Source organism: Argopecten irradians, chromosome 10 (genome assembly GCF_041381155.1).
Source record: "Argopecten irradians isolate NY chromosome 10, Ai_NY, whole genome shotgun sequence".
Lineage (NCBI taxonomy): Eukaryota > Metazoa > Mollusca > Bivalvia > Pectinida > Pectinidae > Argopecten > Argopecten irradians.
Window position 1 is genome coordinate 11,378,593 of NC_091143.1, and position 72,089 is coordinate 11,450,681.

Here is a 72,089-nt window from a genome sequence, read left to right on the forward strand (position 1 = left end):
AGCTCAATCATACAAAAAATACTATAAATGAGAAAAAGGAAATATCATAAAACACGCATAGAGTAGTTACTGTCCAATATATCATGAATAGATACCATTTCGAATCTTGAATAAATTGAGATGATACAATTAAAATAACTACATATGTAATAACGTGGTTAATTTCATATTTATTGCTAATATTGTTGAGGGGGTTTAATTGGCATTAGAAGGACTGTAAAATATGAAAAATAGATTATCTATTCATAAAATATAATCTTCTGACTTTTGGTAATACATGTTCTCTCAATTTATGTTCTTACAATTCAGTTTACAAAGGCATGCGAAAATTGAAGAATTAGTGTGTGTGTGTAAAACCTCGTAACAGAAACTGTATTTGCATGTTGGTTAATGGTGTAAATCATTTCGTTGTCAATTACGTAATCTTGTGTAAATTGAATGTTGTGTAATACATTGTTATGTAATGCTTACTATAATGCATTCCGTTGACGTCATGATATGGACAAGTTCGGTAATGTTTCTGAACTTTAAGACACGATTACGAATATTGTTTTTTACCATAAATATTACCAAAGTATTTCTTTTAGAGGTTATGTTATATTTTTGATGGTGTAAAAGGATTACACTTATGCTACAATAGAAACACTAACCTTAAATGAAAATTTGAACATATTTAAAGGCGTAAGACCCTACGTACGTAAACTAGTGATGTCTTATATGCCTATACATGTATATCATATCTGTGGTGTAGTTGAACATAACTTAGTTACTAAAAATGTTTATGCATAGTGTTTGTAAAGTTTGGCAAAATATGCAAAATTGTACATTTCAGTTTTGCTAGTACATAAGATTCAGTGTATATTTCTGTCACCAAATAACCATGTACATATAATAACTAGTGTTTATAGGATGTCCATGTGGTAGGAGCCCTTGTTTGACCGGATTCGACTTTACAAAGACATACTCATCGAGTCCATTTTGACCTTGTCAGGAAAATAGAGGCTGTATATTATAACACGGACGGATGTATATACACTTTTTACTGCATTGTTACTAACTTATGTTCACCTATATCTAGAAAGTGATCATAGGCATACAGAAATCACTAGTGAGGCCCACTATGTTTCAATTCTTTGGTATAGTTGAACTTAGTAACCAAAAAATGTCTATGCGTTATTTCGTTTTTCATTCCCATTTTGAAAATTAAAAGCCGTATCGGAAGGTACATGTAGTGAGCTTTTAACAATATTTTACGAAAAAAACAGCAAATTATATAAATAGGTATTAGGTCTGTGATTGTATTATTATTGTGGAATCTACCAATATTTCATGTACCGGATTCTAAAGCATTTAATTACTGTAGTAGAGAGCTGAGAAGTTTACATATACAAGTATAATATGTAGTTATTAACCAGAACGTTTACTAGTAAGTGATGAAGAAGATATAAATGCTAAATCTAATTACGAGGATCTGGGACCATTTGTTAATATTTTATCATATCTGCACTAAAATCAGCAAGTAAGTAAAGAATGGAGTGGTTAAGGATCTAATCAGAAATTATTTAATTTTGGTTTGTAAATTGCCGCTAAACTATGATTAGCCTAATCACCTTTTGAACAACTGTGCCCTGGATATTAAATGGTCATATTATCTACTAAGTATGTGTGCACTTAAGACGTCTCCTAAATCAGAACCAGAGGACATTCAAGAATCCGAATACTAATAACAATTTTAAAGATGAAATATTTCATTCAAGTGTCGCACACATTTTAGAACATACATTTACATACTTTTTAAAGCCACATTTAAGTAAAATATGCCCAGGGCTGATGAGACACTTATAACATAGATCTATGAAAAAAACATTAGATACAGTGGTGGGGAAGTGCAAGAAAGTTTGGACGGTACCCTAACGACATGTTGCACAATCCCAAGCAATCTACTCATTTCAAATTAGTATTATATAAGAGTATAACATTTGTTAAAAAAGGTAAAATTTCGAAAAAAAATGTTTTAATTACTGCATATATATAGAGATATGATTTTTTTTTTAATTTCTAGCTGTAAATGAAACATTAACTCAAATGAGATTTGATACTGCCTTAAATATCACCAGAAAATGTTCAGAAGTACACAAGAATTAACTCATAAAGGCAGTACTTTTTGACGAACTATTCACTTCATCCACTGTTATTTTTAATGTTTCTTTTATTTTCAAAATCATTTCATAGCAATGCTATATGACATTTTCTCTCATACCTACACGTGTAATACTGGCTTGTCTAGGGCAATACACTCATGTCACCTGAGGCTGTATTTCATGGCTACCCATGCAATAAAGCCTCGTGACGTCACAGCGTCAACAAAATTATTTTTTCCAGGTACAAATTTAACTATATTTTTCAGACACTAGGCTTGATTCACTTTGAAATACACAAAAACGGGACTTCAGTTGAAAATATCAAACAAGGTTCATGCATAGAAATTTATTGCAGTCACGTTTTTTTCTAATTCATTTCAAAATGGCGGAACATGATAGTAGTAAAATTGCAAGCCTCGGGTTTTAAAACATGTTAAGACCCTCAGGTAGAATATTCCTATCTTTCATATCCACATATGAAAGAGTCTTATAATGTTAAACATATACAATATAGAAAGTGTCATAGACATTCATCTACACATTTACTTTTATTTTTTGAAAGCATTGCCTATTTTTTTTATAAAAGAAAAGGAAAAAATCTCAGATGAAAGAAGGAGAAGAAGATGTGCAGGGAGGAGAAGAAAATGGTAGAGGAGATCTGGGAAGAAAGATATATAGAGGTAGGGCTGGGGAGAAGGAATGGAGCAGGAGGACAGAATGCACTTTTAACTTTCATAACTGATTTTATGTATCGTGACTTGCTATATTGCAAGAAATGTATAATAATATCCGATACCATGTATGAAAATAGGGAAAATAAAACATAGTTTAACATACTCACATAACGTAGCACATCAATGAACAATGTTAAAGAGTTTAGACATGATTTACAAATAGTAATCATTTATCCAATCATTAGTTAATTTCTCTAAATAGAATGAACCTTTTCCAAATGCTATATAATGGTAATCTTAAATGAAATTAACTTGACCATATGTGAAACGAGTCTTTGACTCAATATGTTATCAGGTCTAAATAAAGTCTATTATTATTATTATTATTACAAGCGTTTTGATTGGCTCGGACTCGTCATGATCAGATGACCATCAACGCAGCCTATATAAAAGGGCCGAAGCAGACGGTCAAGACATCTCATTTCAAGCTACGGTGCAGCTGGTCGCCTCTGGGCCCTAACAATGGTAAGCATTTGAGTTATCCCGAACCAATGACCTAGTATATAGTGGCTCAGGTTTGGGAACATCTCCTTATTTGGAACATAACGTTGAGAATGGGAATAACTCATATAGAGATAAGTTTTAAGCTCAAAGAATATGAGTGTTGTCCTTTGGCGAAAACGAGGAAACGTCTCCGTATTCGGAAACACTATTTGTAGACGAAAGCACCTCTGTCTATAGAATCATTACATATTCTTAAACTAATAATCAATGTTTATACTGATAATTTTGTATAGTAGGTATTTATTTCTCCATATTCGGAGCATTATACCAGTATAGATGGAAGCATCTCCATCTATAGAAATGCCCCATACTGGAAATTAACATTTAAGTTATTTTCATTAAATTGTTCAGAAGGTCATAATAAGTGTAGTATTAAAAGGTAAGCTTTGGAGATTCAGAAAAGGATCAATCTCAGTTTACATTCTAATTTTAGAAATAAATATCTGTTCCGGTTTAAGTATGTGCCTTAATGGTATACTGATAATGTTGACCGGGAAAGATTGACTCCCAGATTACGGTCTTACAAAATTCGTCCTATGAAATAAGTCAATGCAAATATCTAAACCTAAACTTTAAGTTACCAATATAACTTAGTATTATATGATGATGATATGAACACATAGTTCATAATCATTATGCTGTTCACGTACTCCAGTTGTACAAAAATGTGTGGAGATTCACAAACACAGATATACAAATGTATATTACCAGTCGTGACAACGCAAATGTTGGCATAAGATTATTCATGACTTCTTATCAGAGCCAAAGTGATGAAAACGTCATAATAATACATCTTTTGCTATGGAAGCCCTGCTATTGACGGGTCGTCGCCTGCCAATCACATCATACGGCACACACATGACTTTGCATTTTGTATTTCGTATGTTACGACATTTTCTACAACATTGAATAGGTACCCGTCTGTTTGCGAGCCTGGCGATCGCTCAAATTGTCCTAAATTTCCAAACTCAGCCTTTATATTGAATTATCATTTGTTTGCATTTTTCGTATATAGTTTAAAGACCTTCCTTCTCTGCTTACAAGTAAATATTTTCCTATTACTAATTATTTTCGAAGGAAAACTGTGTTAAGTGGAATCGGCAACGGTAATTATTATAGTAATTTCATACGTACAATGTATTACCCGCATTAGGATATAGCCCGCGGGAACCAAAATCAGAAATTTTCTATGATTTTGTTAAATATATTCCAGATAACCCGCACCGGCAAATTGTACGCGGGTTATGCATCGACGCAATCCTTCACAGTACAGTACGTATTTGTAATAGTGATTTCAGTGGGAAGGAAGTATATGATTATTCAAAGTTTATCAATAGTACATTTTTTGTTTAAAAATAGGTTTAAATGCAAGGAAAACAGCTCATGTGAAAATACTTTTGTATAATTAGAGGGTTACTTGAGCAATATACTTGAAATAACTTACAACGTATAGCTCGCATATTTTGCACATTTTAATGGTGTCCACAAATAGCCTGCATTAGACGTATGATGTAAAAAAAATCATAAAGCCCGCGGGCAGTATGCAGGAAACAACTATATGTCTATATTGATGTATGGACCGAAAAACTAACTGCGTTTTTATATGCGATTCAGAATATGCTGAAGTTCTGAATTTACTCAGTGTGGACACGGGTGTACGACGCGCAAAAAAAAACAAAAACAAAAAACTGTAAGGTTGTTTACTTAGCCCTGCATCCCATTTCCAGAAAATGGGGTTATTAATTTTAAAATGCTCTGAACACCACAAAAACCATCCTATCTTAATATGTTTTAGCTTACATTGAAGACAATTCCTTACTCCTTACTGGTCACTATAGTATATGGTATGATGGGAGTATGGGCGAATTTTATTTCATATCGAAAGTTGAATTACGAGGATTCGTGTAAAAATCGTTAGTCGGAAAAGTACAAGCTCTAGATCTCTGATTGGTCCACTCGCTCCTTGGAGTCAATCAGAGAGCTTGTATCAAATCGGAGATGACAGACAAAAAAATGGCCGAGATCGGTGATCATCTGTTCTGCATGACAATAAACGGACCATAGGGATCGCTAAGGGATACCAATGTGTAAATTTTATAAGTAAGTGAGTTTATTTTGAGGATCTGCACTTCAGGGATGCATTCGTTGAATGGATGGCGATTTTATTCGGTCTGTGCTCATTAGGGAATCGTGACCTGGGGATGTAGAGTGTACTTTTCGACTAACGATTTTTACACGAATCCTCGTAATTCGACTTTCGATATGAAATAAAATTCGCCCATACTCCCATCATATCATATAGCATAGTGCCCAATAAGGAATTGTCTTCAATGTAAGCTAAATAAAAATTAAGTATTTTTGTGGTGTTCAGAGCATTTTAAAATTAACTACCCCATTTTTTTTTATTATTATTATTATTTTTTGCGCGCGTCGTAAACCTTATAGCTTTTGTAATCCTTGATGTGAATCTTAACCCTAGAATGTCTGGTCTTAAAAATACGTTAACTACTGATAGCAGTAGCTTTGGTGATTCATTTGCTGATCTATATCTACAGCCGACTGTTTGTTCTCTCAAATTGGCTTCCCATCAATACAGATAAATTAAAAATATCATGTTATGCTTTATCACTCTGACTCAAGTGTACTTTGATATATAATTTCATATTAATATTTCATTACGTTGACGTGCTTAGATTATAACTAAAACAAATTCTTAACACAAATGATAATCTAGTTTCAAATCAAATATGACTATACTAACATGAGACCTTTTAAATTAAAATTCATGTACACATATATGACTTAAAGAATGAATTATTGATGCAATATCATGATCACCTTTTTTAATGTGAAGCTGGACTGAAACTGATTGGAGGCTTTATTTGCTTCCTGTTGGACGAAATATGGCCTTACGTAAAGGTAAGACATATATCAACAATGATAACGGCGAATCATAGGAATAGAAACCAATTAAAATACGTTAACATTGGTATGAAGGCATATTTCGCATTTGCTAACTTTACTCAATGTCATTAATGAACTCAACGTTCCTTCAAATTGTATTGTATACAAAATATATAATGAATATTTCTTGTAGTGATTGGAGGCTTTTTCTACAGCATGACAATAATAATGGATGTAGTGTTTGATACCTCGAGAAAAGTACTGCTCTTAAGAGTTAATTCTTGTTTGTTTTTTTAACGTTTTTGTTGAGGTTTAGGGCAATATCAAATCTCATTTGAATTAATGTTTCATTTAAATTTTGAAATTCAGAAAACATTACTATCAGGTCTCTATATCAATGCAGTAATTAATAATTTGTATCGAAAATTTTACCTATTTAAAAATGATATACTGTTATATCTAATACTATTCTGAGATGAGTAGATTACTTGCGGTTGTGCAACCGGTCGGTAAGGGATCATCCAAATACTCTTGCTCTTCCCCACCACGATACCTGATGTTTTTCATAGGTCTATATTTACACTTGCTAGGATAGTTTACTATACGCATATACTAGCCGATTTTGTTTTCCATAACTGCATGGTAACATTGAACTTTGAACTTGCGTATGGAAATGTTCTATGCGACGTAAATGGGCTACTTTTTTAAAAAAGAAGCACATGGCTTTGTTTACATTTTAACACAATCTTATGTGTAGATTGTTGTTTTTCATAGAATTTCGGAAAAAATGTAAACTGTATACACATGGTTTATATCTATATATGTTACAAACACGTTTTTGAATTAACAATTGTATAAAGAAACGGGAAAAATATTCCGATCGGGACGACTTGCAGTGTTTTCATTTTTGTTGAAAATGCCGGATGTCAAATGTAAACATTACCTCTGTGTCTTTGTTCATCCTACGATCGAGTGTTTCGGGTAGACGGGCATGAGATCCTCTGACAGAGGTCAGTTATAAACATATCCTCTTGTCTTTGTTCTTTGAGAATTTAATCATGTGTATTATATAACATACACCACTACTAATCCACGTGTTGACAGTTATGCGTCACCACAAATACATTAGAACACAAGTATCGTTTAATCTATCGATGGCGATCGATCTAAGTTTAGATGATATAATCACCAAAGAACATATTCTTAGAGGAATTGCTCCATACATGCATGGCTAACATTAGAGCGAAATCCAATTCCTATATGTTATAAGTGTCTCAACATCGCAGTATGACTGGGCATATTTCATATGTGGCAATACTTATTATGTAAATATATGTCCAAAATCGGTACGACATTTTAATGAAATATTTCATCATTAAAATTGTTATCAATATTTTGATTCTTGGATGTCCACTGGTTCTAATTAAGGCAATGACTTACATGCAAATATCCTTATTAGTTAACATGGTCACTAAATCACAAGGGTCCAGTTTTCAAAAGGTTATTAGGCCAAAACTCACAGTCTAGCGACAATTTAATAATCAAGATTAATTGATTTCTGGTTATACAACAAAATCTTATAATACTCTAAAGAATTCCATTTTGTGCTTACTTGCTGATATTAATGAAGATAAAGTCACTGATTTTGCAGCAAATGAGAACTGAAAATTTCATTAATCATCTAATAAATCAATTAACCAATCAACAAATTAATTAACAAACGAGTCCATATCCTCGTAAATAGATTTTGCATTTATATCTTCTTTATCACTAATAATATTTGTATATGAAAACTTCTCAGCTTCTTCCTACAGTAATATAAATACTTTAGAATGCGGTACATGAAATATTGGTAGATTCCACAATATTACTACAATCATAGACCTGCTGTTGCCTTGACGACTAATGTACTGATGACGAATATACTAACAGTGTAAAACCTGATGCATATCTATATAACTTGCTGTTTTTTATTTGATTATACATATCTTTTAAATATTGCTAAAGGCCTACAACCTTTCCGAAATGGCTTTTATTTCTTAAAATGAGAATGAAAAACGAGATAATTTTTAAGAGTCACAAAAGTTATTTAATTAATAATTAAGTTTAATATTGCTCTTACATGTATCATCACCTTCTTCACAATTTAGTTACAAATGTTGCGTGTATTTCCCATTCGTCGTCCTAATTAACACTCATTAATTGATTATCACTGCACCAAGCGACACAACAGCGAAATGAATTTGCACTCTTGACATAGATTATCCAGGAAAACTTGCACTTATTTTGAGTTGTAAAGTTATCTTAGGCCATCGATATAAATTATCTTATAAATATATCATTATTGTTTACTAAGAAACTTTGGAAGTTTTGTTTCAAAAACAAAGTGGGCATTATTAGTGAATTTTGTATGCCTATACATCGCTTCTTAGATGTAGTTGAACGTAACTTAGTTACTAAAATGTGTATATACATCCGTCCGTGTTGTAATCTACAGCTGCCATTTGCCTGACAAGGTCAAAAGTACTCGATGAGTATGTCTTTGTAAAGTCGGATCCGGTCAAACAAGCGTTCCTACTTCCTCCTATAACATTAGAAAACATAATTATGTGCATTATTATTTGGTGACAGAAATAGGTACTGAATCATGTGGACTTCCAAAACTGAAAGGTACAATTTTTTGCATATTTTGCCAAAATTCAATCACAACACAACAATCTACGAGTCAACAGTAATATCAAAGGCTAGTACAGATTTCAACCACGCTACAAGTGTTATCTAGGCATGCAAATCACTAAACAAGGTCTTAAAAATATGTGCCGTAACTGGGCAATTTTTTGGCATGTTAATTTTTCTTCATTAATCTATTGAAAACAATGAAGTTTGATGAATTAAGCCGTGAAAATCATTCAAATAGCGTCAATGACCTTATAAAATTAGTAACAGCACAGAAAATATGAACTGTGAAATTGTTGTTTTTTATACCATATGTGTGTTTAAATGGAAACTTTCCTGCAGAAATAGCTTTTACTAATAACACTGTCAAAATGTGAAATGAAATTGTAGACCACAATTTGGCTTCATGGTCTGACCGTAGGTACACATTTCGCTTCACTATAGATGTACATATAATGATTTTTGGCAGTACTGCTCAAATTATTTTCTCTTCGTATTTGTATGATTAAAACCAAGGCATTGAAAGAACTGTATTTTTCAAAATATTGGTAACTTTTGGTGAATAATAACATATTAAAAACTTGTCTTGATTCGTAGGTATGAAAACTAAGGCACATATAACTTTATACCTTAAAATATGCTCAAAACCTCATTTAACGTTAGTGTTTCTATTGTAACATACAAAGTGTAATCCTAAAACCTATTAAAACATCTTAAATGTAGCAAAACTTCATTACTTTGGTAATATTTATGGTAAAAATGATGTTCATCATCGTGTCATAAAGTGCAAAAATATTACCGAACCTATCCCTATCATGAAGTCAACGGAATGCATTGTAAACTCGTTGTAAACATTACATAACAATGTTTTACATAACATACAATTTACATGATATTTCGTAATGGGCAACCATTTCTGATGTTTTAATGTATTTTCAGAGATGACTCAATGGTTTTTATAGAGTTCATTAAATAAATATAACAAATTCAATTTATTTGATGAATTGATATTTTGGTTATGTATCAGTTATATGACGTGTTTAAGATATCATCACCGATACTCCATGCGTTACTATCACTGTCGTAACATATCCTGGACGATATCGTTGTAAAATTGAAGTCATTTCAGAAAGGAAACCTGGACCAATTACATGTCTATTACAAGCTTGCAGAGAGCGATGCCCATATCCAAAGCCATACAGCATACCGGTATCCAATTCTTTTGTTATGCATACATCAGTGGACCCAATTACCTATTAAGAGGCTTCGGTTTAATATGTCATAACCATTGGGTGGAAATAACGACAGGTATAGTAACTCCTGGAGTATCAATGATGTGGAAATGTTCATGAAAATTACACCAATAGTATTTGAAACAATATATATATTTCATTCTATATAATGATAGAGCACGTTAACTTGGATGATGTTTGGCGAGCCCTTGGAGTTCGTGGGAAGTACCAGATGACCCAGGCTGCCCTTCTCATACTTACCCTACTTCCGGAAGCTATACAACTCGTTGTTGTTGTTTTTATAGGTAATCACACATACGTGTAGTCCAAAAATTTTAGTTCAACCTGCTGTGCTGTTTTTAAAAGCTTTGGTTTTATAGCGCAATTCAAATACTATAATTTTAGATTTTATAAAACTATAGTGTAAGCTTTCTGAATTATGCAGAGTTTTTTTGCGGACTATATCATTTGTATGTCCATGGCATCGTTGCGATTTTATTATGCTCTTGTTCATTTCATCACTGAATTATGCAAAAGTATATAAATACATATTATTTCCATAATAACATCATAAAAAGTTATGTTCCCCATATCATGTTTATGTAGATGTAAGCAAAACTCTGAAAACGCATCTTACAACTTCGCGTAGACCGAATCCTGATACGCATCAGTGTATGAAAAAGACAACGTCTGTTTATAACTACTAGAGTCCATCATTATCACACTGGTATATTTACATTTTCATTTACATGACATTGTCTAAAACTTAACTTTTGATAATAAAAAAGCCTTTCGGGTACTAGTAGCTTTTAGTTGTTTCTCTATACCTTACGGTCATCCTGCTCGGGCATCAATGTAGCTTACACATTATATCTGTGATTGCAACTATTGGATCACGAATTTCAAAAAATTCAATTCAAATCGATAGCAAAACCGAACAATTTGCCCATACATATTTTCGTACAGCCGGACATTCTCACAGAAATCTTCACGTTTTGATCTAAAAACCTGTTTTAAATTTTAAAATATGAATTAAAAATAAATGATTGAACCATTTCTAATATTCCCCGGAAAAAATTTGTGCGATCATAGCAATGTTCTGCGAAAATACCATCCTAAAGAAAATAACCGACTGTACGAATTTTTTTTTCCGTGTGAGGCATCGAACACTTATATAGTATAGTTCTATGTATCATTTTTTTCGTGGTTTTGTGGCAGAGTTAACTCCACTTAATTGTATATTTAAAAATATGTCTTTTATTCTAGGATACCGTCCACCACATCAATGTGCTAATCTAACATCCGAGGATATTTCATTGTACACTGGACGATACATTAACTCTAGTGTAGATATTACCTACCACGACTGTTCGGTGGATTTGGCCTTTAACGGCACCAACACCACTCATCTGTCATTGTCACCATGCCCAGCCGGGTTTACCTACGATCTAGAGAAGGATCGAACGTTTGTGACAGAGGTAAGCGCGCTTTCGCGTGAAAATAATGAATCATATTTGATAATCACATCACACGAACGTTTAGTATTATATTTACTGATTGAGGTAAATATGATACATTGTAATTGACATTGATTGTTTAGAGTTTTTGTAATCCAAAGCTTACTCACAAAACTCGGTGTCTAATATCACTCTACTTTTTATTTTTTTTTAGATCAACAAATGTTATAAACATATATTATAGTTAAAAAGGTTGGACAAAAGGAAATATTATATGAAACCATTCTTACTGTATTTTTGAATATAATAATGCATGTTGCTTGTTTATCATATTTGTGAATGTCAGACACTAAGAATAAAACATGTCATTCATGTCATTTATTCTCGGCTTGCAGCCTTGATAAAACATATTTCGTAATAGTGTAATTAAAAACGTAAGACGTAGGTTGAAAACTAAACCAACGTTCTCTTTCATAATATATATTATATTTGTGAATTTTCAGTACGATCTTGTTTGTGATGGAGCAGAGAGAGCAGAACTATCGCAAACCCTTCTTATAGTTGGCCAAATGCTTGGGGCCGCCATTTTGCCGCAGTGTGCAGACAGGTTTGGGAGGAAGCCTGTCTTTGTCTTGTCAAACATTGGTATACTTGTAGCAGGGATAGGAGGCTGTTTCTTACCAACTATCACTGGCTTTGCAATAATGAGATTCCTCGTCGGAATCGGTCAACAAGTATGCTTTGCTTATTACTTTCACAATATACCCCATGATTTGATCTTGCATTATTTAATTTAATTTGTTGTTGTTGTTTGCATCGATATTTTTTTTAATTGTTTTTGCCATTATGGTAACAGTCTTGGTATGCTTTATTCTTAACTTCGTTACAACCAGACATACATGTATTATATTGATTGTCATTAACTTCTAAATTTAGGTCCTACGGTCGATTTTGTTTCATAATCAAATGATCATTGAATCATGTTTTTAACCTGCGAAAATAATCCCCCGCAAATTAGTTCCAAACAGTAAATCGCAAGCTTTTACACCCGCGAAATTTAACAACTATACAGTACTACAGGAAAGTTAAAGTACGCAAAACAACTAGTACGGATCATATTAAATGACAATCGAATAGGTTACATACTGGATATCACTGACTGTACATTTATATATAAAATACTACCTGTATGTATAAAATTTTCCGTTTTGTTGCTTTAGGGAATGGCTATGGTAATGCCTGCTATGATTTTAGAGATGATTCCAGTGGAATTTCGATTTATGGTAGAGGTGTCTTCGTTGACAGTCTGGACTACGTCAATGATAGTCGTTACACCTGTAGCATATTTTCTCAGAGATATTTCTTGGCGGTATCTGTACTTCGTTTTAACCCTCACATCTTCGTTTACACTGTTTGGATATTGGTAAGTATCATTAAATGTTTTTTAAACAAAGAGAACAAAAACGTCCAATGCAAATATTTGTAAACATGCTTTTAAAAACAATTGAATTGAGTTCTTCAATATACTTTTGAATAACCTTTTGTTTCTTTACTATTCAAATTTACATTTATTAGTAATTGAATATATCTAACAACCAGTGAGAGAATGCATGGTTAAATCATTGTGGTTTTCCTCAACTCCAAAGTTGACCTCATTTCCTTTTAAAAACAGGACGGACACACTGACCCCTAAATTGTTAACGTTTTTAAACATGGAAACAGACACAAGCACGCCCTTTAATCTTTAGATTTTAGTCGGAGACTTTTTGTCCTATAAGTTTGGCGGACGGTTTTGTAGATGTTGAATGCATACATTCTCTTTTCTAGGATATATAACGAATCAGTCAGGTGGCTTCTTGCAAATGGCAAATTCGACGAAGCAAAGAGAATTTTAAGAAAGGCTGCCAAAATGAATAAAGTAGACGAATCACATATTATGAATATGGTTGATAAGGTAATAGCCGTAGAATTTAATGTAGAAGAAGAAGTTGTGGTCGACGAGGACACCAGTATGATGGCGGAGGAACCAATTAACAACACAGAACAGATAACGAAACTGAACAAATTGCCGAAATATACCATCTTCACACTGTTTAAAAGGAGACGAATAGCAATGATAACTTCAATAATGATATTCGTATGGTATGTATTTTTTATCGTTTACATTTGAGATAAAGAAAAACGTAAAAAAAAGATAAAAAATAATTCAGTAAAAAATGGTTTCATTCTTATTTCGTATTTCTGTTTAATTTTTGATAAGTGGTAATTAATTAAGCATTGCAATCCACTACAGCACTTTCAGTACTTTGATTATACATACGAACACAGTATTTTCAGTACTATGATTATATATACGATAACAGCACTTTCAGTACTCTGATTTCAGTTTACATCTAAAAAAAATCAGTATTTTGGCAGTACTTCCCATGCTTTGACGAACACAATACCTTGATTATATGAACGAAAACAGTACTTTCAGTATGAACGAAACAGTACTTTCATTACTTTGATTATATTTACTAGATATACTAATATGTACGATTCAGTACTTTCAGTACTTTGATTATTTATAGGACTGTTGACAGCCTTGTCTATTATGGCCTGATCCTGTCTTCGGCCTCACTGCCTGTAGACAGATACCTCAGCTTCTTCTTACTGACCGTCGCCGAGTACCCTGTCGTCTTGTTTGAATACACATTGTTTAATAGGTATAAATTAAATATATGATGATATTCAATGTATAATAATATATACTGTATCCCATGAAGTGTTCATGGGTACTTATTGTCGTGGTTTGATCATTTCAAAATATTTTGTGGTTAGAAATAATCTTGGTTGGTCCGTGGGATTGTACTTCAATTGCATAATACCGCTAAATTAGATGTTTTTTAATGTTGTGGTTCAACTTCGAAAACACGAAAACGTCGAGAGTTTCTACACCACGACCAATTCATTGTTAATAGTTACTGTATTAATATGTTGATTACAGGAGTTATTCATGTTATCGTTGGACGGGGTACCTGTACATGTCACAGAATGTAGTATGTAAAACTATATAAATGAAACCTCATTCATTTTCTATGATACTTGAAACGCGAAGAATGATTTGATTGATGTTCAAACTTAAAAAATAACGTTGCTTCAAGAATTGACCATGGCTACAGCAAAATAGCTTACTTAGATAAATGGTGTAAGTATTTTACGATGTCCTCTGAAATATTTTCTGAAAAGATTATCTGAAAAGATTTTGTTGTCGTGGGCTGTGCAATACAGATGTCACTGAAATGTACTTTTTCCTTTTAAATAAACTGTAAAATAAATCTGGAATCCGAAAAGTTTAGAATATACATGTAATTGCTAAAAGTAATTTGCAGTTTCGAATTATTAATGTGTTTATGTCATTATCTATAAGTTTAGTTGCTGCTAAACTTATAGTTCATACCTTGTGTCATGACATAATATTAAGATAGTAGTGTGTTTTCAGATGAAATGTCTCATACACTTTCTTCCTTATAATATCTGTTATAGAATAGGACGGAAATGGTTTTGTATTATATTCCATGCTGTTGCTGCAGTTTCCTTGATAGCAGGGACAGTGGCGAATTATTTCTCAGGTATGATATTGAATCGAAATTGGTTCTGTGTCGAGGTCCCCAACATGTTCCTTAGGAAGCGTTGTTCGTGGTCGTCTTGATTATATCCAATTTCGTAGTGTTTTTTAATTAAGTTTGTGATCACAGATCACATTCAGCGATCCTTTAAGTCCTCTATAACTAACGCCTTTAACTATAAAAACTACTCAAAGACAGATATTATATTCACGGTTTATTATTTCTACCCATGAGAAATAGCAATTAACAATTTAACAAGTATAACAATCGAATAATGAATAATTTTCAATGAGTATACAATGTAATACAGAAGATGATTACAAATGGTTTGATAAGTGATAATGTACAACTACACGTTCCAATATCTCTCAATCACTCTCTATTGGACTCACTGGCTTCAACAGGTGCTTAGTAATGCATTTATAATACATGTACAGATGATTTATCGATATAAATAGCTATCAACTCGTCTAATGTACACGTTCCATTTAGAACTAGAAATACATGTATTCACATTATTTACATATAAAGAGCTCTATTGTTAAAGATGTTATAGCAAGTATAACATGTCATCTGCTAGCAATACGTAGTAAAACCAAATATCTACGTATTGTGAGAATCAAGGAATATCTTATAAACATTGAGTAAAACTCACTAACAAAGGCAAATCAGTAGTTGCTACGTAGAAAGACCAAATATCCACGTAGTAATCAAAGTGTACACGCGACTTACATACAAGAATACCCGTGTGTATTATATAAATACATTTGTAATGCAAATGCAGCTGACCCTTATGTATCTTCATGCTAAATATTTTGCTCATCACTGAATGGCCGTAAAACAGCCCAAAGTGATACCCCTCCTTTATTTGATTCACTATGACTATGATTTAACTATGCAAATATGGATTTCTTTTTTTATTTGATAGATTCTACCTTAATCAAATTATCAGTTTCTAATTAAGGAAATATATAATAATCATGATTTTTTATCAAAATATTTTACAGATTTGCCCGGATCTAATATTGCAGTCATGATATTCTTTTTCCTTGGAAAGCTGGGGATAACCGGATCTTTCAGCTGTCTTTTTTTGTTCACTCCGGAGATTTTCCCGACCAACCTTAGGTAAATATATCTAAATGCTTATCCGGGAAACGTTTATAAGATCTACAGTGTATACACATAGACAGTTGATGTGTGAGATGATTATGGTACATCTGTACTATGGCTCATTTAGAACTAAAATTAATGAAGGAAGAGTTATAAATTATCCGATAGCCTGTTTCGTTTCACATTTATTTGTTTTGATTATTAGTGGCACATGTCATTCTAAATCCGACGGAAAGAATAAAAGATACATTTTTTATTTATTTAATACTCTCTTCTTTGTTGTTTGTTATTGTAAGTATACAAAATACTTTTTTTTTTTTTTACTTTTTATTACACAAGCAGAACTCATATTAGAAACTAAATTATTTTTTCAAGATTATCTACCTCAAGATAAAATGTTTATTTAATTGCTCCCAGAATTATGGTACCATGTCTATATGGAATGAAGAAAATGTACATGTACCAAAAGATGTGTTTGACTGCAAAATCCTTTTCGTGTTTGATTTGCGTTATATCATTATTACCTGTCGGGGCACATCTTTACTTTGGAAGTTCATAATTAATGAGGCAACACTACAGTGACCCCGACAAAATTCCATTAGAGAATCAATCTTCTATATTTTCATTCTACTATCAGTTTCCCGTTTGATCTATGTGAAACCAAATGAGAAATATCGGGCTATGAACTCCAATCTGGTCAAGCGTATGAATATTTAACGTTTCCGCCGCATCACTGATAATGTATACAATGTATACTTACGCCTATACACAACGGTCAAATAATCTAAAAAGTGGTTTTAAAGTTGTGTTTTAAAGTCATGTTGATAAAATTAGCATGTAGTAAAAAATACCATCGCATAATTGTCATTTGTTTGCTTATTTCAAACCGTTCTGTGTTGAACTATATTCAGAAGCTGATGCTGTGGCTGTTCCGTTTATTGAACTTGGTGACGTCAACACTAGCGCAAATGGGAAATTCAAAAATATACGTGTATAGTTTTGTATTTGAATGATCGTAATGGAAATATAAGTAACGGGCGCTATGAATATTTAGCTTCCTTCCGGATGGGCTTCATATCAACTGTATGTCCAATCTGGTAACAGTTCATTGCTTAAATATACGAATCATTTTGAAGGTATATATATATTCTAAAGCTAATTGTTCCGTATTAATCAGAAAATACTTTCGCTTAAATTCTGTCGTCAACAGAACGGTTGGTATGGGTCTTCCATCCGCAGCGGGACGTATTGGAGGAATGCTGGCACCATTCGCAGGCCCTTTGGTATGTTTTCAGTATTTTATTAGCATTGTCTGTATATGCATATATTTTCTTTATAAACCATGCATTGGAAAATAACGGATTGAGGTGTAGAAAAAGTAAAATGATTTAAAGTAAATGAATTTTCAATGTTACTTATAGAGATTCACTGTCACATAATGTACATTGTATGTGCATATTGCCTCGTTTGGATAGAATTTGTCTATGCCGTTTTTAATTGGAGTTGATATAACATTTACATTGTATTAAGACAATTGACCATAACAAAAAACGAATATTTTTATTAATTATGAAACGTCCTTGACATCGACAAACTGGGATGTTTCTATATCATTACTCAAAATTTGCTAAGGATGACTTTGTTTTTTTTAATCTGTAAAATTCTTTTTATTGTACAATACTCATAAAATCATTTAATGATGTCTCTAAGATGTCTTTAACACAGATTCCACACAGATTTTGCACAGATTTACGCCCCCTCCCCTCCCCAATCACAAAAACACGGCAATGGGAGCAAAAATGAAATTTGCGTTTAAACAGTTTTCTCGTGTAATTTTCTTTTCGGTATCTTGTGTGACGTCCTCTAGCTTCAATAACACTGCGACATCGCCTATGCCCATTCCTCTCGCAGAGCCGCTCCCAGTTCTTGCAGTGACCTTGGCTGGTAACCGCGGGAAGAAATGGATTCATGTAACATGTCCCACACGCGCTCTATCGGATTTATATAAATTGCGGTCGATAGTTTGCCTCTAAAGATTATGGCGTGAGTGACCCGAGTTATATGTAGGACAGTGTTATTATCCATTAAAATGAATTCCGGACCAATAGCACTAGCATATAATCTTATGTAGACGTCTAGGACTTCATCGCAGTACCTCTGGGACGTCAAATTGCCGTTCGGGAAGACATGGAGTTGCGTTTTACCTAGGAAACTTATACCGCCTGAGACGATAACAGACCCGTTGCCATATCGGTCGTGTTCGGAGGCGTTGGCTGTGATAAATCGTTCATTTGGTAGTCTCCTATAGCTAGAGTTCGTCTTTCTGTGAAGTCTAGACAAAATATGGACTCGTATGTGAACAAAAAATGGGTCTAGTCTCAGATAGTCCATCTCGCATAACCACGGGCCTATGTAAGCCTAGTCTTAGCATGCATACCAGTCAAGGAATCTTCCATGCAGGTCTACGGGAACTCGGAGCTGCTTTATTAAGTCTATTACGTACACTTTGCGTGGATATTCGAGTTTCAGTGGCTTTTTTGAAGTCATTTCGTAGTGATGTAGCGTTACAAAACTTCTGACGAGGAGCTTCAGTGGGAAATTATCGAACGCATGGACTGGCCTGCTCGTTTCCCGGATCCTAATCAGATAGAACATGTGTGGGACATGCTACAGGCATCCAATTCTTCCCGAGTTTACCAGCCAAGGTCACTACAAGAACTTGGAACGGCTCTGCGAGAAGAATGGACATCCATCCAGCAGAAACGCGACTTAAAACTGACTTAAATGCAAGTTAAAAAATATACATTTGATTTAAAAAAAAAAGTTTTTTGTTCGTTTCTGAGACAACTCCTTGCGTTTCTGAGCACGGGTAGTCGCCATTTTGTTTGAACTCTGCTTGGATACAATACGCCCACAACCCCTATATAAAGCGCGTGAATCGACACACGTGCGCTCAGTCATGTACATCTAGCAGTTGTCCACTGTGTATCACCTACTGATATATAAGCAAACTCCTTACCTGTAAATATGTGTAGGGCTTGTTTTAGCAAGCAAACATGTCAACTCTTCTAAGCTGTCATTTAGATATTTCGCAAATTGAACTTTCCATACATATGAATAGAAATCTAAATAATAATCCGTCCACATATTTCAGACGAATTATGGGTATGGCCTCAAGACTAACGAAATATTTGCCCAAATGCCAATTTCAGAAGCGAGTTATAATAGATGGGTACGGAGGAAAAAATACGTTTGCCAGGATCCGGATAGCGACGTTCCAAACGTATGCCGAGACAGAAGCGACGGTCTACGTTAATTGCGAGCATGATTTGGCAATGTCGCACTGTTACTGAAGCTAGAGGACGTCACACAAGATACTTATATTAAAATGTCCCGAGAAAACTGTTTTAACGCAAATTTCATTGTCGCTCATATTGCCGTGTTTTCGTGATTTTAGGTGAGGGTAGCTCTGTTTCCCCCAAAAAAATGTATCGAGCACTCGTTAAAATTTCATGTTTATACATCTTAAAGACATCATTAAATGATTTTATTGTACCATAAAGTGAATTTGATATACTACAAAATTAAAGTGATCCTTAGCAAATTTTGAGTAGTATATTTCTTCAGTAAAAATCTTATCTCATGACAATATTTTTGGTTTCAGGCAGAGAGAGTTAAGTGGGCACCAGGCGCCATATTTGGTTGCCTGTGCCTCCTTGTTACCATAGTAACTCCATTCCTCCCAGAACCCATGGGACATGAACTTCCGACTCTGGTGGAGGATCTCGAGGAGTGGTACAAAGCTAATAGTGGCACTAAATTTAGGAAAAGTAAACGATAGCCTTTTAATTATTAATGAAGCATTCCATGCAACGGATAGACCTGACGAAGGCAACTGGTGATTATGATCCCCTGATTAGATATGTTTGCCTAGTGAACGAAAAGGTTCTGTTGGTCTAGTGATCATAAAAGATGATTGCGTTTATATATATATAATATGGATTGTAATCAGGACCAAGTAACCTTAGAGATATAAGTACTAGAAGCTTTTTTAAAATTATCTTTCGGCAAACAACTGTCTATAAACCAATTCAGGAATTTCATAGGGACTTCTCCTCGCAGTGTCTCTGGGACAGGACGCAAGAGAAAAACAAAGACCTATGATTAACGTCCTGTCGATTGTTATTGAAAATGTTTCACAATTTATTAGCAATAGCGTCAATAGCGTCTGGTAGTTTGTTGTTGTTGTTTGGTGGTAGTAGTTGTTAAATTTCATTCATTATCTTTAAAGAACTGTAACGGGTGGCAAAACTACGATATCAAAATCAGCATAGAAAGGAGTATAATCAAATTCATTTAATGAACAACAAAATATTAATCTAGTCATTATTCATCATAATATTGAAATGACCTAAAAATTAGACATATTCATAATACACTTTAAAGATGCTCCACCGCTAACAGAGCATAAATGATACTCATCATTTGAACAAGAATTGGTGTTTAATTATGTATATATATATGTCTAATTAACACTAAAAAAATAATAATAAATAATTCATTTTGCCTTTGGTGCATGTGCAATCAGTACTTCGTTCCATATAGGATATAGTGCCACGGATTTTTTTTCGGGATGCAATTAATTATTTTTCATACTTATAATTTGAATTAAAATTAGAAGCTCAAACGTTTCAATGGTGGTAATGGTGTAAAATAAGTAACTTATGTAACTGAAGAAAAATACTAAATCATCTGCTCCTGTTTTAGATAGTGGAAAAATACCATTTGTCAGCGGTGGAGCATCTTTAAGTACATGTAAATGAACGTAACAAAAAAAGGGAAAACATTTATGTAAAAAGAATTTAATAAATAAAAAACGATACAGTAATAAATATAGATGTAGACAAAATTAACAAAGAGTAAAGACATTAATGTTAGATCATCTAATATTGGTATCAAATTGTAAAATAGATAATTTAGATAAGAAACATTAGCTAACGATGATTCAGATTTGTTTTATCGACATAGGAAAAAAGATGCATGCTTTCTGCAATAGAAACGTGCAAGCCTCCGTCTAAAGGTCATCGTCATCAACATAAGCTTGTGAACTCGAAAAGTATGCATTTTCTGAATGCATATGAAACATGAAAATAACAATCATATCCATTTTAGCATAAAACGTTACCTAAATGTCAAACAACTGACAGTAACGCCATCAAAAATCGAACGCCATAAGTGTAGGACAATTAACTAGTATCAACCTTACAATATATAAGCTTAATTGAGGTGATGGAAAACTTGAAATTGATACTTTTAACCACTGTTTTTTTCTCTCCCAAACTCTTTGCTTTCATTAAATAATATTACGCGCCCGTGGTAACAGTGCTAAATAGTACATAAGAAATAGAACAACTGGAAATGAAGAAGTGTGGTTTATAATATATGGTTAATAGTTGCTGTCAAAAAGCAAAATCTAATAGAGACGTTGAACGATTTTGCAAAATCATCAAAAACTTTGTCATGCCCACCCATTTTCATCCAATAGACAGAACAAAAGATAATATAAATAATCACATTTAGATTTATTACACATACTTAAGGATGTACTCCTCTGAGAAGTAAAAATTTCTTGTATTAAACTTTTTTTCTCATATAGATTTTTTGAAATAGGAGTTCATACCATGAAAGAAAATGGAAGAAAAAACATATGTCCGTGTACTCGTTTTTGAGCTATTGTCACTCAAAGATACCAAAATGACAAAACAGTGGATTTAATTGGAATTTAGCCGTTTTATCCACATACACTAGAATTTAAAGCCATAATTCCCTAATGAGGTGTTTGATATGTATGGATGTTTGAAGAATTTATTTTCAAGTAGTCTTCATTAAAAATATACCAGTTATGATTAATAAGAGTCATATTTTTTCTTAAAATAACAACATATACTACCCCTACCCCTTAATTTTGAGCTCCAAAATGCATCATTTTCAGCCATTTTTGTCAAATTTAACCCTTTATAGAAACAGTTCCGGTATTAAACTTTTGTCAATAGTTTGCATATCAATAGGGAAAGGGTTGTTCTTTCTAAATCAGGCAGGGGGGGGGGGGGGGGGGGGGGGGGGGTCCGTGTGCTTACGTTTTTGCCCCATTTAATATTTGTTATTTTTCAATATTTTTGACAAAAAAATAAAAGTGCTCAAATTACCATTAAATGTAGAAATAAAGTGACAAAAGTATATTATTTCACACATTAATGTTTAGTATTTTAATTAACATGAACCCAGTGAAGATTTACAGCAAAAAAAAAACTCGATACAGCTGAAAATGCTGACAGAGTGATGGTTTAAGTAAAAACAATTTAAGTGAAAAATGGGAAAACGGTGGCTCTACTCAAAGCCAAAAAAGACACAATTTCAAAATGGCCGCCAAATGGGCCATTTCTTAAAATCGCTGTGTAAAAAAATCTACCAAAAATAGAAATGTAATTTTTTGACAAAATTTGCTACAGACCAAATGCTACATATATTGATAAATCGTATTTGAAAATCTCATAACGTTTTTGATCTATGTCGAAACGAGATTTCAACAGGACTGAAACCACAGAAGAATACATCCTTAAGTAAACAAACACTTCATTGATAGTGTTTACTGACTAGCTGCTGCCTTCAAGAAGTCGAATTCTAGAATGGTTATCTGTTAAACAATACTCTCTCTATCAAAAAGTGTTGAATTTTCATTCTCATCAGAAAAATCCGAATCGTCTCTAATAATCTCGTCCATCTGTAGCCGGGTGTATCTGCAGGAAAACAAAAAAGGCGTTTTATGTTTGATGTTTACAAAATATAGTCAGATACATAATTGTAGTCACATACTGAACGTGCGACATGTGTACAACCATCCAAGTATCTCGAATTGCAAAGTAAGATTCATAGCATTGATATTACGTTATTGATAAAACTCTCTCTCCTGGAGTACATATATATACATCCTCGATATTCCAGGGTTTACTATCACTGTCTTAATATCCACCATTTGAACATTTAATAGCAAATAAAGGCAGTCTTAGAAAGTGTGCCGTTATCATATGCGTTTGATGTACATCAAAGGACACAAATTACCCTCTCATATATGGTATCATGGTATCAAAGTAACCCATGGAATATCGAGGATGAGGAATAGTCTCCTTCCTAGTTTCCATCGTGAATATACAGTAAGACCGTGATATCTCGAAAAAAAAACCCAATTAAATGGCTGGATTTGTAGGTTTGGGATTTTAAGTTTAACGTTCTATTAACTGTGAGTGTCATGTAAGAGCGCGCCAGGTTTGTTGGTGGAGGAAAACCGGGGAACCCGGAGAAAAAACAACGACAATCGGTCAGCACCTGGAAACTGTCCCAAATGGGATTCGAACTCGCGACGCAGAGTTTGAGAGTTTCTGGCACTATGTAATATGAATCGATTGGTAGATTTTACCTATACATGCAACATAATCATGACTATATTCCAAACAAACGTCTTGGAGTTTCTTTTCAAACGAGACAAATTAATACATAATTTGACATGTGGTATTCGTGCAACTTCAACAAATAACATATAGTTAATTGTTATATTTACACATAACTTACCATGCCGTTCTTTGTCTGCATGCATCTCTTCGCATCCAAAATACAACAAATGCTGAATACACGATCATTCATTCAATAATTTCGCTAAGTGTTAAGATCACTATGTTTTAGTGAAAGTTCTAATATCGTTAATGCGTGTTCATAATCCATTTAAAAATAAAGAGAGTTGTGAAACAGTCACATGCACTGTAATGCCAATCCTGTATAAAAGGGGACTCATGAAATTAAGGTCGTCAGAATTCCCACTGCATGCAATGCAAAAATTCACCAACGGGTCCACTGCATTTTGTATACGTCAAACATGTTCTTGGTGATTATGATGCCCATCGGCGACCAAATGCAACACATGATAAAACAGTATTTGATAACAGAAGACTATTTATTAGGATCAACAATTCAAAGAAAATAGTAAATCTTTTTAGAAATATGAATTTAACATATATAGTATTTTGCACATAACAAAATATCACAATAGAAAAACAATAATATTCTTACTTCATATTTTTTTGTGAAATAGTATTGCCATACATTTGTAACTACATTTGTATATTATTTTGTCATAATGAATGGATCGCACAATTGAATGGGCAGATTCATACATACAGGATAAGAAACTATTCACAGGAATGCAAGTTTGTGCAATTCAAACGCAAAGATCACCTCCATTCGTGTAAAAAAATACCCAAAATGATTGGTGATTTTTATATGATTGGTGATTTTTATATGATTGGTGATTTTTATATGATTGGTGATTTTTAGACAAGACATGAACCACCAGTAACGAGATCAATTTATTTCGGGTGAACGTTACTTTGTTGATATTACGTGAACGTTTCGAACCAAGTACACGAAACAAACTGTTTAATGCTTGGTGTAAAACGTGATCATCAAACCATCACGTACAAATAAGATATACATACATATAAACCTTGAATACCTACCTACCCATGGACCGTTCTCATAATTTCCGTATCAACACATTACTTTTTCAAAGTAAATTATCCTGTCAAAGTAAAATTGCAAAATTGCTGAGTGAATTTGCGACCCGCATTTTTGCCCTATTCTTACTGCGAATTGTACTTAATATCTTCTCACTATGAACAGATATTCAGCAAAATTTGCAGTAAGAATAGGACCAAATATGCGGACCGCAAAGTCACTCGGCAATTTTACTTTGAAAGGATAATTTACTTTGGAAACCTAATATGTTGTACAATGTATCATAGAATACAAAGATATTTTAAAAGTAAGTTCTCTCTAACCAAAAAGACGATGCACTATATCATTTGATGCTAATTATCGTTAGTACGATGATATATGATGTTAGTTTGACAAACGAGACCAGTATACATAACGAGATGAAAGTGATATATACGGTGTTGTCAATTGTCGTACTTTAAATTTCTGTTTATGCATTGTATGCATTCAAGAATTTTGCTGGCACTAATACGTTTTTCACAAATATCAAAGTATAGTACAAAGTCTACATATTATAGTTGTATAATATGTTATTCATGATGAGATAGGAGAAAATATCAGAAAGTTTTCAGATAATGTCCTTCACAGAATGTGAATTATATAAGAATTATTTTTTCTATTTCAAAGCAAAGTCTTGACCAAATGACATTGATAATAATGATAATTGTATAATATTTTATCTATTTGTGGCCTTTCAACCCAACACACTTTAAGTCGAATTTCAAAACAACGATCCTGTTTGTTTTTTGTTTTTGAAGTGTTTTAAAGAGTAAATTCGGACGAAAACAAATACAGTGTATAGGCAATATATAACACTTGATATCTCAATTGATTTTCAGCCAAATGACGTAATATTGTTATATTTCTATAGTGCGAGTAGACAACCATGCAGAAACGAAACATTCAGTAAAACACTTCAAATCTAGTCTTAAATGGCACAACATTAAAATAGTACAATTATTGAAACCTATGTATAAACAGAACCTGTTAAGTTTATCATAAAAATCGATTGATTATGCTTTGATATATGTATTAGGTTTATCACTAATTTCAAACTCATATCTAACGCAATAGTTCTTCTGCCATATATACGAAAATCAAATAATATTCTGGTTAAATGCTAAAACAAAGAAATATCAGAAAATGTAATATAAATATATAATTTTATAAAATATATATAATATTTATAAAATAAATATAATATGAGAAAAATTAAGAGACATCAACTTTATAATAAGATAGGGATCTGAGTAAGCATGGCTAATTGTGAGAGAAATTCACGTCATTTCTTATGAAAACTATGACGTAGGGTTCACATATACATGTACATGACGTCAAAATCAATACCTAGGCAAACAAAAGGGGAGATAAATCAACTGCAAAGTATAAATATCCTGACGTCATTTGGCCCGATCACCATTTGACCTACCAAAGTTACCTCCCTTCGTCTTAATCTATCAGCACTGACGAACTCTGATGGATTATAACAGAAACATATATACCTAGAGATTGGAAACTCCTCCTTTGTCTTTGTTGACAGGTAGCGGGACCTCCGGTTTATAGGCATTTTCCCTTGGCTAACTACTTTCAAGTGTATTCTTTAAAGCATGACATTTTTTGCATCAAAACAAAGTTTAAACATGATATCATGGTTTGATGTGACCAGTTCTCCCGATTTATGTTATTTAATATGATTTTAGAAAGCATGAAAATCAGCAATTTTACCCGGTTTTTCGAAAATCAGACATTCAAAACCGGAAGTGCACTTTGTTTTATTAATATGTAAATTAAAATATTATCTTTTCTATCTAAAATCGTACTCAAACCATCTGAAAATTATAGAAAATTTATAAAATATCAAAGTTATTCTGCTAAATTTAACTATTTAAGAACTTATCTAAAAAAACCCTAAGCACATACAGAGGTACATCTGCCGATCGTGAAAATGGCGAAGTTGCCAGTCTCTATGTATATATGTTTTTGATTATTATGCTTAGTTAAACTTAAATTATAATTTTCTAAATCATACATAGTCCTTTGTGAAAAATTATAAATTCAACATGATAACAGAAACAATGCAAACAGTCTGAATTGTAAATATTGATTGTCGTATTGTACCCGTGATATTGACTCTATTGCTGAAGGTGGGACTGAAATTTTATTCAGATCAACAATATTGGCAATACAATAACACTAACCATAACAAATGTATTTAACTATAAATATGAGTAACAAGTTCAACAATATCGGTAAATGACATGCTATCATCATAACAATTATGAACGATCGTCTGAACCTATACTTACAACAGTTAAAATATCGTTAATCTCTAGTCCACCATTGCAAAATTTCGAAAAAATCCTAGAATACTAATTTGGTTAAGACAATCAAAAATATTTAAGCTAAACATGATCCATGAGTTACATGAAATCAGCTTATTTACATATTATTATATATTTTTCTATATTTGTCTACCAACATTTCTCACATGCGTATATACATGTAGAAGATCATGCATCGATATACATGTTAATATATACAAATTGGTACTGCACGCATTTTAGTTTTGCGATTCTTTTCCAGCGCTTTGACTGCAAATTAAAATACCATTTAATGAATTGATCTGTGTTACGCAAAAATGCTTTTGTTTTCACTTTAGAAATCTTGCGTATACTTCATCTGACTTTGTAACATTTCACAACCATGAAAATTAAAAAATATAAATAACAAATAATCCAATTATTTGCGTATAGTGTGCATATAAATATATACTATACGAAGCAGAATAAAATATGTGAATAAATGTGGAAATGTAACATACAATAGGAGATTTCTAAAACATCATGGACACGATATCAGACTACAGACAGAAAACTGTGGAATGTGAAAATTTGAATTACACATATTGGAATCGTACTGAACAACATTATCTCAAGCACTGGAATGATTTACTATATGAACGACGGGTAAATAATAACTACTCCGCTAGAAATGTGATTATGAACATGGCTTACTAATACAACCGCTGTTTCCTATTCTTATATCAGACCATGGCAACTAAATATTTCTCCATTTTGTTTATATGGTATATGTTATATAATTATTAAAGCGTGTATCAAATTATAGCTATCCATATATTACAACAACTGAACAAGTTTCGACAAAATTGATCAAAATGCTAATACAATGTAGGTTCTTTCATCAAAACAAATTCCAAACAATGCATACACATCAACGCTGATATATATGTGTGTGTGCATAGTATAGCCAACCTGATTAAAATCATCTGTCCATGCCTTGTTCGTTACCTCCGATGCCTGAAGGCAAAAGGAAGCTACAGCCAGGTGATCCTTATCAGATTATAGTGTGGCTATAAAACAATTCATGTTTACTAAAAGGATGTTTCATATAACTACAGGACGGACAAACGTCAACAAACACTTCCATGATGCAGCATACAACATACAAAACATGACGATAATATATAGCTTTCAACACAAACGTATCCATGTGGATTTCAAGTATACAGCATTTCTGTGAACTAACATACAAAGCTTAAGGTTTCAAACATATCCTAAGATTGTGATATCAGAATAACTACATGTTATAGTACAACTACAGGTAGATTCTCATACATTGTTGGTTAGTAATCTAGTCTGTTCATTCGCTTCCTCAGCATACCCATTATTTTTGGTGGCCGCAGGCACGGACGGTATACAGTCAGTATATCTCTCCACAATACAATATATCAACATAGCACTTCCCTGTTAAAAGAGAGAATAAAGAGTGTATTTTAATTAAGATATAAACCATTATATATATATATATATATTAATTTTGTTCGAAATAAAAGCAAGTTGTGCAATGTGTATAACTGGCTGATAAGTACTTTGTTACTGGATCTATAGGCATCATAATATTTTTTACCATTCTTTTCATTCACTACCAAACCCAAAAAGTAATTCATTTTCCATTAAAATGCCATTCGATTCTCATAACCTCACATCAATAAATATCTGTTTACAATTCTTTATAAGTATGACAGTGCACAGTGATATAATTGCCAATTTTTAATCCTAAATACATTTTGTACATGTGGTTGAATTGTCAACAAATAAGCAGATTGAATAATTGTCAGTTTAAATTATTGTGCTTTACAAAGCTCCATCTATAATATACAGATACTAATAATTTATAACGATGTAATGAAAAAGCTACATGACTGGTAACACATGACAATGAAAAAGATATTACCTGCAGTGTACTATGTATGATTTATATTTTGTATTTAGTCATATTAAGTCATACTTCATGGTAATAAATTTTGAATTACAATTATCCGAATACGAAGCTAGTATGATATTTCATGGCCATGAATACGATTACTGTCCATAGTTTTCCATGACCACTCATGTGTTGCCAAAATGCTTATGAAATAAGTATATATGAAAATGATATTTTTGCGCAAAATATTTCTGGCCACATTAGAATTTCATGATTTGTTCAGCACTTTAATGATCATGATTAGCTTAATATATATTATTAATAATTAATGGTAAAATTTTAAAGATATCTAAAGCACATGCATGAACCATGCTTTCGATAATAAGAGTGAATCTGGTATAGTATTATCAGCTTCACAGCTATATAGAACGCTTTTGTCCCACATCATTCGCATTGTTTAATTACAGTTATCAACTTATTTTCGCCTGCAATGAAAATTTGCGTATTCCGCGGTGAATTCAAATTTCCCAAAAAAATTCAATTACGATTCAAATAAACGTTTCGACTGTAAATAGCAAAAATAAATCGCAGTGGAAAAGTCGATAGGAATATTTGAAAGCGCGAAATTATGTAGCCGCGAAACTAAGTTAATTTACAGTACTCAATTATACCCTTTAACATCTGTAACATCTGCAATGGTCTATGTTGTACATCCTTTATCATATACATAAACATGTACATTTAATCGTTAGAAACCATTTACTTACAGCTAAAATAAATAATCCACAGCACACAGTGACAGCCCATGGAAAGCCAAGGTGATCTACTGATATGCCGCCTCCCGTGGGGCCAAGGAATGCTCTACAATACAAAGTGTGTAATATCCATGTACATATGAAAATTTGTATGCATGTACGTAAATATACATGTAAAGCTGGTTGAAGAAATTTTTTTCAGATGGTGATGTTTATTAGCTTGTCAATGTTTTTCTTAATTAGCCTGATTATTTAAATTAGTTTGATTGTTTGAATTCTTGATTGTTTGATTCTAAAATCGCAAATTGATAGATCTGATGTTCGCTCAAAACAGATGCAGCAGCGTCAAAAAGTGAAATCGTGAATATGAGTCAATAAACACGATTCTACCACTGGGCTATGGAATTCTTTTGAGCTAGTAATTTTTGCATTAACGTTTCCATCAGCTTGATGTTTTGTGTGTAAAAAATAAGGCAAAGCAGGGATTTTGATGATAAAGTTATTTTTCGGTTGCAACAATCAAATTTGTCTTTCTAATGTTTAACACTATACAGTCAACCCTATTTAAAAAGGGCATCCAGAGAAAAAGGAAAAGTTGTTTCTATGTAATCTAGTCGTCTTTTTACATAACGTAGGTCAAATTATGCTATAAGGGCGATAGGGAAATTAGTCTCAATAAGCAGGTGGTATTTTACAGAAGTGGTCGCTATAGAAGAACTTCGTTTTTGAATTATGTTAAAAAATTATATATAAAAGACCAACATGAATGTCCTGCCATTTCAATATAAATGGGCTGATATCTAGATCGTCAAATCAACACAAACTTAAACATTTCAAATCAAAATGTTTGGATTGACAATGAAACAACAAGAATTGTCGCCAGAGTGGACGACTAATACCACGCGCTGCACAAATTTAGTAATAACTCTATTGATAGGGGACATCGCAAAATCATATATAGTTTACTCAACATCAATTTATGTCAGGGTTCTGTGAACGAAATGTTATCAAAATCTTTTATGTAGTTAAGGAGGAGTTCGCCGAACAAAGTTGTGTCTACAGGCAGACGAACAACCTGATTCAACTATAAACCCTTATCTTCCTTGAAAATATACTTCAAAATAAAAGTGCATGTATATATTTACATTTTAACAATTTGACAACAACCAGTTGTAGTTGCAACTGTCCCTTCGAGGTCTTTTTTCTCCTAAGAGGTGGTGAGTTAGTGGTAGAAATCGGCTTCTTAAAACCATAAAGCAATCGTGACCCCGAGGTGAAGGATTGGTGGCAGACTGTTGGCTGCATAAAACTATTTAGCAACCGTGGCCCAGAGGTTGAGATTTCAAATTTGAAGTATTCAGGATCAATTAGAAAGAATGTCCAATTCATCTGATCCATATAATATCAATAAAACTCGTTGAAATTGAAATAAGAAAGAATCACAGATAATATTGTTTTCATAACGGTACATCTTATAGATGATCACTAAATTCATGTATATTATCATATAAAGTCAAATACAATGTCCTATGAGGGTACCTACCATAGAACCTATGGGGTATTCATCCTATTGGGGTACTTACACTAGAACCTAATGAGGTACCATATTTTCCGGAGTATAAGGGAAAATCGGGAGTGCGACCTATACACCAGTGCAACTTGTACGTGGATGAAAACCAAAATCTGACGAAGTTTTTGCAAATTACGTTTTACTCGCCAGTTTTGTAAAGTTATACATCGAAAAAACACTGTAAATGTCTTTAAAAGATATTATATGTAATTAAAATATTTTCAATATATTGCCTTTGATAATAGTTATCCTAAGGGAATATTCACCCAATTGCCTATACGTAAGCTAGAACCTAAGGGGGTGTTCATTATATTACCCAAGAGAGTTTTTACCCTACAACCTAAGGGGTATTCATCCTATTGCGTCTTATGCTACTTATCCTAGAACCAAATGGGGTATTTATCCTATTGCCTATGAGCCTAGGTTAATTATCCTACAAACCAAAGGATTTTTCTCCATGTTAACTATATATGGGGGTTTTCTTTTCCTAAGGGGGTATTCATCCTACTACCAAAGAGTGTTTTGACCCAATAACCTACGGGAGTATGCATCCTATTGCCTACTTATGGTGGACGTCAATTGCCTTCGGGACTCATTAGAGCACTTACCCTAGAGAGAAACAAGAGTTGAATAGACCAGACACCATCCCAAACGTAACAAAATTTTCTTCGAATCCAATTTGGCTGAAAATATAAAGTGGTATGGATCTTAACTTTCTTTGGATATCATGTTTTTTTTCAGTTAAGAATTACTATGAATATTCCGTATTTTCATTATAAAATAAACATCCATGAAAAATATGATTACACAATACATTGTACATAAAAAAATAAATGTTTATTCTATTCAAGAAAAAAAAAAAATTAAAATACTGTATTGCCAGTTATTTCCGCGGATCAAAACTTTTATGATCTGATCTAAAAACAAGAAAATCATATGTTAGCAAATTCAAATTTTTGCGATATGGGTTTAAGGGTAGATATTCTTCAATCATTTCTCATTATTTCGCAGATCAATTTTGCAACTATAGCAATGTCCCCCGAAATCGCGAAAATATCATCCTCGCGAAAATAATCGGCTATACAGTATACTAAAAGCTACTTACAGTGCACCATCCAATAATGTTCTAAATGCAGGTATAATAGCACATCCAAGGAAAATTCCAAGACAGACACACCCAACAATCTGAGTCCATAGTTCACTGTAACACAGATGATATTGATCAAACATGCATAATAATGTCAGTTAGGAAGAAGAGAAAAGATTCGATTCTAAAGTCGCCTTTTAGGGGAAGCAGGTACAATTCTATTGCCCTATCTCCTCGGCAACAGGAGCAGACGATTTAGTATTTTTTCTTCAGTTACAAAAGTTACTTACTTAACATCATTACCCCTATTGAAAAGTTTGAGCTTCTAATTTTCTTAAAGATAATAATTAATTGCATTCCGAGAAAAAATGCATTGCACTAGGTCCTATGGAATAACGTTCTAAATGGGCATGCTCAAAAAGCAAAATAAATTGTTTTATACATTTTTTGTGCTAATTAGACATATATATACACAATCAAACAATAATTCTTGTTCAAATGGCGAGTATCGTTTCTGCTCTGTTGGCTATGGAGCATCATTTAAGTTTTTGTAAAAAATAACATAATATTAGACATGTGAAAATCCAAAAATTATTACAATATAATTATATTGGTAATTACTTAATGATACATGATTTCGTATCAAAATTAGTAGATGATTGCACATCATCTAAATGAACCATAAATATGTATTAACACAAGCAATATGAAAGTATACATAGCTATGATCAGATCTTATAAGTAATATGTACATAGCTAAATCTATATATTAGTTCCATCGCAGCGCTATATATGATATATTACAAAGGACAATATATGGTTTGGCCCCCAAATCCATCAAATTTTCAAACCTGTTCTTTATTAATTAAATTTTGTATTTTAAATATTTAGTACATCCCTGATTCAACTATCATTAGTTTGTTTCTAGGTTTGGAGCTTTAGTTGCCATGATCACCATACAAAATATGCATACATTATGAAAATGTGGAATATTTGATAATTTTTGCTAGTTGGTTATTTTTGTCTATGAATACATAGAGCGCATCCATTGAATTACATTTTATATTTATGTCTATGCTTACAGCCAACGATAGTAGCTATCAATAGAAACTTACAATGGCAGAAAAGGTAACAGGGGAGATGGCCCAAGTAAGCCAAAAGAAATGGCCATGGTGAAGTTGCCTATGATCATCAGTGTCTTTGGAAGTTTCTGTAAAAAATAAATAATCATAATCCAAAATTATACAGAAAAAAAATATCACTATGTGTTCAATAAAAATATATGAAATGGCAGAAAGTTCAAAGATGCATTCATGGCAAGGTCTTGACATGTTCATTGTACAGGGTGTCCCAAAAAACATGTCCCGACTTTGACGGGTAATATATTTTGCAGTACTAAACTGTTTTTGAAAATTCAAAATGATTTGAAAAGCAGGAAAATCCACATTTAACTTAATTGTTTACAAATGTACAGATTACATTGTCATTATGTGTGATGACATCAATGATGACATCATCGATGATGTCACAATTTGATGATTTTTAGCACCATGAAGATTCAGGCTGAAGTTATTAAAATCTACAATGCGGTCGGAAAATCTTCTACTTTCGTAAATGAAATTTTATGAAAATGTCACCCAGGTATGCTGTCAATCCCCAGGAAGAAGATTTACAGTATTGTGAGGTGGTGAGGAATTTCAGGAACAAAATTCATCATGTCATTGAAAAGAAGGGCAGACACCTCGCGCCCATTCTATAACTGAAAGTTATTGATTTTCTGAACAAATCCCAAAATTAGCGAAATATATATTGACTTTCTCTCGATTTTCAATATAAGTATTAACAAAAAGATATTTGCCCAGGTTGTTATATATCGTTGTACAGAACAAATCACTAGCTTTCTAGAATAAATTATAGAATAAATTCCTCCGTTTATCAAAATATTTTCTATGAAGCGTCAAACTCGGGACATGTTTTTGGGACACCCTGTATATGCTGTGGTAAGTTCCACTTAATGTGATTTCTGAGAAAGTCTGTATACATATACATCAACTCCGTAACAAAAGCCCAAGAGGTAGAAAACTTTAAAATAGGTGCTTTAAGCAACACAAGTCTAATGTAGAATAAAAGTGTATACAATGTATATCAACTTCATTCATATAATTTAGTAATCCATAAGAGGTAGAAAATCTTCAAATAGGTGCTTTAAGCAACACAAGTCTGATGTAGAATAAAAGTGTATATATCAACTTCATTCATATAATTTAGTAATCCATAAGAGGTAGAAAATCTTCAAATAGGTGCTTTAAGCCATACAAATCTGATGTAGAATAAAAGTGTATACATGTATATCAACTTTATTAATTATTAGTTTAGTAATACACCAGAGGTAGAAAATCTTAAAGTATGTGCTTTAAGGATGTACTCCTCTGAGAAGTAAAAATTTTCTTGTATTAAACTTTTTTTCTCATATAGATTTTTGGAAATAGGAGTTCATGCCATAAAAGAAAATAGAAGAAAAAACATATGTCCGTGTACTCTTTTTTGAGCTATTGTCAGTCAAAGATACCTAATTGACAAAATATTGGATTTTATGGGAATTTTGCCGTTTTGACCATATATACAATAGATTAAAGCCATAATTTCCGAATGAGGTGTTTGATATGTATAGATGTTTGTAGAATTTATTTTCTAGTAGTCTTCTTTAAAAATATACCAGTTTTGACCAATAAGACTTACATTTTTTCTCAGAATAACAACATATGCTACCCCTACCCCTTAATTTTGAGCTACAAAATGCACCATTTTCAGCAATTTTTGCCAAATTTAGCCCTTTATAGAAAAAAGTTCTGGTATTAAACTTTTGTTAATATTTTGCATATCAACAGAGAAAGGGTTGTTCTTTCTAAATCAGGCAGAAAAATGGGGGGTCCGTGCACGTGTGCTTACTTTTTTGCCCCATTTGAATATTTGTTATTTTTCAGTATTTTCGAGTAAAAAATAATTGTGCTCAAATTACCATTTAATGTAAAAATAAAGAGACAAAAGTGTATCATATCACACATTAATGCTAAATATTTTAATTACCACGAACCCAGTAAAGATTTACAGCAAAAATTACCTCGATACAGCTAAAAATACTGGCGCAGTGATGATTTAAGTAAAAACAATTTCAGTAAAAAATGGTAGAACTGTGGCTCTACTCAAAGCGAAAAAAGACACAATTTCAAAATGGCCGCCAAATGGGCCATTTCTTAAAATCCCCATATAAAAAAATCTTCTAAAGCTAGAAATGTAATTTTTTGACAAAATTTGCAACTGGTAACTTCCTACAGATATTGATAGATTTTATTTGAAAATCTCATAACTTCTTTGATCTTTGTCGAAACGAGACTTCAACGGGACTGAAACCTGAGAAGAATACAACCTTAAGCCACACAAATCTGATGAAGAATCTTTACTTACTTTTGTGTCCCCTATCCACCCCCATAGAGGTGCTGTGAAGGCATATAAACCTGGTGCTATCAGGAACATCAGACCAATCTGTATAACTGTCAGGCCCAGCTTCAAAATAATAATAACTACTGTAAACTTACTGTAATATTTCAGGGCAGTCAAAAAAATGGGAAAATTTGAAAGAATGCAAATTATTATTTTCTACCATGTATATAAATTAACGTAATTCCAGGTTTTAATATATATACTGGAAATACCCTAAGCCTTTTACAAAATTTCGTGCTTATGTACAAATTTACACAAAACCAGGGAGGGAAGGCTAAAATAAAACCACTGGTAAAATAAGAATGTATTCAGTAGTTAAGAGTGAATCTAGACCGATTATTAACAATTCCAGTCATCATAATCACCGTCTTAGACAATAAAATATTCACTTTAAACGTTACATTTGGGTGCCCAAGATTATATTTCTGACCGAGAAAATTATTGCATGAATATCTGTCACATTCATGTATTACTGATGAAACAAACTTGTTAGCAGAGAAAGGAAAAGGGAAAGTAAATGTGATCAAAATATGAAATTAGACAAAGACCTGCACTATTAAATCATAATTTTGAACATTGCAGACAAGAATCTCGAGTTATCATTTGTTTTTAAAAGGTTGGTGTCACTCAATCATAGAAATTTTTGTTTAACAGAATAAGATAGTGACTTCCCGTATCGTGTGCATGGTTGGTATTTGTGCATAGCAGAAGTACACAAACACCACATGTACATCAGACAACAAAAATAATATATATAATATTATACAAATTTTTTTTTACAAAACTACTGCTAGAAAAAAGGTAACATGTGATCCCGATGTGTCAGTACATACCAATTTAAGACGATTTGCATATGTTGGATCGAAGAAACCTAAAGCATACGCTCCACAGACGATACACAGGGCAGTTACAACACATAGCGGACTCCGCAACAGGTTCAACATTGACATTCTGTTGTGGCTTCCAGAATCTGAAAGAATTATTTCATATTATCACATAATCCGCCTGATATTTTTTGCATATGTCTCTAGTGTAATATGACCTAGAGAATTTTTTGTCGGCTGGAAATCCATTGTAAAGTCAGGAAAAACCATGTGACTTAAGGACTACGAGGACAGCTGGACAAATGGTGGCCCCAACTGCATTTTCCGAATACCATTCCCTCTTAATGTGAAATTCTTTTTTTTTATGTAGGTTTTTGTAGTTATGTGATAAAAGTATCTTAAATGTGTGTTCATTTTTTTTGAAAAGACTGTAGAAGATTTTATGAAACTTGCCAAGGCTTGCAAAAATACAAACTTCCTCGACTCGTTTTATAAAATCTCATATAAAATGAACACTCATGTAAGATCCTATAATCATTTATGTATTTTATTGTTACAATAGGTTATGTTCCGTAAAAAGAATATTATTGTAATCAACCCAATGAACACTCCAATCGCTATAAGCACTCTTCCCTTTTGGAGACCTTAATTTCATTTATTGCAAATACTGAAAATATTTAAACTGCATGTATGCTAGGTTTCCTTATTTGATTTCTTCTTTCAAATCAATTAATTGCTTATTTTGTCCTAAAATTTAATGAAAGGCTATTCCAAATTGTGTTCTTATAAGAGTGCCCCCGTCATTTGGTTCAATTTGAAAGTGCCCTGCCATTTATTAGGTCAAATACAGTACACTATACATTATTATGGGTCTAAGGCTCTGCTAGCATTTGGTGAAAGATGAAAGCAAAATTTAGGAAAAAAATAAACAGCCTTATACATATGGTAGGGTCCTAATTGGCATCTGTTTCATAAAGGATTAGGTACTACACATGTGTAAATCATTTATGGACCTTTATTTAGGTCCATTATGGTATGTGTTATACCGCCCTGTTATATATGCCCTCGGTCATTATTTTATATTCTATAAGGGTGGTAAAACACAATATGGACCTAAACAAAAGTCCTTGATCTTTGTACATGTATTAAATATGAAGTTTCCTTAATTTGCAAATGTGAAAAACATTCTCTAATGTGCATGTTAATTACAAGAAAAGTGTTGGTCATAGGATGCTACCCTGTGGACTTCAACATTTGTGTAATGAAGTTCACAAATGAATATTGTATTGGTGTTTCTAAAAAATGGAAAGGCAGAGTTGATAGGCTATTTCTTTTGTACCTATGGGTGTAATACTGGCTGGTCTAGGGCAAGAAACTCATGCCGCCTGAGGCTGTATTGCATGGCTACTCATGCAATAAAGTCTTGTGACGTCACATCATCAACAAAATTTAAATTTCAAAAAAATTTTGTTTCAAAATGGCGGGATATTATAGTTGTAAAATTGCAATAAAACATTGAGGTATGAAAGAAAAATACTCTTTCATAACTCGATATGATGGATAGGGATATCCTACACTCCAGATGACAAAATGTTGCAAAACCCTCGGCAAGCCTCGGGTTTTAAACATTTTGTGACCCTCTGGTAGAATATCCTTATCCTTCATATCCACATATGAAAGAGTCTTATATTCTTTCATACCTACGGGTGTAATACTGGCTGGTCTAGGGCAAAACACTCATGCAGCCTGAGGCTGGATTGCATGCAATAAAGCCTTGTGACGTCACGACGTCAACAAAATTTCTATTTCCTCGGTAAAATTTTAACATTTTTTTCACAAACATGACTGGTTTTACTATAACAGATGCAAACAACGGAATTTTTGTCGAAAATATCACGTAATTTTTCATGTATGGAAAATTGATTTAAGTCGTGGATTTCTTCGAATTTTATATCAAAATGGCGGGATATTATAGTTGTAACATTGCAATAAAACGTCGAGGTATGAAAGAAAAATACTCTTTCATAAGTGAATATGAAGGATATAGGGATATTCTACCCTCGAGACCCAAAATGTTGCAAAACCCTCGGCAAACCTCAGGTTTTACTACATTTTGTGACCCTCGGGTAGAATATCCCTATCCTTCATATCTACATATGAAAGGGTCTTATACATGTAATAATGAATGTCATATATATGTGACCATTGCATGTATAATTATGTTATTGTATTAGCCAATGAGAATAGTGAAAAATCACAATCAGATTCGGAGCCTGCAGCAAGTGATCAGGTTTACACAAAATTCAGTTAAAAATCAACTAGCATCAACACTTCAAGATTCTCCATCTATATATGGCATGATATAAAATGATTGCAATTTATTTAACATTTAACACTTCAAGATGTGGCTTACTTGTAATTAAAAAATAATTGCATATTACATGTACATTTGTATTTGTAAATGTCACAAAAGTATAATTGAGATTACTTCTTTAGAGTTTTGGTACAGATGTCTCAAATGAAAAAATCTGTCTTTTTTTAAAATTAATAATGCTGCGTGTACTGCTAATTGAGGAGGATATGGAATTTCTGTGACATTTTTGTATTCTCCACAGTAAGAGTAGCAGGCCAGACGAGGGAGAAATTGTCCTAATTATGTCTTTAAAAATATGAACTTACCATCAATTCTTGGCATGGCATAGGCACTGATGAGTGCACAGACAATGAGAATGGAGCCCAGGGTGAAGAAGGGGACTCCATACCCTCCAGCCTACAATTAATTGATTGATCCTGAATATTTTCTGTGAATGTGTGTAATATTTTGTACATGATTGTATAAAATTTGTTGCTAAGAGAATGAAAGTGTATCTATCGAGAAAATAATAACCAAGAAATTAAAGCTTTATATATGAAAATCACGATATTCAACACTTGCAAAAATATCAATGTTTACAGTACAATATAGACAGTGTTAAACACATTTATCCACACATTCAAAAATTATAATGACCACTGTGAGATAACATTCATGATATTAAATGAAATTTAGTTGGTATCTTAAACTATTTCTAAACTATTTTAATATGTTTTCACGATTTCTTACTGTTAAATATGCAAAATGTAATCTCACATGGAAATCTCTGAATATCTCTCCATTTACATGTAGATTAAATGTTGTACCTACCTCATACAAAAGACTACCGATAGTCGGACCTATCATCAGACCTATTCCACTGAATGTCTCCAGAGAGCCCTACAGGGTAGAAGATTCTTGTTTAAAGGCCAAATATCCGTATCTTTCTTATTTTTTTCATGATTTAGAAGAATGTTGAAAAAAAATCCTGTTGTAAGTCATGCAGAGATAGGACTAAATCGAAGTCAAGATGAGCGATTATGATTCGGAATATTTTGATAAAAATCAAATAAATATTAAACATCGCTAGGTGGGTCCCACTTAGTCAAACAAGCCGAAGTTAGCCGACATTGTAACGTTGTTGCCAAGAATGTCATGTAACTACCGTAACTACGTAACGTCTGTCCGAACTCTTCCGAAAACGGGTCATGAACTTTCCGACTTCCGTTCGGCAATAATCGTAACTTCTATGGCGACCATTTTAAAATGAAGGCATGTTTACATGTATCGGCTTTCAACAACTGCTGTACCAAAGTTATTAAAAAAACATTATAAATATTCTTTAATATATATTAATTTCAACTACATCTACAAATACTAACAATATCGGAGTCAAATTTAACTTGAATTTTGGTTGATAGTTACCTATAGTGTGGCTTTAATGATATATTGATGACAATTATAGGACTAGAAAATCCTGAAACCAATCGTTAAACTCCCACTACAGAATTAGCATGATCAGCATGTAGCTTAATCAGATCAATTAAGTACAGATACCCTGAAGGATTTCTTTTAACAATTTACAGTATCTAAATCATTAATTTTAATTACAAAAGCTATAATCATATGTAGGTTATAGTTCCTAATGGAATCACCAAGTAATTTTGTTTTTCATTGATATACCTGTCCAGATAATTTTGCAACATTTATCTGCTGGTATTAAATATCGTTAAAAAACCTGTTTTTACACTTTTTCCCACCTAGCATATTACCGAGTTATCTCCCCTTGCAGGTAGACAATGATTGTTAATTTGTTACTGTCAGATGTCATTTGATGTAAATTTTCTTTGAAATATAAGATTTTAAAATCACAATGGCATAACAACCAAAACCTAACCATAAGGACAGCTAAAATATAATAAATCTGTTATACATAAACACAGAATATGAAGTGATTTGCAAGGTCACTTAATTGACCTGTTGCACATGACTTGTTGTGTAGATATAATTAGCTTAACTTCAGTAGTACCAATAAGACCAGAGGGATCTTGGCGCCCACCAAAGAATGATCTATGTCTGACAATGGAAAGAGGGATCTTTTCTCTGCTTTTCAAACTTTTGCAAACATACTACATATAAAATTTGAGACAGATCGCTTCAGTACTTTCTGAGAAACAGCAGTAACAAACTTCAACTATCAAAATCCAAGATGGCTTCTTGGCGGCCATCTTGTTGATTGATCGGTCCCAAATCAAACAAGAGGCCCAAAGGGCCTTAACGGTCATCTGACTACCTTGACAATAGTAAAATTAATTATATATGGTGTCACTTTGTCAGGATCATGTCAGGATCATTTTCAATTTCTTTCAACAAATTTTATTTCAAACAAGAGGCCCAAGGGCCTTTAAATATAGGAACTTAATTATACATAGTGTCATGGTTGTCATCTTCGATTTGGGATCAACCAGAGATGTAACAATACTTTGTCTGGACCATGTCAGGATCATTTCATGCAAGTTTCAGCCAAATCCCTTCGGTAGAACTTGAGAATAAGTTCAAAATGTGTTTTCAAGATGGCGGCTGTGACGGCCATCTTGGATTTCGGATTGACCCGAAAAATAACAACACTTTGTCTGGACCATGTCAGGATCATTTCATGCAAGTTTCAGCGAAATTGCACCGGTAGAACTTGAGAAGAAGTTCAAAATGTGTTTTCAAGATGGCGGCTGTGGCGGCCATCTTGGATTTCGGATCGACCCAAAAAATAACAAGACTTTGTCGGGACCATGTCAGGATCATTTCATGCAAGTTTCAGCGAAATCGCACTGGTAGAACTTGAGAAAGTTCAAAATGTGTTTTCAAGATGGCGCCTGTGGCGGCAATCTTGGATTTCGGATCGACCCGAATAATAACAACACTTTGTCGGGACCATGTCAGGATCATTTCATGCAAGTTTCAGCCAAATCGCACCGGTAGAACTTGAGAAGAAGTTTAAAATGTGTTTTCAAGATGGCGGCTGTGGCGGCCATCTTGGATTTCGGATCGACCCGAAAAATAACAACACTTTGTCGGGACCATGTCAGGATCATTTCATGCAAGTTTCAGCCAAATCGCACCGGTAGAACTTGAGAAGAAGTTCAAAATGTGTTTTCAAGATGGCGCCTGTGGCGGCCATCTTGGATTTCGGATCGACCCGAAAAATAACAACACTTTGTCGGGACCATGTCAGGATCATTTCATGCAAGTTTCAGCCAAATCGCACCGGTAGAACTTGAGAAGAAGTTTAAAATGTGTTTTCAAGATGGCGGCTGTGGCGGCCATCTTGGATTTCGGATCGACCCGAAAAATAACAACACTTTGTCGGGACCATGTCAGGATCATTTCATGCAAGTTTCAGCCAAATCGCACCGGTAGAACTTGAGAAGAAGTTCAAAATGTGTTTTCAAGATGGCGCCTGTGGCGGCCATCTTGGATTTCGGATCGACCCGAAAAATAACAACACTTTGTCGGGACCATGTCAGGATCATTTCATGCAAGTTTCAGCCAAATCGCACCGGTTAGAACTTGAGAAGAAGTTTAAAATGTGTTTTCAAGATGGCGGCTGTGGCGGCCATCTTGGATTTCGGATCGACCCGAAAAATAACAACACTTTGTCGGGACCATCTCAGGATCATTTCATGTAAGTTTCAGCTCAATCCCACCGGTCAAACTTGAGAAGAAGTTCAAAATGTGAAAAGTTAACGCACGGCGGACGGCGCACGCACGGCGGACGGCGCACGGCGCACGGCGGACGGCGCACGACGACGGACGAAACATGATGACTATAGGTCATCCTGACCCTTCGGGTCAGATGACCTAAATATGCACCACTAGGCCCCTAGGGGAACCTATATATGAAATTTGAGACAGATTCATTCAATACTTTCTGAGAAATAGCGATAGCAATCTTTAACTATCAAAATCCAAGATGGCAGCCTGGCAGAAATTTTGTTGACCGATTGATCCAAAAACCCATTATGCACAACCAGAGCCCTAGGGGAACCTACATATGAAATTTGAGAAAGATCCCTTCAGTACTTTGTGAGAAATAGCCATAACAATCTGTATCAAAATCCAAGATGGCTGCCTGACCACCATTTTGTTGACGGATCAATCCAAAAACGCATTATGCACAACTAGAGCCCTAGGGGAACCTACATATGAAATTTGAGAAAGATCCCTTCAGTACTTTCTGAGATATAGCGATAACAATCTTTAACTATCAAAATCCAAGATGGCTGCCTGGCGGCCATCTTGTTGACCGATCGGTCCCAAAACGCAATATGCACAACTAGAGCCCTAGGGGAACCTACATATGAAATTTGAGAAAGATCCCTCTAGTACTTTCTGAGATAAAGCGATAACAATCTTTAACTATCAAAATCCAAGATGGTTGTCTGGCGACCATGTTGTTGACCAATTGGTCCCAAAATGCAATATGCACAACTAGGGCCCTAGGGGAACCTACATATGAAATTTGAGAAAGATCCCTTCAGTACTTTCTGAGAAATAGCGATAACAAACTTTAAGTATCAAAATTCAAGATGGCTGCCTGGCGGCCATCTTGTTGACCGATTGGCCCCATAATTCAATATGCACAACTAGGGCTCTCGGGGAACCTACATATGAAATTTGAGAAAGACTCCTTCAGTACTTTCTGAGAAATAGTTGACCGATTGGTCCCAAAATTCAATATGCACAACTAGGGCCCTAGGGGAACCTACATATGAAATGTGAGACAGATCTCTTCAGTATATTCTGAGAAATAGCGATAACAAGAATTGTTAACGAACGGACGGAGGAACGGACGGAAGGACGGACAACGGACCACGGACAAAAAGCGATTTGAATAGCCCACCATCTGATGATGGTGGGCTAAAAACTGAAGCATATCGTAAGCTGTGTACTTACGATTACTGTGGCTACATGATTTGGAAATTCATTGGAAAGGATTGCAAAACTGGCCGTGATGTAAGCAGATGCCCCAAGGGCTTCGATAGTTCTACTGAGGAAGCACATGATGATGAAAATATTCCCGTCCGGACATTTATCCAAAAGCCTGGTGACACAAAAAGTTGAAAATGTACAGAATCGAGAAAAGAACTGCTTGAGAATAGCAAATGATCCAACATCTACATATATGCAGAATTCCATAGCAGTTGTAAGAGATATGAGTATTTCACATTAATTTACACCAAAACCTTATAATCAGGAAACTTCAGCTCATTGAATGGGCATTTTGATGTCTAATACAACACTGTCACCTTCATCAGACAAATGACCAGGCTGCAGAAGCGTACCAGTTGTCTTTGAAATGAAAGTGAAGATTGCATGATGCTTAATAGCAATTTCGCCACTGCCAGTGAACAACATTTGAAGAATGACTGGTTGGTAGTTTTAACTAAGGCCAAAGTTAAAAGTTAAGATACAATAGCGAGCTGTTTACTAAATAGATATATGGCTACTATTTATCAATAAAATTATTCGACTCTTTATTTAATGAATAAATGGAAATTTGACTAAGAAAGAATGTATTAACAGCTCAGATTGGCCTAGAGTAAAACTATTAATAGGAGTATCCTTTTAGGTACGAAAAAATTAGGGTAGGGGATAAAAAATTGGGGTCGGTTGGGTAACCCTAAACAGATATTATTTTTTTTTAGCCTTAAGAATGGTGATGAACCAGTACCATAATGATTTCCTCTCGCTTTTTCCACTAATCCTTGATGATCACATTCACATCAGGTAAATTTATCAGAGTTTGATTACTAACACTTTATTGGACACTTACCCAAATAGTATTGCACATACTCCACAAACCATAACACCGGTGATGAACATGAATTTGGACCCAATTTTCGTGATCTTAAATGAAAATGAAAAAATATACAGTGAATAGATATCTATAAATCAATAATAATAATTTGATCAATTCCATGCAGAAATAGATCACAGACAAAATATTCCCACTCCTATAGTTGCAATACTGTAAAGTCTTATAGGTTATTTTTTGTCGTCTTTAGCCAAGCGAAAGATACAGAAGGTCGGAAAAGTTTTATTCATTCTACCCACATTAAAACATTCCATGTAATGAATGATTCAGAGTGTATCTCTTGATCACTTTTTATTTTATTTGATATCACATAATTGGCTTGTCCAGCCATGTCATAAAGCCATGTCATAAATGTCGTAAGACACATGTGTAATATAACTATTGTGACATCACATGTAATTTTGATGTCGAATTCTATAAATTATGCTGCATGATTGTCTCATTAGACAGGAACGTCACATCTGAGCCGGGTTTCTACTGACGAAATCAAAAGTTATAATTCTATTTTTTATAGATAAAAGTTACGTGATAAATAGAATCTTACACTCATGACTTTGTAATACAAAATTTATCAAACTTGTCAAAATAATTTGATATGCCACTCGTTTAGACACTCGTGGCAAACTTGTTTGATGAATTTAATAATCGCATTGCCACTCATGTAAGATCCTCTATTAAAATATGGATAACAGGAGATACTTACATAGTTACCAAACACTGGTGCTGATAGAAAAATAACAAATTCAAACACAGCAAACACGAGGCCAACAACAGTCACCGACACGCCCTTTTTGGCAGCCTACAATTAACAGAACAGAAAAACATGTGATCTATAAAGAAATATGATATGTACATAAATTCATTTCAAAAGGCTTAAGGACTGACAAAAAAAAATGTATATAAAATCTGGCTTATATTTAAATTTTCAAAAGAGATTTTATGAATCAAGTCTAAGAAGTTTTTATTTTTGCAAACTTTGGATAGCACAAATTAAGATTTTAAGACAAGTTTCATAAAAACTCATATGAAATTAACACAACTTTAAGATTAGATACATTTAATCACGTTATTATCTACATTTGGAGGAATTTCAACAACAAAAGGTGAGACCGCCTTTTTGTCAAGACATACAATGTACTCAAATCCTGATGACACAGCATTGTTTATTGACATCATGTCAGGACGTATATATATCATAATGAATTTTCAGCCAATGATTAAATTTGGTTTTATTAGTTTAACATTTTATAACAGCCAGGGTCATTTCAGGACAAGGCAGGTTTGTTGGTGGAGGAAAGGTCAAGGGCTTGTGATAATAAGTTGGGACATCTTAATTAACCAATTGGGCAACACAATCCCATTTCCAGCCAATGGAAAGCACTTCATGTTAAATTGCACTAGTGAAATATGCAAAAATATTACATGTGCAAATTAAGTCACTGGATATGCAGGCAGACTATGTGATTAATAAATCTTATTCTAGTTCCAAATTTTTTTATTAAATCTGAATGAAATAACAATATTATAGGTACTTATTTTTTGGCTCATCAAATCCACTGTTAGATTTTTTTTTACATACATTTTCATTGGTTAGAAAATTGAGGTCCTATAGCCAGAACAACTCCATGTTAAATCATAAAAAATAGAACCACTCTTGACATTTTTATGTCATGATCAAAACCATCCAGTTGTATTTCATACATGATACATTGTATTTGACTGAATAAGTGCCCCTCCCTTTTTTTGAGGCCTCATTATTATTATTATTCTCTTTAGCTGTGTATTTGTTTCCATTTCTAAGTGCCCCCAGGGCATTAATTGTGAATGGGTTGAATACAGTATATAATTTGGGCTAGAAAATACTTGTATTGATCATGGCTATAAAGAATGTCCCCTTTTTATTAATTACTTCATAAACTCAAACAGAGTTGAGATTATGATTAGATATAGTAAGGTCTACGTATGTAGTACAGCAATTATGTAGGATGTTTTAAGTCCACACTAAATATTCGAATTATGATGAAACCTAGTACAAAAAAATATATAGGGTTCTCAAAATTTTGGTTAGTCCATCCCACAAGAAAATCATGGAACCATGACTCATCTAGGCGAGTCTCGTAATTAACTGCAGCAAATTTGAAAATTACGCTCATGATCCAATCAAAAAGAAAAAAATACACTTACCTCTGTTGGATAAAACGGTGCTAATAGTGAAAAACATGTGCAGGCACAAAAATTAACAAATCCCATGGAAAAAAGTAATATTTTCTGTTGTCGTGGAGCACCGCTAAATGAAAACGTACTGTCTGCTCCATTTATTTTGCTATTTTCTACATCAACTTTCGGAACATCGTCACTAGTACCACCATAACTTTGAGCAGATTTTGTTATCTGACTGTCACTTCTCGGGTTTTGAATATGAGGTTCGTTGTTTGCTAAATCCATGGTTTTGTTCTAGCTGCAAAAAGAAATGAAAAACATGGTATTTATAACTTAAATCAATTATTGACTAATTCCATGTTTTTTTTTTCACCTGATGTTTTTTTTATTTTATTTCAGAATATTTTACTGTTAAATGAAAGACAATGGGAATTGGATACTTTATATATCCCTGTTTTGAATTTACAGACAAGATGGAGACCTGTAGAAAAAACATTTTGACATTCAATGACCATAGTAGTGTAACTACCTCTAATAGATCTAAAATTTTGGTTAAAATGTTACACATGTTACAAATGTCAACCGATTATGTATTAGTTTTTACAATATACCAACTTTATGTATATTGTAAGGTTAAATCCTGATCATTTTAACTCAATGAATTTTTCACAATTAATTACCATGAATTTTATATGAAATACTAAACAATACTTCCCATCAGTGACATGCAGTTGTTTTCGTTCATCAACCGATTATGTAATACACAAAACGACCATTCAAGATTTCATCTTTTTTTCAAAAAACACTTTTGTTACGATATACATGTATATATTGATACATCGTGATAGTTTCCTTTCGATAAATCAAAATTGATATTCAATGACAACTCTAACTTTTCTGTTTAATACATGTACAGTATAAATTGTACAAATGTATTGTCTCCATGCAAGATATATATGCACATAGTAAGTAACAGATACAAATTATATGCTTACCTAGCTCCACATGTACAAATGCACAAATAAGAAAATAATCTGATATTAAAATATGATATTATCTGATATTGTGAAAGGTGTGCATCACTGTGACTGATGCATCACAGGAACCTGACAATTTTAAAAATGCTAACTTGTTAACTTTTATTTTATTTTAAATTATTGTGATCTAGATTCTATATTGACAATTGTTACATGTATCACTATGAAGATGGTTTAATAGCCAAAACTTTTGCATATTGCATGGAGTTTAAAGATTGATTACCAATACACATGTTCAATGGTACAAAATAATAAGTAGGTCTAATTATGTGTTGGCCCTGACCTATTTATAACATAAATTCTTGTGGCCCTATATATAAACTCTTTACATTGTATGATCGTGTTTGCAATGTTTACTTACCTCTTGATCTGGCGCTGGTTCAACTCAGCGCTCAATCGAGTCTTGACTTGTGTATAAAATATGAAAAGTTGTAACATTAGCACCTTTTATATGCACGAGTTATTTATCCACTTTCAGTTGATGATGACATCGCTGAAACACTCCCCATGCCCAGTTGGTAGTCTACATGGGTTTTTTTGTTATCGCATTGCACAATACACAGCAAGTTGTTTTCATCGGAAGAGTGCGAGTCAGTAATTGTGATTAGAGTTATCTCCCTGCGAGACGTTTCGTCACAAAAAAGTGTCGATTATTATAATTCGTCCCAAATATTTTATATCAAAATGACCCACCACCAAAGTGCCTAGATCATTTTATATCTTTTTAGAGGTCTAGATCAAAACTCGGTAATATGTAAAGTCCTGTTACACACACACAAATATATAGCATATACATAGACTAGTTATATACAGTACGTACATAAAGTACAGTACGTAAAATAGAATTTTACCGATTTTTGATGCAAACCGTATATACGTAGCTAGATCTACGTAAATGTATACTGCACAATACAGATCTGACTAAAAAAGGAAAGAAAATGAGAAACAGAATATAGACTGGACAAAGTAGATGTAAATATGTGTATAACCATACAGTAGGTAAGTATAGTATACAAATGTAGGGAACTTGGCATAACTGTTAAGTAACACCATGCTTTTACATTTACCTTCAAATATGTTACAGTTGTAAAATTACATGTATGATTTATAGGCCTATATTCTGTTGAATGGAAATACGTGTCAGGTGCCTGTGCATACAAGTTGTCAATGCAATAACAACATCTCGAGTGGAGAAAATTATTATTTTTTGGCAGTCTGTTTTCCGAAAGCTACAAATGTACCAGAAAGTTAATATTTTCTTCACTCGAGATGTTGTGATTGCATTGACTACTTGTAAGCACAGGGACTTGACGCGTTTTTATAACCAACGAACTATTATACATACTTTGTATGTACAATGAAGTATACATATGTATACCGTTTGTTGAAAAAAAATGTACCAGCTAGGTTTTTCGTAAGAGTGTAATTCTGTTTTTAGTGTGCGTGAAACTCAATTTTTGAGAATTAAGAAGAATTATAGTGTTCTCGACAGACAGAATTAAGGTTCCGAATGCTAGAGCTAGGGAATATATATGAAGGCGGAATTGAAACAAAGGAAACACACACGCTCACGTACTCGTTATTACAGTTATCCCTTATTTCCTTATTAAAAGTTCATAATTTTGAGCAATCGGGGTCCGATATACATGTAGTCTATATCGTACGCGCGCACAGCTCAGTTTCGACGGTCGGAGCACGGTGACGGTCAGTTCTTCTTCTTTTGTTCTTGTTATATATATAGAATACCGTGTGTATAATGTAAGTATGTGTTGTTATCACCGTGGAATAGTAACACATCTTAAAATGTCTATGTAATTTAAATTGTTTTTAAAAGATTACATACTGTATTTAAGCATTATTCTCAATATCATTTGGAAAAATAACCTTAAAGATCTATCCAATAGAACTGCGTGTAACATATGAAATTAAGTTATTTATATTTATCAACAAATTAATATCAAAGTTGTATTCATAAACCAGGGACGTATACAACAGGATGGGATACTAGCCAGATTTGAGGAGCGAGATGTACATAATTATACATGTGCGTATGTACAGTGTAGCTACTGATCATGGCCTGAAACGTTGCTTTGACAACGACCAATTTGCTTTGATATGCGGGTTCAATTAAGAGCTGTGAGCCTGTGATCATAAAAATGAAGATTTTTAAGTATATAATGTAGCTATTTAACAGCAGCTTCCAAGTAACTTATAAAAAATTCAAATCCACGTAAAATCTGTTTGTCAATTTACTTCATTCGTGACCTTAATTTGATACGCGGATGCAAGAACTGTGATCAGTCGTTGTACAGTACTATTGATTTACTAATATATATCAACACGACCAGATTGATGACCGGGAAAAGTTCTATGGACGGGTAAAAATGAGGTTTTTAAAGTATATAATGTAGCTATTTTGACAGCAACTTTCAAATAACTTGTAAAAAGTTCAAATCCACGTGAATCCTATTTGTCTATTTACTCCGTGGTCGTAAATTGACTGACCAAGTTCACTCCACGCAAATGCGCCATTGTTTGCGGACACCGGTAACCCTATTAATGAGGTGACAAAATCAGCTGTACTTTAGCAGACGTAAGTAGTGATCTTATTCGTTAAGAAAATATTTGTGGCATATTTAAGCATAAGACAATTAAAAAAAATTACGTGTTTACACCAATCGTTTAGCTGTCATATTGTAGCTCAAAAGTCTTTTCGAAGATAGAGTTATCTTTTCCCTAGCAACCGCGGGGAAAACCCTGTCAAGTATGGGTGAAAATGATGTCTTCGAAAGGTACATGTATACTGTACAGTACATGGGAAACTCACTTTGTAATCGACACCTACATTTTTCGCTGTGCTGTGACGCAATTAAACATAAAAGTATGTATAATCAACTTAATTCGAATAATGTTGTCCGAGTCATCTCTGTCAAGCACTGATTTTCTTACTTATTTTCGACGTTATGACCTCATGCAAGATTTTGGGGCGATATAAATTTAAGACGAGGTGATACAGACGTTATAGTTGATTGAGATAAGAGACACAGATAGTATCTATGTCTCTGTTGAGATAAAATCTTGGAGTATTTAGGCGAAACTCAATGTTAGGACGAGATGATCCGTGGGCGTTTGGGGCGAAATGGTTTGCGGCGCAATGGTCTTGGGGCGGAATGTCTGACTACCGGCAAACTGTTCTATTCGCTACACCATCTTAATGAGATGATAACATTTTATTAGTTAATTTTCACATACTTGTAAGATCTTCTTGGTCCTTAGATAAAAAATGAGCTTGAAAATAAAAAATAAATCTTCTTAAGGCATCCCGTAGCCTGTTTAGGAGGCTCTCATCAACAAATAACGTATGCCAGAGGCAACAGGCATAGTCGTCGTGGCCGAGTGGTTAAGGCGATAGACTAGAAATCTATTGGGGTCTCCCCGCGCAGGTTCGAATCCTGCCGACGACGCTTTCTTTTCCTTTTTCGCCTTTTCCCATACCTTAGATGTATCATATTAAAATTGTTTGGAGTAGGCGTATCAAACATAATCACTATTATGATACATTTCAGATATGAATAATTTTATCTATAGCGGGTAACTGAAGTCGATACATAGCAATTCTTCACGACAAGTACCTTTTTTTAAATCTGTTATCTAAAATTGTATATATCTGTACATGTAAGCCTTTTAAAATTTAAAATAAAATGTCACACAAGAAGGCCTATTAGTGCAGCGGTTTAGTGCGGAATATCAAATCAGTAGGTTCACTGCATTTTTTTTTATTTTATTGTTGCTATATGTGGTGGTAGCGGTGGGATTCAACTGTAAGAACTGTACGCAGACACGGAATTTAAAATCAAAGTACTGTATGTACTGAGGGGAAATTACTTAAAATATAATCAAAGTACTGACGGTACTGATAGGTAGATACTTCATAAAACGTTTTAGATGGAAATAAAGGGGCATGAAACAAAATATTTCGGAAATTTTAGATAAAACTGGAACTCTTAAATATATAATAAACTGATACTCTGGTTGTAAGCATTATTTCATACATGGTATTCCATAGGAGCATGAGCAAATACCATTTAACAGTTAGTTTTCAAGCATATCACATCTAACGTGACGCTACCCAAATTGGAACACTTTAAATATACCGAAAGCAGAATTTTAAGTTTATATATATACATGTATATACAATTAAACACCGAATACTGTTTAAATGATGAGTATCGTTTATGCTCTGTCGGCGGTGGAGCATCTTTAATTTAACAGAAACTGTGACATTTTTCATATGTCAAACGCTTTCGTTTTGCTTATTATCTCCATAGATATGCAACTCATCTGACAATATATGTCAATATATAATCAAGGTGAGTAACTCGATTGGCCTGATAAAACGACCCAATTTTGGGGAAAACGTATTTGTGAAATACCCGTTCAGGTTATGCGGCTGGCATTAGTTTTGATTAAACGACAGATAATTTATCTTTAATTTGGTATATACATTGTAGCTGACCGTATACCATAATGTAGAAGTGTTGTTATAATCGATGAAGCATCGGAAAATTGTCAAATTTCGGTTAGTCGGACACTCATCTGTTCGGCAAACACCACAACATGACTCAAGAGGAAAACTTAACTACGAATGAATGTCAACGCAAGTCCGCAGCAATGCATCTTGGACTAAAAGCAAACTTAGTTGTAAATCTGTCCGCATTATAAAACTGTTCTGTCGCACGCCCCTCGCCGTTAATCATTATGCATCACTGATTTTTGGTACACAGTTTAAATGACACTTTGCTGAGAATTGTATAAACTCCACTCTGATTGGCTAAATGTTTTACTACGTACGACCTTCACCTTCGCTAGCCGGTTTCGGATATATAACGCAGATATTGAGGAAACATATCGGAAGTGATGCGATTGATACGGAGACATTACGGATACATTGATAATACATTGTGCAAGTGTAGCGAAAAGAACGGTTGTGTTGCGCATGTTGGGTATCAGAATTGCGATGTTACAAGAAGCGCTCTCGATCCTTTCGATATCACTTTTCACAACAACACGACTGCGACTAAGATGAGCAGGCTGCATCTCCCATCCTACCTCATCCAGATAAAAACAAGGTCCAGTCTGTTTCAAGCTGAAATCAGAACAGACAACGTTTTCTTTTCTGTCCTTAAAGCAATTGCATGGCTTGAACATGCATATTGCCGACGACCCATTACTTCATCTGTACTTCTCGACAGACTGGAAATACATGTAATAGGCAGATATGTCGATTTCTCCCATATAACGGCGTATATACAGCGCATATGATAAGCATGTATTGAGTATATATTGCGTATGAAAAGCGTATATTATGCGAATGATTTCCGCAATCAAAATTTTGTGCTGTTCAAAAATCCATTTTGCATTTAACTTTGAAGTGGTTTCGTCCATTACACTTGGTACATGTCTTTCCCCATGCTGGGCATGCCTCCTTTTTATGGTAAAACTTGGTTTTACCAGTATTGGGATCGCAATTCCGGAACTAGCTTTTTTACCCCCCCCCCCCCCCCGGCTGGTGTAACCACACATTTGTGGTATATGTAGTTGTAATTTGCACCCAGATACAATATAAACTAGCTTAGAATCATTCTGTAAACTTATTCAGCAGCATCAATATCAATTTAAGTGGATTGCGAAGAAAATAAGAAAATTTAGTGAAAAGCATTTCATTATCAAGTTAATAATATTCACTTATCAATCAACATATACAAGTGGTGTTGTGGTAAGTCCTGAGCTCTCTGTGCTGACGGCCGGGGTTCAACCCTTATCGTCGGCAGCTTATTTTTATTTTTTTTATTTCATATTTTTATTTGTTGTTAATTCACCATGCTTGAAAATATTCTTTTATTTTGTCTTTATATTTATTTTTGTTTTATTTTATTTTTATTTTCCAAAAGTTTATTCCAAACATAGACATGTACTGTATAGCATATACACTAAATTACGAACATCCCACTATTACGGCCACTTATTTTCAGTTCCGATTTTTTTTTCTTCAGAAACACCGCTATTCCGTTTTTACGACCAATTAACACTAATTGACCCTTTGATTATGACCACAGGCACATGTGACTTCACACCTCGCTGTGCCTCACCTTCCCGCACGCAGCAACCCGTGACCAACTACCCGCAGGTACATCAGTCAGTCTTTTGTTTCCGTCGACCTAATTATCAGATTATCTACCTGTACTAGGAGAGTGTTAATCGCCATCATTTGCATACTTGTGACTGGCAGTTGACGTGATCGAAACCACAAGTAATGCAACGTTCTTTCGATAGCCCTGGTGGCGAGATCGAACGATTTAGGCAGTTCTTTCTCATACGTGTAACGCCAATGGAATTAAAATTCTTTAATGTATGAGATATATTGATCTTATTTCAGATATTTATGAAGTACCATACGTCAATCATCTTATTTCAATAGATGTGTCATCTATTTTGTTGCGGTAAACAATCGGTGTTTTGCATTAGTTAAAAGTACGCTTGACTATTGCACAGTAGTCTTTCAAACACTTTACCGATTGTGATCGTAAGTTATTATTTGACCAATCATTGCACATGGCGGGATAATTAAAATCGATTTACGTAAATATTAATAATAATTTACACAGATCAATACCAATTTTAAAACACATAGATTCTCATTTACCTCAGGTGATACTCTGTGATAATTAAACCAGAGACATTGATAATTTAATTACTATCTAAATCTCTGATTAAACTAACGATATGTATTTGAATTATAATTAAAACATAATAGAAAGTAATGTCTAGAAAAAGTATTTTCATTTAGATTGTCAACAATTACTTCAGTGAAATTCAGTTTAAGATTTAAATAAGCACACACCATTAACTTTATTTAATGAAAAAAATATGTCTATGCTCTAGAAATAAATGGTATAGTCATTATATGTCCATAATTTATCAAACTTTAAAAAATATTTGTAAATTATTGGTTTTGATTAGATACGCATGCATTAAAATATGATATGATTAAGATTCTAATGGCCGACAAAACTAATTGATCAAATATAGTAATTTGCAAATTTATCTTAACCAAAATATATCAAACTGTTTCTTATGGTTTTTTTTTATATAAATGTAATGTATATGTCATGTCAAGTTTATGTTGATGTCCCATGTATTTGTAAATGTGTTAAATGCAAAAAATTGAACAAAAAAATAAAAATATATATATATATATAATATACATTTATATATACATGTATATTGCATTTTTCATAAAATTTCAATTTTGAAACAAAAATACAGTACATATATTATGTACCGGTCAGCTAGGATACAGAGTTTCTGTTCTTGATCGTCATGATCATAGAAGAAACCTGGTCCACCTCAGAATTAAGACCACCTCGCTATTAAGACCACTTTTACTCAGACCACTGGGTGGTTTTAAAAGATAGGTTTTAATGTAAATACTGTTATACATATTCTCAACACATGTTATATAATGTTTCTGACGTCCCTTGCTCATACACATTTTCATTTACAGCGGTTCGGAGCGGTAGGGAGCTGGGTTTTCGAGAAAAATATTATAAAGATTAAAGGATAGATAACCACCTCATATATATACATCTCTTCGTATCTGTAGCAGTGTGCAGCCAAGCGTGAAGGTGTGATACATTGATCATGACCACATCAAAACAATAAGCAGTGATCTAGAGTTGGCTGTTCTATTGTTTAGAGGATTCAAGTGTTTCAAGTTTTTATTTCATCCAAATGCATAACAAGCATATAGGGAACAGTACAATTATTATCATTATAATATGACATACAATGTATACAAGTATAAGATGGCGGAGAACAATATTTCAGTATTTCAATATACTAATAAGCTACATATGTATAAAAGACGTGATCACAACAGAACCTACGTTGATGCTGACGGCAAATACAAAGCAATTTTATCATTTAATTAATTGTGAGCAGAGTTTTTCTTTTCTCTGTTGCACGAAACAAAAAGTTACCCAACATATTCAAAATTTTAACATATTTACTAGAGAATAATTCTATAAACTTATGCACGCTTGGTCTATGATAAAAATATCTGTTAATGTATTTTTCTCTTAATTCAGAATATGCCGGACAGAGAAGAACAAAATGTACTTCATCTTCGACGTCATTTTTATCACATAATGAACAAGTCCTTTGATTTCTAGGAATATTATTATAACGTCCGGATTCGATATTAAGACTATGACATTGCATACGGAATTGGCTTAAAAACTTCTTGAATTTATGATTTACAGGCTTTATTAAATAGAACTGTGTACAAAAATTATCAACAATATGTTTATACAAATAACATTTAGGAGATACATCAAACGCACTATATAATTCTTGAACAAAAAAATCATTAATACGTCGGTGGTATATTTGCAAAAAATGATTTTCATTTAAAACACATTGATTTTTCCAAACATATCCAAATCCCAAACTACAAAGTTCGTGCTTAATATGATAGACCCAATTCGTTTTACAATTAGGTTTTCTGCTATTCAATTCGACTAGTGCTTCAAAACAAGATTTCATAATGCAATTGTTTGTTTTCAATAGTTTTAACCAATATTTCATAACAGCTGTCTTACGTTGAACATACAATGAATATCCACCCGTTTCGAAAAACACCATAGATGTATTGACTGTTTTTCTAACATTAAGTATGTCTTTAAGGAAAATGAGGTGAATTTTTTTCAACTTGGGGCGAAACATCTTGCCCCCACACTTCACAACCATAATTTAATATGCATGTAACATATGTATCAAATAAGGATAATTTTGTTTCTGTGTAAAGGCTAAAGTTTTTCATTTTTCTTTTTAATTGAAAGTATGCTTTCCTGCCTTGAGACGCTAATGTATCTTGTGCTACAGCAAATCTTCCATTAAAATTAAAAACCAAACCCAGATAACAAAACTTATCAACAATTTCTATAGATTTATCATTGAAAGTCCAGTTTTCACCAGGTAATATTCTTCTCCTTTTCCTAAATATAACAATTTTTGTTTTATCTGTGTTTACTTTTAAATTCCATTTAACCGTATAAGTCTGTAGACAGTTGAGCATATGCTGGAGGTCAGTAGCGTCTTCGGAAAATAAGACTGTATCATCTGCATACATTAGCATAAAAAGGTTAAGTAACTGTAAGGGGTAACTTTCACAATCCGAGTTTATAAATTCACTTTCCATATCATTTACAAATAAAGAATATAGCATGGGAGACAAAGATTCCCCTTGTAATAAACCGACATGCAAATCGAACATGGCGGATAGTTTACCATTTAGTTTCACGCATGAACGTACATTATCATAAATTATGAAATTACATTAAGTAATCGCCCTCTAATACCACTTTTCCAAAGTTTATGCCATAAATATCGATGATTAATACTATCAAAAGCCTTACTGTAATCAATAAAAGCACAATATAGTCGTTTGTTTTGCTCTATAGAATTAATAATTAAACTTTGCAACGCAAAGATAGCATCACTAGTACCAAACCCAGGCTTAAAACCAAATTGTGCATCGGTGACAATATCTTCACGAGCACTCCACTTTAACAAGCGCTTATTTAACAAGGACGTAAATAATTTAGCTAAATGACTAATTAACGTTATACCTCTATAATTGTTAACATTATTAATATCCCCCTTTTTATGCAGAGGAATTATGACACCTTGGGCCCATGACTCTGGAAAATAACCAATTTGTAACATGGTATTAAATAATTTTAACAAAACTGGTAGTATTCGTTAAGAACCATATCGATGCCAGCAGCTTTGCCCTTAGGCAGAGCCTTAATTGCTTCAGCTATTTCCTCAATACTGAAATCTACATCTAACTCTGGATATACACACTCACAAGGTTAAGTGTCATTTTATAACGAAATCTTATCGTTTGGTTGTTTATGCAAATAAAATGAAAAAATTCGGAGGTGTTTAAAATATAAATGAAATTGTGATACATGTACGTACTATTCTGTACTAGGCAAATGTACTTATATAATTTGTAACACAATGTTTTTTTTCAGAGTAGATTATCATGTCAAAGTAAAATTGCTGAGTGAATCTGCTATAATATATATTGAAACCACTGAAGCTTATAATTTTCGTTACTGTAAAGGAAATTTTAGAAATATCAACCCATTTCAAATGATTCGACTGAACTAATTAAGTCTTCCCATCTTCTCCTCCCGGTAGGAGTATGTTATTTTTTCATTACATTGTACAGATCAATATGAAATATTTAATGTAAGTAGGAAACAAATTTGACATATTTCAGAGTCAGCCGAATTCAGGTATTCTCTGATAGCAGATAATAAAACCGTGATATTCCACAAAATTAGTACTAATCTGATAGATTTGTATCAATTCATCAAAACAGTAAAAAGTAAGCGTGTCACTATCCTTCATTAGATCATATACTACAATTATGTTTTTCTTGAACCAAGCTTTATAAGAACTGTTTTTCTACCAATATTCATATTTCAAAGTAAATTATCATGTTCAAGCCTTATGAAAACAGTTTTGGAACCAATAGTCAAATTTCAAAGTAAATTAATCATGTCAAAGTAAAATTTCTGAGTGAATTTGCGATCCGAATTTTGGACCTATCCTTGCTCCAAATTTTGCTGAACAACTTTCCATAATGTTTAATAAGAAGATATTTACAAATTGTAGTTAGAAAAGGACACTGATGACAATATCTGTCATTTAGGTAACTGGTGCCGTTACCGTTTGTTAGAATATATGTTGTAATGTACTACAAACTTGATAGACATAGAGAAAAAATATTAACATGTTTTGACAAAAAACATCCTTCGTGCCATTTACATGTCGTTTAATTAATTAACTCAGGTTATTTAGTTTTATAGCTAATATATATACATTCATGTACTTGAAACTTGATAAAGCATATACCGGTAAACAGCTGATAGCTGACAGAGATTTTTTCTCTCTTTCCCTCTCTTTCCCCTCTTTCTCCCTGATATGTTGCCAAAGTAGTATTAGTGAAGTTATGAAGCATGAAAGTCATCCTTTATGACAATATACGTTAGTTATATATGTTACACGGTCTGACAACCATTAATTTTTGTAGTTATAGATAGTATGGTGTTCTTAAACTTGCTAGATATATTTTTGTTAAACAGGAAATCCTTGATGTCATTCATATTAGTCATTAAAGGTCAAATACGTGTACGGTATTGCGTAAACATTATATGAGATTTTATATAATATAACCAGTAAGTTTTTTCTTGATATCTGAAGAATGCCTGTTTAGTTTTTAACAAAAGAAAATCAATTTAATTTGACATTACAAGTCACCATAATGCTGAAACTTTTCTTTATATAAACTTGACAACATAAATACTTCCTCTTTGATTGAAGGTTCTGCACTGAAATGCATTATGTGTATTTAGAATAACTTGACCTGTACAAAATGTGAGAAAATAAATCAATGTGATAAATTATTATGACCAAATAAAAAAAAACAATCATTTGTATTAGTTTTTCAGCCTTAGTTTAAGTCCTGTTTTCTTTGGATCGTTTTCCAATTTGCAGTTATACTGATAATATAACCATTGACTTATCAATCTTTAACACTCGAATCAACTCCTATCATCCAGAAGTTTTACCGCAGAAGTACTTTCAGTACTTTAATTCATAGTGTGTGTCCGTCCGCAAAATTTACACTCTCTGGCATATGCATTTACACTAGCATTTGATTCCCTGTAATTAGGCCTATTGTTCATCGGTTGTTTTTGTTTTCCTTTAACATGGGCTTAGTAGTGGCTTTGTGTACTATAGAGTCTTTATAGGCAGGTTCTTTCATTTGACTCACCTGTCTATTTGCTTGTTCATTAGATTGACATATTTTGATTGCTCTCTTGAGAGTAAGGTCGTCATCACGTAGTAGCAGTTGCTGTATTTTTCCAGTAGCGCTGAAGACTATTTTGTCCCTTATCATCCTATCTTCCTGTGTCCCGAAATTACAGGATGCTGCGCGTGATCTCAATTCGGTCAAGAATTGATCAAAAGGCTCAAAATACTGTACAGTCCAAAATTTGTGGGACTCGGCGACCTCGTTTTGTCTAGGATTACAGTAATTTCTAATTTTGTTGAAAACATCCACGGGGTTATTCTTATCCATCCCGTCTTCCCACGTAAAGTGATCGTATGCCTTCAATAGGGCCTCCCCTCCACAATTAATTATTGTTGCGGTTTGTATTTCGCCGCCCATCCGCGAGATTCTACTCGCGGTCAAGTATATTTCAATATGCCGTTTCCATGTTTTGAAATTCTCCGAAACATTTCCTGAATGCGGGAGGAGGGGGGGGGGGGGGTAATCGTTAATTTGTGTTGATATGCTGGGTTGCCGGTGCGGTCATTGCCTCGGCTGCGGGAAGGAAAACCTCTTGACCTTCTTCACCCATTATTTCATAGATTCAGTCACAGAACAGTTCAACACTTACGTTGTACGAAGTACAGTTCATAGCATACGACCGTCACCGCTGCCACCATGTTGATGTGGAGGTGTTATATCAAACAAAATACAAATAGACAGTAGTTTTCTTAGCTGCCATGCCGTCCACATCTTTATTCAAAGAGAGGCTTGGTTACATATAAATTTAGGAATAGTGAATCATAGAAATGATATTCCGGATCTCGATATTTTACGGAACGAAATTAGATAATGTTCAACACACGCCTTTTTACGATCGACAGATGTACCTTTGTATATGCTTAAGTGTTTTTAGATATGCTCATAAATAGGTATTTACCAGGGGATAATTTTGATATGCTACAAAAGTAATTTGTTATATGATTGGGGTACAATATCGATAAAAATAAAAGGTAATGCTAACTTATACATGTATATCAAGACAACAAAATTCATTTCAGGTTGAAATCTTGATGCTAAAAAAAGGTAAGATTGGTTATTTTGATGATTTCAAAAGTCACATTAAAACATATCAATCTATAAAACTGGTTATACAATATATCAGACCATGATGATATAATGTTTAAACTGTAACAGTATCATTTAAAAATAAACGAATACATTTTAAAGTAGTCAGACAAAGGGAAATGCTTATAAACCGGAGGTCTTTCCGCCGTCAGCTCTCTGTAGGCTATATATACATGTAGGCGTTTCTAGTGTTTAATCGGAAATGTCCGTCAATTCTTGTATTCATACACTCTTGCCGAGATTTTGTTAATTTCCATAAATCAACTTAGAGAGGTATCAACTACATGCCTAAGTATCGTTAATTTAATACATATATAGGCCCTATATACATATAAAATATATACAAAACTACTTAAGTTTGCTAATTAAATAACGATTGTGTGGCTAAACATATACACCTTCCGTATGCATTCTACGTGTACCATAAATTATTTAGCGGTTATCTCCCGTCGTACAGCATAGTCTTATTGCCACAGGGACTTGGTAAGTCATTAACAGTTTTTTTTAATTCGGACCTTTATCACATCATGCACACACCATTTATAAACGTGCATGTACCTCAACATGTAACATTGTCTTGTTGTCGAAAACGTTTACATTGAAAGATATACATGTACGTGTATATGGCCATAGATAATTACTAATTATCAAGCCACTTTAATTGTATATATCCGAGTTCAACGCAGATGCTGTACATAAGTCTAGATTTAGGTTATAACCTCTACTCAAGGCTTGTTATTAACCATACAGGTGCCTCCCTCCCCCCTCCCCCCAACACAATATTTCTTTGCGGTTTGGGACCGGCTACGGAGCGAAGTCCAGCCCGCAAGCCGCACGCAGTGACAGTGACATCAATTCATGTCAAGTATATAAATATGACTCCGCTGTAGCTGCTCTAGAGCTAGCCGTCTCCCATTACGTAACTAATGGCGGACGATCCTCAACTGCTGGTTTCGGTAGCTTTGATCATCGTCCTGTTTTTAGGTCAGGGTGTCAGTTTCGGCGTAGGAAGATTGGGGAGGGGGGCGGCAAACAGTCATGACGGAGGGATTGTCTATATTGCCTCCCAGACCGTTTGGGGCAACTAGAAGACATCGAAAATGTCAAGATCAAAGAGGAGGGTGTGTAAAAACCCAGTGTCTTCCAGTCTAGCCAAATGATTTTAGGTGAACAACAGGTAGAGTAAAAGGAAAGGGGCTTGGCCAGTGTGAAATACATGTAGGTGTACTTGACTTAGTAATACACACGTGTTTTACTAAGTCAAGCATGACAGCAGAGGTATATAGATCTCAGAAAAAAAATCATGATACGATACTTTATAAACTATTCGTTTATCAGTATTTATAACATATACTATTATCAAAGATATTCTCAAATGTAATTTGTGCATTGTAATAATCAGTTTTATTAAGAACATGTGTATCTAATTCCAAGATGACCACCACTGCACGACACCATATATTAAATCAGTTTCCTATATACAACTGTTGCCTAGGTTGTCAGATAACTGTTAATTAGGCCTTTCAGCATCTTCTTATCAGAAAAAATGATGATAACATACACTCAAAGATTATTTTTCATAACAACTAACACTCAAAATGTCCACCTTTTCATTCTACCATCACTATTTTGTAGTCCTCCCCTCCACAAACACAGCTGTGGACAAAGGGAGGTAATTATAAACTTACATGTAACTCCTACCAGTTGTATCGGGGCGGCCTACCTAACCGAACCGGACCGACATACAGTTTATACCGTTTCGTGAAGCCAATATTAGTATCCGACATTTTTAATTTGTTATCGAAATGTCTTTTTGGGATGGTGGTTTATATTAAAACATGGCATACTATAGCTATGTATTTTAATACATTAGGGAGCTAATTAAGGTTTACATCCATTCTTAATAGAAAATACTTAATTTTTACGTCATTGCATAAGTGATAAGCCATTTTAGAAAAAAAAAATCAACTTGACGCGTTCCATTAGACTTAGTATGCCATCACCCAAATCGATAGAGGAACACACTGACAAAATACTCACCGAAATAAAATAAAAACCAAGACATGCATGTAATTGCACAACAGAAACTTGTTCATATAATATATGTGCTTTTTGACTTTATACATATAAGCTTAAGTAAGAACACTACATCTTTTTAATTCCTTTATATTCTTGGAATAATTTACGGTCATCTGACTACCTTAGCAATAGTCAAATTTATCATATATGGTGTCATGGTAGCTACATTGTATACCTTCGATTGGGGATCAACCAGAGATCATGTCAGAATTATTTTTTTATGCAGGGGTTTCAGATGAACTTGAGAAGAAGTTCAAAATGTGTAATACTTTATAAACTTTACTTTTTGAATTTATTTTACATCGATTGCGAAGCAAGTTATATAATTTATACAAATCACTTTCAATGGCCCGGATGAAGGGCGCGAGGGGTCTTAGAGTGGGAGCTACCGGAGTGCCCGGAGAAAACACATGTGATCTTGTAGATGATCCCCGACCTTTTCACGTCTGTGCCGGGGATCGAAGCCCGGCCGGTTAGGTGAAAGGCGAGTGACTTAACAACTACACCACCCGGTCACAAAATGTGTTTTCAAGGTGGCGACTGTGGCTGCCATCTTGAATTTCGGACCAACCCGAAAAATAACAACACTTTGTCGGGACAATGTCAGGATCATTTCATGCAAGTTTCATTTAAATCGCACAAATGTGGCAGGTACAAAGGTTTTTTCAGCACCATGAATGCTCCCTCTCAGTTCGATTTCTATCAGGTTTAGTGCATGCGAACTTTGAACAGAAGGATCAGTCTCTCCTATCTTCCAGAAATTTCAAAATTCTTGAAAAACGTATTTCTGAGGCAAAATAAAGATTGTCATATGTATTTCTAAGTTTTCGTTTGTGTCATTGCCTTATAAAGGACTGCTAGTTTTGAGAGAATACAGTTTGATCATTCAAATCTTAAAACAAATAATATGGATTATATAGGGCGCGGAATAACGAAGACTTTCTTCACCACTTACACATTAATCTGCAGGATGGAATTGCAAAAATACAACAAATCAAATATATTGAAGACGGCCATGCTTGTATAAATAAACCCGTATTTAGGATTTTACTGACGTCCTTGTATTACAGGGTCACGAGGTCAGAAGAGAACATGTCTGTAACAGACTCCATGTAGATAAAGATTGGGACATGAGGACTGAATATCTCATATTGTATGCGATTTCGTTCCAATTTAAGCACTGATTAGGATCCGACGTGCTTTTAAATCTGATAAAGTAGCTGGTTAGTGTGGTCAGTGTCCATTTCACGACATGCTCAGATCACGCGCTGTCTCAAGAACGGAGTCTCTAACCATGTAGCAAATACAATATTATAGACAGTTGGTATCCAACAAAGCAACCGTAGCGGACCATTGCTACATTTACTGCTAGTCATTAGATTCAAAATTAAATCAAATAGCGAACATAGATACATAATGGATGATAACATCACACGAACACATGTCGGCTGTATAATTAGTATCCAGAACATTGGTTGTTTTTTCTCTGTCAAATCTGATCGCGTTACTGGATCAGACGTTCATGCCCTCGGTAAACAGTATTCAGTATTTGAACAAAGGCTTGTCGTATTTTAGAAATCGATTTGTTTCTTATTCAAATATCTTAATTGGGAAAAACATAAATGCACGGACATCCGACAAACGGCAACATTCCCAAAAATCTTAAGCGCAAAAACCCAGAATTTATGTATGTTTTTCTCCCATTTTCTTTTATTGTTTGAAGTCAGATTTTTAAAATCTTATACGTGAAAACAAAAGGTTTAATTAATACATGACAAAATTGACTTCTCAGAAGATTACATACTTAACGGTATGACTTGACCATCACAATTACGTCATATTGGGGTTCAATTTTGTGTCTGTTGTTTATCAATGTCGTCTTGTGCTGAATACTAGATAATAGTAAACTTCTTTATATGCACACTCATAATATGAACACATGATATTATAATAATTGTTATTTTTACTCCCTTTATAGAATGAAATGGCAGTTTAAATGTTACATTGATTTAGCTAGAGGGTCACAACTTGTACAGTATCCATCCTGTACGACCTTTCCTATGTCGCTACGTATCTAATATAGCTAATGATCCGGCATAAATTGCTAACAAATCATCGAAAGCCGAAAACGATAATAAATTGTATTTGGCATTAGGAAAGTGACCGCGGTCCAGTTTGGTCTGCGATATAGCATTTTATAATGGCAGAATCGACTGTCAAACAGATCCGGATCAAACGTCAACAGCGGTATCCGTCTCATGTCTCAGACTTAGGCTTTCTACAATGCTATCGTTCACATGTATCATTTTGTCGAGAAACTCTGCAATTAATCGAACGTTCTCAACTTCCGGAACACTCTGTATAGGCCCAGCTGCCAATCAGTCAAAATGTTAGCCTCGCTTCCGCATCCATCATGGAAGTAGCAAGGCCATGATTGAGGCACATCAGCCATTGCTCATTGGGAGAACACGTGGACCTACATATAGTTTATCATTTATTTATAAAAACCAATAAATCCTATACATCTTCTGACATAGAAATTTAATATCAAGCTTCGTCAGGTCTCTATTACTTATCCCCCAATATTTGATGCAATCTCTTACTATTCAAATCTAAAATTTTTTAGAAATTACAAAATATATAAGTATTGGATTTTAAGCAAAATTGATCATGTCCCACATCGTTATTTCCTTCTCTGGACAACAAGACGTGACGTTAGTCAACCCTTGAACTATTGTTTGGCAAAATCATTAACACGTTTAACATATTCAAGTTTAATCTAAATTGATAAATTCGCAAAAAATTCTTCCCGCGTATACACGTATATATTTACATTCCATGTTGCATTCGCCTATATAACACTAGTATACCAAATTGTAGTATATGAGAGTATGTCTGCAATTTACAGTGATGAGGTCTCTGTGTAGGAATACAAACAATGTAAACAAACATGGCCGCCAGTAAACAATAAACAAAGCTAGTAGCCTATCATCACATAGGATTTGTATTCGAAATAATTAAACTTTAAATTAAAAATGTTAGCATTACAGTAATGAAATTAAAATGATAATCAAGACGAAAACATTTAAAATTGTAGTGATTACTATTTGGACGCTTTCCAAATACCAAATTAATTAAAACGTCATAAAACATCGTCCAGCGTCTTAGAACGTCGTCTGCTACTGTGTCAAGAACACTGGAGGAAATTAAAAACTAGTCTACTTTGATTGGAAAACACAAGAGTTGAGAGTTTTTCAAGGTACCTGGCATGGTAAGCTTTTGACTGTTTGAAGTAGAATTACACCGTGTAATTTCGAGATAAACTCAGCTTAAACTGATGGAATGTTCAACTTAATTTAAGAACAATCACATCGTTTAAGCTTTACACAGCATAAAAATGTACTCAGCAATAGTGACGTACCTTCCGAAAACAGAAATTAAATTGTAGTGTTGTGAATTTTGATGATTAAAGGGGGATAACCCTTACTGAGTACACTAGACTCTACATCACTGCGTATGTCTTGGGGGAGGCGCTCGGCATGGTATTATGCCGAAGCTAGGCTAGACCGAAGAAAAACGACGACAGTACTAATGAGAACCAACTTTATCACAAGAACTCATTGATTAATATCGACAGATATCTGACAGACTGATAGAAACATAAAGAGTTCATAAAAGCGAAACCAGGCACACTCAATATCCTACAAAACTATCATAGAAAAGTCAGATTTAAATAAGATTGCATCTTACCTTTCTAGTGGCACAAAATCCCATTATCCTACGTAAAAATATGTGGTTTAAATAAATCACTTAGTCTCACGCGGAATAGAATTCCATCATCAGATGAATCACCTCAGCAGCGTCCTTCCCCGAGCGCTGATTTGGAACCACATCACTACTATAGAAGGGTATCTACATTGCGCGATATTAACTGTCACATCAAGAGATAAAATGTTTAGATATTTTAAAAGTGTATGTTATTTTGTAGATTTTTAGGTATTATTGCTAAAATAAAGTTTGATGTGGTATAAAATGCATTTTTGATTATTTTATTTATGATACCATGGGGAACTATATTATATCTGGAAAAGATCTGCTGTTCCGGTAGTTGTATCTGCTGACGTCAGCGATGTGACGAGCGGCAAATTTAAACGCATTATTAACGACGTTTCTTCAAAAAATAGTTGAATGCAAATATAAGCAATAAACAGTTACCAAATTGTAGTATATAGTCAATATGAATACAATTTGGATGACAGATAAATAATCATGTCGCCCTAACGGGCGACATTCAATTTATCTGTCACCCAAATTGTATTCATATTGACTATATACTACAATTTGGTAACTGTTTATTGCTTAAATACAAAGGGGACATCGGTAAATGTTCTTGCGTATATACATGCATACACAGTGGAAATAGCGAAATGTTCTCCTCTCGTATATGTATATACAAATACAAAGGGAAAATCGCGAAAAGTTCTCCTCGCGTATTATACTAAGGAAAAATCATGAAATGTTCTTCTCACTTATAAATACAAAGTGGAAATCGCAAAATGTTTTTCCGCGTCTATATACAAAATGGAAATTATACAGTAAGTAGATCGGACTGGACAACAAACATGCTTGTACGGATTTTGTCAATGAGTAATCTGTCACGCAAACGAGTGTGAAACACTAATTTGAAAATAAACAGTAATACATTAGTGTTTCATATATTAATTTTAAAAATATTTTGAGGTCTCTATTCTTAAGTTTTATTTATTTATGATTCTAAAATATCGATTGATGAAAACCAACTTATTTTTGCATTCGGTAATGTTTAAGCATACTTATACTAATAAATGTTTGACACAATGGTAGAAAATATGGAATTTAAAAATTGACCTTGTTTACGAATAGGGGATTAACGCCGTGGACACAAGTAGTGCCATCGACCCGTCCACAAGTGTTGTCTGCATTTTTTGAATTTCCAATGTAAGTACTGCCGTTTGTGGCCACCGCTTGCAGCTTAAGTTTTGAACACTTTTGCAGTGGTTCCTAAACTGTTAGCGCGACCCTAATATATATCAAAGGTGAAATTCTCTCGATTTAATATCTGTGTTAATATTCATGTACACCAACATTTAGATAAAATAGATTACAGTGGGAATTGAATTATTTCTCTCCTGATTTGCTATTTTCCCAGAGTACGAAAGACATATCACAACCGCTAATATAACAAATACGCAGTTTTACAATTCGGTACAAAAATGGCAAAAACCTTCTGACCCATTTTGTTCAATTTTGTGAAAGATAAAGCACGTGTTTTGCAGATTTCTACCAGAAATGGCACATTTGACACTTGAATTGTAAAAATAGTTGAATTAAATTCAACAAGGATGACATGATGACTAGAGTTGCGAGTGACAGCAATTACCTTCTTTGCACTATATTACACATCCACTCTAACGACATGTGTCAAACTGGGACATTTCTAATTTTGAAATTCATCCCGATTTTTTTTTATCCAAAACCAATTGAATATCCTTATTACATTACGGATTACTCAATTAGGCAAATTGACGCGGTCGAATAGTCTTTCAATGGAAATCGAGATGTATCGAGTGAGATTCTTGGAACTTCTCTCCATGAGGAATTCTGGTTGTGTTCTGACAGCACAATGGCGATGCTGAGTTTCTTTGTGTGGCGCCGTTTTGAGACGTTGGCAAGAAATGTGGAAGTCAGCGATATCCACGGTCTGATTATATCACAACTAAGTTTCTAGACGGACGCACATGGTCTTGTAAATACTGACTTTGATTGATTTATACACTGGCGTCGGAGACAGAATTAACAAGTATGAAAATGACATATTCAATTTCTAGTCATTTAGGAAGCTCAGCACAATCTCTATATCTCTTTCTCCACTGTTACCGATGGGAGCACCACTTTGTTAACGTTACTGCATATGACATTTACGTCGATCTAACAGAACAATAGTCGTTTTGAAAGCCGAACTTTATTCCTTCATATTTCTACTGCATCCAAAGAGAATGTTGTTCCCACACTCTTCAAATATCATTTTGTATGTAATAGGCCATCAACCATTAACATCGAGCTGTGACGCTGATGTTATTTGTAATCACGTATTACTTAGATTATATAATTAGTTTGTGCATAACCATGGTAATACTAATCCATGGATACAAATTGCACTGAAAATTCCTTATTTCTATCAATACAATTTCATACACCAAAGTTATAATATAATTTTCAATTGACGAAAAAAAAAAAAGTTTGCTGTTTGCCTATGGAACATTGTCCTAATAAAAAAATCACTATTTTCTGTCCGACCTTGCCGAGGGTAATTGTACATGTAATTAGACCGAATACGCATAACTGTGAGTCATTTGGTATTGCTGTCGTCAGGGCTATTAGAAGATAGTTCTGAAAGTCGATATAACTCATTTCACGTAGGAACTTTAGGTTTATATTATTTCAAAACAAACAGTATATTGATCATACAATGACTTAATTAAAAAAAAATAGAAATAGTATCAGAGCACTCAATGTTTTAAATAATGTGATTGCTATAATGTTTCAGTCTTTGACTTCTCTATGCTCTTGAAATTGCTACATTGTACACGTATATCAGGTGTTATAAGAGCGCATTTTTCCTGATCATACGCAAAAGTGTTGTCGATTGTGAAGTGTCAAGTTTATTGGCACCATACAACAATTAGTGTAGAAGGACAGGGTGTGAGTGTAGTATTGCAGTAATTTCACCGAATTTATTGAAAACAATAGTTCGTAACATCTCTCCCCGAATTCATATCGATGAAATAGGAGACAAGCTAATATTGTGTTCAATTTAACTTCTCTAAAATCAATCACGTGTCAGTATTCCTCCTTTGTTATGTTGTAGCTTTAAATCAATACTTAATCGCTAGAATTTTTTTTTTATTATATTTAGATGTATATCCTACACAAACACATTATTGCGATCCACTATTATAGTGTCATACATATATGTACACCTCTTATCAGAGGGAGCCGTGGTACAAATATAAAAATAGTTGAATGGTTAACTAAATGTATGAGGTCAAATACCACATGGTACAATTACCATGTATTTACCAATGTCGATGTTTTTCTCATGTTACTTAGTCTTTCCCCGTTTTCTAATAGTGGCAAGTCATCAAATGACCACTGTTGTCAATACGACATACACTGTACGACACTAACTATATTTTTGTCCATCGTATATTAACAACTGTCTCATATATATCTGTAATATCTTTGATACAACAAACCATATCCAAATGAAATATATTGAAGCACAAGTCCATCAAGTCTATTTATAATCTTAATATTGAATCATTGCTTGTTTGAAACATGACTTGATATGACGCACAAATCCCCGGTCTCTCTCTCTCTCTCTCTCTCTCTCTCCCCCCCCCTTACATATTCATTTATAACATTTGATCATAAAGCAAGGAAATCTATATACATTCCAAAAATGATGCTTTCATAAATATTTGATAATTTAAAATTTACCCCTATTACAATTACTAGGAAACACATCTACAAAAGTTCATACATAACTACATAACGCTTAATTGCGTATATGTCGATTTCCAATTAATATCATAATTGTAAAATGTTTCTTTAAATCCTGAATCAATACGTTTCAAACTGCAGAAACAAATATTTCAAACAAATGTAATACTGCTTCAGGAGAGCGCCGAAACTCTTCGATTTTATCATAATATTAAAGGATATATTCATATAACATAATCCTGAGACAATGAATAGCTACTTAGATTTGACATTACGCTTGAAACGGGCAAATAATTGTCAGTCGGGGAACTATCACTAAAATGTTAAATCGACGAGAGAGTGAGTTATTTAGGACCGATTTATGTCGGTAGAAATGCAATGGGTCGCAGTCACGTTTAGTGATCGCCAATTTAGTGAGAAGTGTTCTCCCGTGTATTATAACGGGTAACATTATTTCTACAATATCGCTCTTCTGTTCGTCTGGTCCCATCGTCAGTTCAAAGTTCAGTGTTCGCTCTCATGGATGCAATTCTACACTCTAAGATGGGCAAAATACTGTCTGCGGAGTGCCAATTGTCATCATGATGACTTCAGCCTTATGCTCTGTATCGTGTTGCCATTTGAATTTCGGTTTTAAAACATATCACAATTTATGTCATTAAAAGTCAAAGAGGAACTTTAAGCTGAATTTTAATTTTTAATTACATGTATGATTAAAACAAATCACAGTTTTTGTCATAAAAAAGAAAATAGAACATTTACATTCAAGGTTATTTTAAGTAAATCAAAAGCATTGTGATTTCCTTTCAATTTTATTTTCACTTTTTACTTAATTGCATGTTAAACTCATTTACATGTATCTATTCTGGCTACGTTTGACAAAGAAGAAAAAAAAAGGATATTGTATTTACAAAATTACGGTTTTAACAACATCAATACGTACATCATGTATGACATTTGTATAGCTTTTGACGCGGGTCATTTAAAATATCTCATTCTGTCAAACATGCCGTTCATACAAAAGTGAACAACAAAGAATATAAATTATATCTTTAAAAATATTTATAAGACAT

At 33.6% G+C, this 72,089-nt stretch overlaps 2 protein-coding genes and 1 non-coding gene across 5 annotated transcripts; 2 read left to right on the forward strand and 1 right to left on the reverse strand.

The window, feature by feature from the left end:
• The first annotated feature begins 3,221 nt into the window (after window positions 1-3,221).
• Window positions 3,222-20,596, forward strand: LOC138333117 (organic cation transporter protein-like). 3 transcript variants are annotated; one of them, XM_069281247.1, is made up of 13 exons: window positions 3,323-3,340; window positions 4,593-4,651; window positions 6,234-6,298; window positions 10,368-10,496; window positions 11,458-11,669; window positions 12,152-12,382; window positions 12,869-13,071; window positions 13,476-13,790; window positions 14,222-14,356; window positions 15,177-15,262; window positions 16,267-16,384; window positions 17,580-17,652; window positions 20,034-20,596. In XM_069281247.1, exons 1-13 carry the CDS (start codon window positions 3,338-3,340, stop codon window positions 20,208-20,210), a joined length of 1,806 nt encoding a protein of 601 aa, XP_069137348.1. In that variant the 5' UTR covers window positions 3,323-3,337; the 3' UTR covers window positions 20,211-20,596. The 3 variants fall into 3 exon arrangements, with proteins under 3 accessions (XP_069137349.1, XP_069137348.1, XP_069137351.1); XM_069281250.1 differs by lacking the exon at window positions 6,234-6,298 and having other exon boundaries at window positions 3,326-3,340; XM_069281248.1 differs by lacking the exons at window positions 4,593-4,651; window positions 6,234-6,298 and having other exon boundaries at window positions 3,222-3,340.
• Window positions 20,597-22,492: 1,896 nt separating this feature from the next.
• On the reverse strand, window positions 22,493-49,077 carry LOC138333118 (MFS-type transporter SLC18B1-like). The gene is made up of 15 exons (XM_069281251.1): window positions 48,718-49,077; window positions 47,344-47,617; window positions 45,863-45,958; window positions 45,118-45,191; window positions 44,238-44,385; window positions 40,119-40,187; window positions 39,614-39,704; window positions 36,944-37,080; window positions 36,075-36,173; window positions 33,725-33,819; window positions 32,628-32,723; window positions 32,131-32,205; window positions 29,965-30,058; window positions 28,655-28,737; window positions 22,493-23,166 (listed from the first exon to the last, which is right to left on the reverse strand). Exons 2-15 carry the CDS (start codon window positions 47,602-47,604, stop codon window positions 23,067-23,069), a joined length of 1,518 nt encoding a protein of 505 aa, XP_069137352.1. The 5' UTR covers window positions 47,605-47,617; window positions 48,718-49,077; the 3' UTR covers window positions 22,493-23,066.
• Window positions 49,078-51,738: 2,661 nt separating this feature from the next.
• Trnas-aga (transfer RNA serine (anticodon AGA)) lies at window positions 51,739-51,820 on the forward strand. Its single transcript has one exon. It is a non-coding gene; the product is annotated as a tRNA-Ser (tRNA).
• The last annotated feature ends 20,269 nt before the right edge of the window (window positions 51,821-72,089 follow it).

What these genes read in the sequence shown, in the direction of transcription:
- LOC138333117 (XM_069281247.1), top strand. An exon ending in CGTTGTTGTTGTTTTTATAG is followed by an intron (nt 10,497 to 11,457) that starts GTAATCACACAT and finishes CTTTTATTCTAG; the next exon opens with GATACCGTCCACCACATCAA. An exon ending in ATCGAACGTTTGTGACAGAG is followed by an intron (nt 11,670 to 12,151) that starts GTAAGCGCGCTT and finishes GTGAATTTTCAG; the next exon opens with TACGATCTTGTTTGTGATGG.
- LOC138333118 (XM_069281251.1), bottom strand. Translation starts at nt 47,604, where the DNA reads ATGGATTTAGCAAACAACGAACCTCATATTCAAAACCCGAGAAGTGAC. An exon ending in GGTGGATAGGGGACACAAAA is followed by an intron (nt 33,820 to 36,074) that starts GTAAGTAAAGAT and finishes TATTTTTTACAG; the next exon opens with AAACTTCCAAAGACACTGAT. An exon ending in ACATTATTGGATGGTGCACT is followed by an intron (nt 32,206 to 32,627) that starts GTAAGTAGCTTT and finishes TTATATTTTCAG; the next exon opens with CCAAATTGGATTCGAAGAAA.